At 40.6% G+C, this 72,089-nt stretch overlaps 3 protein-coding genes across 4 annotated transcripts; 2 read left to right on the top strand and 1 right to left on the bottom strand.

Moving 5' to 3' along the window:
* Window positions 1-26,942: 26,942 nt before the first annotated feature.
* LOC122014526 (inositol-pentakisphosphate 2-kinase IPK1-like) lies at window positions 26,943-33,356 on the bottom strand. Of its 2 annotated transcripts, none has more exons than XM_042570760.1 (9): window positions 33,122-33,356; window positions 32,790-32,885; window positions 32,411-32,614; window positions 31,745-31,889; window positions 28,995-29,035; window positions 28,761-28,871; window positions 27,897-28,490; window positions 27,328-27,522; window positions 26,943-27,245 (listed from the first exon to the last, which is right to left on the bottom strand). In XM_042570760.1, exons 1-8 carry the CDS (start codon window positions 33,137-33,139, stop codon window positions 27,409-27,411), a joined length of 1,323 nt encoding a protein of 440 aa, XP_042426694.1. In that variant the 5' UTR covers window positions 33,140-33,356; the 3' UTR covers window positions 26,943-27,245; window positions 27,328-27,408. The 2 variants fall into 2 exon arrangements, with proteins under 2 accessions (XP_042426694.1, XP_042426695.1); XM_042570761.1 differs by having other exon boundaries at window positions 32,817-32,885.
* A 4,028-nt stretch (window positions 33,357-37,384) lies between these two features.
* LOC122016435 (protein RER1B-like) lies at window positions 37,385-42,434 on the top strand. Its single transcript, XM_042573735.1, has 4 exons — window positions 37,385-37,581; window positions 37,678-38,080; window positions 41,235-41,415; window positions 42,091-42,434. Exons 2-4 carry the CDS (start codon window positions 37,740-37,742, stop codon window positions 42,139-42,141), a joined length of 573 nt encoding a protein of 190 aa, XP_042429669.1. The 5' UTR covers window positions 37,385-37,581; window positions 37,678-37,739; the 3' UTR covers window positions 42,142-42,434.
* Window positions 42,435-42,982: 548 nt separating this feature from the next.
* On the top strand, window positions 42,983-45,376 carry LOC122016436 (40S ribosomal protein S23). The gene is made up of 4 exons (XM_042573736.1): window positions 42,983-43,139; window positions 44,256-44,411; window positions 44,492-44,618; window positions 44,929-45,376. The coding sequence occupies exons 1-4, from the start codon at window positions 43,135-43,137 to the stop codon at window positions 45,067-45,069; spliced, it is 429 nt and encodes a 142-aa protein (XP_042429670.1). The 5' UTR covers window positions 42,983-43,134; the 3' UTR covers window positions 45,070-45,376.
* Window positions 45,377-72,089: the final 26,713 nt, after the last annotated feature.

Here is a 72,089-nt window from a genome sequence, read left to right as displayed (position 1 = left end):
CACCTGCAGGGTTTAACATGACAATCCTTATGAGCTTCTCTTGGGGACATTCTCAACCTAGATAACTAGGACACAGATTCCTTCTATAATCAACAGCACACACTATAAGTAATATTATTTCTCAATTTATCGGGCATATTGATTTATCGAGCTAAACCTTACCCTTTGATAAGTCAAAGAAATAAATATTAAATATATGTGCTTGTTATTATATTAGGATTAAAAGCACACACTTCCATAATAACTAAAGTCTAGTTCTTTTATTAAGTCAGTACAAAAAGAACTTACCTAAATGGTCCTACTCAATACACTTAAAGTGTATCAGTGTAATTTATTAGTTAAGATAAATTAATACTTAATTACACTACGACTATTCTGATGGTTTGTTCCTTTCCATCTTAGTCATGAGCAACTATTTATAATTTATAAAGAACCGACAAAATGATCTTCTGAGTGTGACACCACACTCCATGTTATCTACTACATAAATTAATTGAACAATTACATTTAACAAATAAATGCAGATATTGACCAATGTGATTCTTTTATTTCAAAAATAAATGTTTACAAAAGTTAGACTTTTAGTATGCATTCCAACAGTGGAAAGAATTGATGTATGCAGAGATGGTTGTATGCTATATTGGGGAGATAATGCAGATGTTTGTAAATTCTGTAATCAAGATCGGTGCAAAAGCACCAGAAGGAATCAACAATGACGTAAATCATACAGTCAGATGTTTTATTTGCCTTTAACTCCTATGTTACAAAGGCTTTATGCATCAAAGGCAACTGCTGAACACATGACTTGGCATGCAAATCATCAAACAGAAGAGGGGTTAATGTGTCATCCATCAGATGCGGAGGCATGGAAAATTTTTGATAGAACATATCCAGAATTTACAAAGGAGATTCGAAACATTAGATTAGGTCTGTGTGCTGATGGTTTTGCTCCGTTTGGTAAATTAGGCAGAAATTATTCATGTTGGCCAGTTATCATAACTCCGTATAATCTTTCACCTGGAATGTACATGAAAACACCCTATATGTTTTTAACTTTGGTTGTCCCTGGACCGCAAATCCAAAAAAAGTTAATAGATATTTATATGCAACCACTGATTGCAGAACTGAAACAATTATGGGATGAAGGTTTTCCTACATACGATGTTCAAACTAATCAGATGTTTATAATGAAGGTTGCTCTTCTTTGGACCATATATGACTTTCCGACTTATGGTATGCTATCGGGTTGGAGTACCGCTGGGAGATTAGGATGCCCAATATGTATGGAGAGATTGAAGTCAATCCGATTGAAACATGGAAAAAAAAACCGAGTTATTTTGATTGTCATAGACAATTTTTACCACCAAATCATATTTTTAGAAGAAATAAAGATGAATTCACTATGAATAAAATTGAAAGAACCCCTCCACCATTGAGATTAACTAGTGAACAGATTTGGTGGCGAGTAGTTAACTTTTCATCTGTTATTGAAGAGCCACATGGTACAACTTATGAATATGGAAGTACACATAAATGGACTAAACGGAGTATATTTTGGGATTTGCCATATTGGTTTAGTCATTTGATTCATCATAATCTCGATGTAATGCATATTGAGAAGAATGTTTTTGATAATCTCACAAATACAGTGATGGATATTAATGGAAAAACCAAATACAACCTGAATGCAAGAAAAGATATGCGACTCATTTGTAAAAGGTCAACTCTTGATGTCAATGAAAATGGTAGGGGACCAAAGCTAAAGGCTGTTTATACATTGAATAAGGATCAGAGACGTGTTGTGTGTGAATGATTTAAATCATTAAAATTTCCAGATGGGTATGTCTCTAATCTTGGAATATGTGTCGATATGAAAGAATGCAAATTGATTGGTTTGAAAAGTCATGACTGCCATATAATCATGCAAAGACTCATTCCTATTGCCTTTAGGGAACTCTTACCAAATTTTGTATGGAGTGTTATTACAGAGTTAAGCATTTTTCTACATGATATATGCTCCACAGTTTTGAGACAATCACACATGGAGAAATTAGAAAGAGACATTCCAATTATTTTGTGTAACTTGGAAAGGATATTTCCACCCTCATTTTTTGATTCCATGGAACACCTTTTAATTCACTTGCCATACGAAGCCAAAGTTGGAGGACCTATTCATTTTCGATGGATGTATCCTTTTGAAAGGTAAATTTTGTTCTACTATACTTCCATACTCTGAATGCATAAAAATTTACTAATTTAATTATAAATTAATATCTAATACAATTTATTTTTATCATCATCAGATTCTTATATCATTTGAAGAAAAAAATCAAAAATAAGATACATGTTGAAGCATCTATTGTTAATGCATACATTGTTGAGGAAGTGACAACTTTTGCATCATATTATTTTGAGTCTCACGTTCAGAGCAAAAGGCAAAGGCCAGGAAGAAACGATGAGGGCCTTATTGATCCGAATTTAAACTCATTCTCAATTTTTAACTACCTTGGTCAATCAAGTGGACCATGTAAGGAGAGATATTTAACTGGTCAAGAATGGCGGGCATCCCATACATATATTTTACTGAATTGTCCAAAAGTATCATCATTTTATGAGATAGTATATATATATTGATCCGGCAGTAAGGACGGGGACCCCCTTTGTGGGGAGCCTACGTGTCAGAAGTCAAAAGGGTCAGCATGAGGTCCATCCGATCGGAGAAGGGTTGGGTCTATCGGTCGAACGGGTCCGGGCGGAATCAAAGACATCTCGACGGAGAGTCGGGTTTCTGACGCTCATGGTGAATAGGGTCACTGGGCCTAGCGGGTAGCCCGCTCGGCCGAGGCGTAAAGCAACAATGCTGTGAAGGAACAGTCTCAGCCGAGCACGCGATGGAGTGAAATCTTCCCGGTCAGACCGATACCTACGCCCGGTCGGACCGATGCTTGCCGAGCGGATGGACGCTCGGCTCGGGGAAAAAAGAGACAAGGACAAGGGGACATTGGGGAACATCTTCTGACAACAGGCATGTTCGATGACCAAGCCATACGCAGAATCATACGACGGAAGGTTCTGCTGTCCCATCAGAGAGGTGCTCAGACTGTAGCAGTATGGTGTCAGGCATGCTCCTCTGGTAAGCCCATACTGAGATATGGTAAAGGACACGTGTACGCCTCGACAGGTGTGCACAAGCCTCCCTAGAGCTCTATATAAGAGCCCACAAACTTCACCGGAGGTACAGGATCTCTCATCTTTGGAGCCACTTCATCATTTTCCTCTTGCCTGACTCGCCGGGAACCCCTTCCCGGCTCGACTTCCTTGCAGGTTCGCCGGAGATTTGTGCAGCTGGTCGGAGATAGGAGAGAGTGCCACGTCCCCAGCGTCCGTCGACTCAGCGTTCGGACAGGATCAAATTGGTGTCGTTTGTGGGAACGCACCTGCATCCGAGCGGAAGAGATGGACGAAGCTGGACGACCTCACACCGTGATGCTCTCCCAGGAGGAGCTCGACGCTCTAATCGAGGCAAGAGCAGCTAAGCTCGTGGAGCAACAGAAACAGAAGGCGCAAGCTGAGCGACTAGAGCAACAAGCGACGTCAGTGTCAGGAGGCCGAGCAGCACATGGGGCCGAGATAAGAATCCGATCGGCATCCAAGGAGAAGCACCGCCTGCCCCGATTCCATTTCATCGGGCCCTATTCCGTACGCCTCCTGAAGTCACACCAGCTAACCTTGATCGAGGATCTTCATCCGACGAGGCGCCCAGGCGAGACTACAGAAAAGGCAAGGCTCCCCGAACGGACGCTTCCCCCGAGCGGATCAATCGGCAGTTTTCAGAGGCCATCCTGCGGGACCCTCTGCCAAAGCATTATGTGCCCCCGGCGATTGGGGAATACAACGGAACCACCGACCCGGACGACCATCTAGGTAAGTTCGACAACACAGCTACACTACATCAATACACAGATGGAGTGAAATGCCGGGTGTTCCTTACCACCCTCTCGGGATCGGCGCAATGATGGTTCCGGAGACTGCCGGACGGATCCATCACCAGCTTTAAAGAGTTGCGCATCGCTTTTCTCCATCATTTTGCGAGCAGTCAACGTTACCAGAAGAACAGTGTTAGTCTATTTGCCATCAAGCAAGAGCCCAGGGAGTCGCTCCGAGCTTACATCAAACGATTCAACCGGGTGGCCATGGATATTCCAACGACCACCTCAGAAACAATGATGAATGCGTTCACGCAAGGCCTCGTGGACGGTGACTTCTTCCGTTCACTTATTCGAAAGTCGCCCCAAGACTATGACCATATGTTACACCGGGCCAATGAGTACATTAATGTGGAGGAAGCACAGGCAGCCCGAAGAAAAGAAGCTCCCTAAGCTAGCTGCCGCCTCGGAGCGCCAAACAGGCACGCCCATCAACCACCAAAGGAGCCCTAAATGGGACCGCTCAACAGCACCAGGAGCCTCAAGCCCACGCCATCCAAGAGGTGGAAGCCGATCGACAAAACCTGAAGGAGCCTTCCACCATGGACTCCTCTATTGTGTTTTTTCCACCATACGACAACACAGGCGACAGCGACACCATGAAGTCGGTCGGCAGATATCCAGAAAGTCTCCCGAGCGGTATCATCCTCAGGGGCACGAGGACATTCCCCGGGTATCTAAGGATCGGCCTGGGCCGTCTGCCCGGGAGGAAGAAAATAGAAGCAACACATCCCGGGGCGAAATCAACATCATCGCTGGCGGACCGACCGAAGGTGACTCCAACAAAGCGAGGAAGGCGAGTGTCAGGCAGCTCAAGATCCATGCAGTCGGCTGCAGTCAAGAACGGGCGAGCGGGCCCGAAATCAGCTTCGGACCCAGGGACCTTGAGGGAGTCGAAGTGCCACATGACGACACCCTCATCATCAAAGCGGTAATAGCTAACTATACTATTCACCGCATTTTCATCGATACAAGCAGCTCGGTCAACATTATATTTAAAAAGGCTTTCGACCAACTGCAAATTGATCGAGCTGAGTTGCTACCCATGACAACCCCCCTCTACGGGTTTACGGGCAATGAAGTTCTACCGGCCGGGCAGGTCCGACTGGCTATTTAGTTGGGAGAAGAGCCGCTCAGAAGGACGTGGACTGCCAACTTCGTCGTGGTCGACTCTCCCTCAGCATACAATGTTATCCTGGGGAGACCAGCGCTCAGTGAGTTCCGAGCGGCCGTCTCCACGTTTTACCAGAAAATTAAGTTCCCGGTTGAAGATAAAGTTGGAGAAGTGCGAGGAGACCAGCTGGCGGCTCGGCGATGCTACGACGAAATGGTCCGAACCGAAGCTAATTCCGCGCGGAAGACGCCACGGATCGAGGTGAACGCCATAACCGAAAAACCACCCTCTTTGGTTTATGAAGAAAAAGAGGAGGTGCAGATCCACCCGACCCGATTGGAGGCCACCACATTCATTGCGGTCGATCTGGAGGCAAGCCAGAAAAAGGAAGTGATCAAATGTCTCCAGAGAAACTACGACGTCTTCGTTTGGTCGACCCATGAGCTGTCGGGAATTTCGCCAAGTATAGCACAGCATGAGCTTCACGTCCGACCGGACGCTAAACCGGTGAAGCAAAGGAAGAGGGACTTTAGCGTCGAACAAAACGCCATCATCCGAGCGGAGGTCGAGAAGCTCCTGGAGGCCAACCATATAAGGGAGGTTCAGTTCCCGAGCTGGCTCGCAAATGTAGTGCTAGTCTCCAAGCCGGGCAACAAGTGGAGGGTTTGCATCGATTTCCGGGATCTCAACAAAGCATGCCCAAAGGATTTCTACCCTCTGCCCCGGATTGATCAACTGGTGGACTCCACAGTCGGGTACGAGCTGATATGCATGCTAGACGCCTATCAGGGCTACCATCAGGTGCCGCTCGCCCGAGAAGATCAAGAGAAGGTCAGCTTCGTCACAGCCGACGGCACTTACTGTTACAATGTAATGCCGTTCGGACTAAAGAACGCGGGAGCAATCTACCAGTGCTTAATGAACAAGGTATTCAAGGAGCAGATCGGACGTAATTTAGAAGTGTACGTGGATGATATTCTCATCAAGTCTGTCCGAGCGGCTGATCTTTTTACGGACATGGAGGAGACCTTCCAAACACTGAGGAAGTATGGAGTCAAGTTGAACCCACAGAAATGTTTGTTCGGAGCAAAAGGCGGGCGTTTCTTGGGCTATATAGTGACCGAGCGGGGCATAGAGGCAAATCCCAGCAAGGTAAAAGCGTTGTAAGATATGCTGCCCCCAAGAAATCTAAGGGAAGTACAGCGCCTGACCGGGCGGATAACTGCATTGTCAAGATTCATCTCTAAGACTGCCGACCGGAGTCTCCCTTTTTTCAAGATCCTACGAAAAGCTACTAAGTTTCATTGGGACGAGGAATGCGATCGGACGTTTGAGGAGCTGAAGACATACCTGAACTCCTTGCCCGTGCTAGCCAAGCCAGCTGTAGGTGAGCCGCTTTGTATTTATTTATCTTCAACCGAGTGGGCAGTAGGCTCGGCATTAGTGAGGGCGAGCGGTGAAGAACAACCTGTGTACTTCTTGAGCCATATTCTAAAAGATGCTGAATCTCGCTACACTGGGCTCGAGAAGCTGACTTTTGCTTTGGTCCTCGCCGCTCGGAGACTTCGTCCTTACTTCCTGGCACATACAATCATCGTTCGGACAAATAGCCCATTGGGAAGAGTGCTGCTAAATCCAGAAGCGTCCGGACGGCTCATCAAATGGACAACGGAGTTGAGTGAATTTGGCATTCAGTATCAACCCCGTTCGGCGATAAAGGCGCAGTCCTTAGCAGATTTTGTTACCGAAGTGTAAAATCCTGAACCCAAAGCTATCTGGAAAATATTTGTGGATGGATCGTCCACTCGGCGCGGGAGCGGAATTGGTGTGCTATTACTCTCCCCCAAGAAGAACGGATGCACCTATCCGTCCGGCTGGACTACAAAGCCACAAATAATGAAGCGGAGTATGAGGCCCTCATAGCCGGCTTGCAGGCAGCCCGACATGTAGGAGTCGGTCGGGTGACACTCCATTCAGACTCCCAGCTGGCCGCCCAGCAGCTCTCGGGTACTTTTGAGATTAACAACGCTCGGCTCAAGCTCTATGCTGAGACCTTCGAAAAGCTCAAGGCCCACTTCAAAGAAGTCATTATTCAGAAGATACCCCGAGCAAAGAACTAGGCGGCAGATGAGTTAGCCAAGCTCGTAAGTTCAATATCACCGGTCATCATCCAGTAGCCAATTGAGCAAGTATCCTTGGTGGCGTACATTGACCGGATGGAGGGCCTCGCATTCCCGAGCGATTGGAGGACAGCCATCATAGAGTTTCTGCGCTCGGGTGCGACACCGTCCGATCGGGAGGAAGCCCAACTATTGAGGAGGAGAGCCGGTCGGTTCACACTCGTTGGAGACCAACTCTACAAGAAGGCTTTCTCCCGCCCACTTTTGAAGTGTGTGAGCTCGGAGGACGCAGAGTACATCCTCCAGGAAGTGCACCAAGGATCGTGCGGAGGACATCCGGGCGGGCGATCGCTGGCTAGGAAGATCCTGCTGGGCGGGTACTTCTGGCCAACCCTGCAAGCAGACGCCGCTCGGACCGTCGCGACGTGCCTCTCCTGCCAGAAGTACCACAACGTCTACCACCGACCGGCGGAGGAGATGAAAGCATCTATAGTGTCCTGTCCGTTCGATCAGTGGGGAATGAATATCGTAGGTCCGTTCCCTATGGCGACCGGTCAGCGGAAGTTTCTTCTAGTGGCGGTCGACTACTTTTCCAAATGGGTGGAGGCCGAGCCACTGGCCAAGATCACCGAGCAGATGGTCAAAAGGTTTATCTGGCAGCATATAACTCGCCGGCTCATATCTGATAACGGGCGACAGTTCGTCGGGAAGCAGCTCGAAGAATGGTGCAAAAGTTACGGTATCGAACAACACTTTACTTCCGTGGCATATCCTTAGAGCAACGGCCAAGCTGAAGTAACCAACCGAGAAATCCTCAGAATTCTTCGGGCTCGCCTTAACCACATAGGAGGAAGCTGGGTGGACGAGCTGCCGGGCGTCCTATGGGCTATCCGCACGACCCCAAAGGAGGGAACGGGCGTCACGCCATTCCATTTAGTGTACGGCGGCGAAGCAGTTATCCCAATTGAAGTCGGCGTAGAGTCCGTCCGGATCCAGAACTATGATGATGACAATGCCGAGTGGAGGAAGATGGAGTTGGACTTGATCGACGAAGAGCGAGCCAAGGCGTCCGTCCGGCTGATGGCGTACCGGCAGAGAATGAAGCAGAACTACAACCGGCGCGTGATCCCTAGAGCATTCCAGGTCGGCCACCTAGTGTGGAAGAAAGTAAACCCGGTCGGGGACGCTTGCAAGCTAGAGGCTCCTTGGGTGGACCCCTTCAAAGTCATCAAAAAGCTCCGCTCGGGTGCCTATTATCTGAAGGATGAAGACGGACGGCAACTGGATCGACCATGGAGCGCGAACCACCTCCAGCCTTACCGGGCGGGGTGAAAGGTGCGCCAATGTAATGTATGCTGTATACTTTCCGTTCGGCTGTGTACTTGAAATGCAGGAGTAAAAAATCAGAAAATTAGCGCAAGTATAGGGCATCGTCAGTCGAATCGGAAGACCGTCGAGCTCCGACGTTAAATATCGAGAGTCGGACCGGTGACTATAAACCCTCCGACCGGAAGACCGTCGAGCTCCGACGTTAAATATCAAGAGTCGGGCCGGCGACTATAAATCCTCCGGCCGGAAGACCGTCGAGCTTTGACGTTAAATATCGAGAGTCAGGCCGGCGACTACAGTCGAGCTTCGACGTTAAATATCGAGTCGGACCGACGACTATAAACCCCCGGGCCGTCAAGCTCCGATGTTAAATATCGAGAGTCGGACCGGCGACTATAAACCCTCTGGCCGGAAGACCGTCGAGCTCCGACGTTAAATATCGAGAGTCGAACCGGCGACTATAAACCCTCCGGCCGGAAGACCGTCGAGCTCCGACTTTAAATATCGAGAGTCGGACCGGCGACTATAAACCCTCCGGCCGGAAGACCGTCGAGATCCGACGTTAAATATCGAGAGTCGGACTGGCGACTATAAACCCTCCGGCCGAAAGACCTTCGAGCTCCGACATTAAATATCGAGAGTCGGTCCGGCCGGAAGACCGTCGAGCTCTAACGTTAAATATCGAGAGTCGGACCGGCGACTATAAACCCTCCGGCCGGAAGACCGTCGAGCTCCGACGTTAAATATCGAGAGTCGAACCGGCGACTATAAACCCCCCGGTCAGAAGATCGTCGAGCTCCGACGTTAAATATCGAGAGTCGGACCGGCGACTATAAACCCTCCGACCGGAAGTAATGCTATTTAGCGGTAATTCCAGTTAAAGCTATGCATGTGTTCAACTAAGCGGGTCCGGCTGACCATGTGTGCAAGCGGGCGGGTTACCAAAAGTACCCCGTAAACATCTAGCGAAAATTCCATTTGTGAAATGAGATATATTCAGCCGAGCGGCCTAGCTTGACAAAATACTTCGTTAAAAATCCCGTTCAAACACAAGAGAGGCGGGATGAGAGGCGAATAACGAGAAGTGAAGGAACATGAACGATGGTAGTTGGTGAGCCGAGCGGACAGCACGCGTATTGATTAGCAAAATAAAAAGTAAGCAAAAGGATAGCATATCATTAGAGGTCGTTAAGGCCGATCGGAGTGGTTACAAAATGCCTTCATTCCAGGAAATCATAAAGGTCCTTTGGGATGGTGCTGAGGAGCGTCGCTTGGTCTTGGGCCAGGATGAGGACGGAGTCGGGAAGCTAACCCTTGGACTTCAGGTAGGTTGTTGTGGAAGTCATAGCAAGCTCAAAAGCAGTGTACATCCGTTCGCAGACTTTCTCCGATAATTCGTCCGAACGGATGTAATTTAACCTTAAGGAAGCTACCTGGCCTGGCTCAGCCTCCTGGTATTCCTTGAGGGCCGCTCGGGAAGCATCAATGGCTGCCTGGTGTTCTTGCAAGGCAGCCTCAAGCTTTGTCACCTCATCTGATCGGGCCGCCTTCTCGCCGGCCAGCTGCTCCGTCAGCTCCTTAACCTGTTGCTCCAGGCCTCGAGCCTCGACGTTTTTCTTCTCCAGATCGGCGATAGCCGTTTTCTTCCGATCGATTGCCAGGCTTATTTTTCGGTCTAGTGATTTGACCCGTCGTTCGAGTTCGGCCAGAGTATGGGCCTGGCCGGCCGTCTTCTTTTGCTCAGCCGCCAACAGATCTTGGGTCTTCTTGAGCTCTTTCTGAAGCTCGGCGTATGAAGGACCCTAGGAGGGCGCGCCGCCCGAACTCCTTAGCCTCTTTAACTCTTCGTCCACCATGGCCAGACGATTGGAGACAGCGATCTCCTCTACCCATCTCTGACATAAATAGAATCATTAATAGCCGATCGGAGAAAGCGCGTAGAAGACCAAAGAAAACATAGTTACCCCAGTGACCTGCTGCATATGGCTATTGGCCAGATTACCGAGTGGAATCATCGCGACACGTGCCCGAGCGTCGGCCCACATCTCGGCTAGGGGCCCCTTCATGGTGATCATGTGCTCAGGCGCGGTTGGCCGATCGGACTCAGGCATCAACTCTTCGGTGGGGAGATGCAGGGAGACCCTGATGGTATGGCGCCGACCGGGAGTCATCTGAGAGGAAGCTGGGGAAGGATCGGAGGCCGGTGCAGAAAACTGGGACAAAATATCCGAGCGTTGGACTCGACGGGGAGAGGGCGGAAGGGCGCTGACAGGTATGGCCTCGAGGGGGTCCGCGGACGCGTCCAGTTGGGATGGGGTCCGATCGGACGAGATCGCCTCCACTGCTGGGGCTTTGCCGCGAGAATCGGCGGTGGTCCATTCGGATGGCTGGACCGCGGAAGTGGCCGATCGAAGTGGTGTCTCCGTTTGGCGCCTCTTTTGTCGGAGAGGGCGCTCTTCCTCCTGAGCGGAGTCTTCCTCCTGAACTGTTGGTCCCCTGCTGGGGGTGGCGCCTCTTGCCACATCCCGGGGAGAGGCTTGAGCGGCCGACTCCTCGTGGGTCTCGCTCTCCCCTTCGTGTGAGCCGACCGGCTCAATGCCACGCAACTCCATCTCCTTGGCAGCTGCGGCCTCGAGCGCCGCCGCCTTCCTCTTCAAAATCCCGGCCATCACGGACTCCATGACAATGTCTGCTGCAAAAGAAAAAGGAGAAAATCAGTTAACAATCAAGGCGAATGCACAAGTAAAATTATTACCGAAGCTGCTCGGAGGGGAGTCCGGATCGGACTCAAACCAAATATGTGCATCACCCCTTCGGGTAAGAATTTGTTGATGTCGAACTTCAGACCGGCTAGCATGTTGGTAGCGTGAAGATAGTCCGGTCGGGTCTTGAACCTCTTTATCTCAGGGGAGGTTGGCAGTCCGACCTGCCACTGGGTTCGGAAGGAGGCCCGTTTGGGAAGACGAAGATAAAAGTAGTACTCTTTCCAATGTTTATTGGAAGAGGACAGTTTATTAAAGAAGACTAAATCGGGCCAAGCCTGGAACATGTAAGTACCCAGCTCGGACTGTTTAGGATAATAAAAATAGTAGAAGACCTCCGGTCAGAGGGGAATGATGTGGATTCTGAACAAGACAATAACGCCACATAAAAGGCGGAAGGTGTTAGGGACTAAGCTTCCGAGCGGAATGCCGAAAAAATTACAGACTTCTACGATAAAGGGATGGAGTGGAAATCGCAAACCGGCTATGAACTGGTCGCGGAAAACACAGATAGCTCTGCGCGGCGGTTTGTGTGGCCGAGCGGAGGGGGAGGGTAAGATAAGTTCAAAGTCAGAGGGGATGTCAAAATTGTCCATCAAAATCTCGACGTCGCGCCGATCAAAGCGCGACTCCATGGTGGTATACCACGGGCCGAGGGCTGGGTCTTGAGGTTGAGAAGAGCTGGCCATAAGCCGAGCGGGAAAAGGAGCAAGAGATGGACGAAAGGGCAAAAAGCTTAAGAGAGGGGACCAAATCGTAACCAGGAGACGAGAACGCGAAGAGAAGAAGAAAGCATGAGGAAAAACAAGAAATGAAAAGAAGATCGCAGAAGGACCTTACGGAAGCAGACGAAGATCGAAGGAAGAATGCGAGAGGTCGCCGGAAGAAGCAGCAACAGGATGACCGGAGCAAAAACGACAGGGAAAGCTTCTGGGCACGCGAAAGCAAGAATGCGGCGGAGGAAGAAGGCGAAAGCTTTATAGGGTTGGGCCCGAATGGCCTCAGCCGTCGGATGCAGGTCACAAAAACCAAGGACGCTATCGGGCTGTCCATTTCAAACCGCCTCGGTCTCGTCGCCCGCGACGCCGACGCCGTACGATGACGGCAGCAACGCCACGTGGCATTCGGCCACTGGAGTGCATTTAATTAGCGCCTTCACGAGGCACAGAGCGCATGCCCGGCCTTAATGTCGAAGATTGGCGCAAATTTCGAAGAGATCCGAGGAATGTTGGCGTTGACTAAGGTCATAGCTACCCCCGTGGGGGTCAAGCGGAGGATAGTTTCACAGAGACGCCGCTCGGCGTGACTGGCGGTCCAGTCAGTCGGACTAATCGCCTCCTTCGACTAGACTTGAAGGGGAGGCAAGTGATCCGGCAGTAAGGACGGGGGACCCCCTTTGTGGGGAGCCTACGTGTCAGAAGTCAAAAGGGTCAGCATGAGGTCCATCCGATCGGAGAAGGGTTGGGTCGATCGGCCGAACGGGTCCGGGCGGAATCAAAGACAACCCGACAGGGAGTCGGGTTTCCAACACTCATGGTGAACAGGGTCGCCGGGCTGAGCGGGTAGCCCGCTCGGCCGAGGCGTAAAGCAGCAATGCTGTGAAGGAACAGTCTCAGCCGAGCACGCGATGGAGTGAAATCTTCCCGGTCGGACCGATACCTACGCCCGGTCGGACCGATGCCTGCCGAGCGGATGGACGCTCGGCTCGGGGAAAAAAGAGACAAGGACAAGGGGACATTGGGGAACATCTTCTGACAACAGGCATGTTCGACGACCAAGCCATACGCAGAATCATACGACGGAAGGTTCTGCTGTCCCATCAGAGAGGTGCTCAGACTGTAGCAGTATGGTGTCAGGCATGCTCCTCTGTTAAGCCCATACTGAGGTATGGTAAAGGACACGTGTACGCCTCGACAGGTGTGCACAAGACTCCCTAGAGCTCTATATAAGAGCCCACAAACTTCACCGGAGGTACAGGATCTCTCATCTTTGGAGCCACTTCATCATTTTCCTCTTGCCTGACTTGAGCGTCGAAGGGTCGTCGCCGGGAACCCCTTCCCGGCTCGACTTCCTTGCAGGTTCGCCGGAGATTTATGCAGCTGGTCGGAGATAGAGGAGAGCGTCACGTCGCCAGCGTCCGTCGACTCAGCATTTGGACAGGATCATATATATATTGATCCTGTCTGAGAAGCTAGGCAAGACGGAGAGCCGGCAAGAAAAAACCTACCGCTGATGAAGAATAATACCTGTAGAACAACGATCCGAGAAACCCAAAGCGGATCGGGAAAAATAGAGTCACCGAATGCCCTCCTTGCACGAAGATCCGATGACGAGAGAGAAATCCAATCGAAGAGAAACCCATATTCGGAGCTTCCAAGACTTCCTGCGCACAAGAGACCAGCCAACACTATCGTCAGTGACCTAAGACCGGGGTGGGAATCCCTGGCTAGGCCCTCCGACGCTCAAGTCAGTGATCTCTCTTGGTGTGGAAGAAAGAGGAAGAAGATGAACAGTAATTGAAAAATTAGGGTTATGAATGTGCGCAATGATGTGAACTTACCTAGCCAACGGAGAGGATTCCCCTTTTTATACCACTTCATATAACCTCCGTAGTCATGAAGTGGACCCCGATTTGTTAGAGTTTGTTATGAGATGACGTAAGCCATGTACTTGCACAAAATAGCTTTTAAGGAATCTTCTTTGTACCCCAGATGTATCTTTTTTATCGCCTAGTGCCTGTAGAAAAGTATAGAAACATTCTTCCCGCCAAATTAGCAAACCTGTTATACAATCACATACTACAGATATCTTCATTAAGCTATTTATGAATATTCTTAAGATATTTGTTCTCGCCCTGTCTTATAAGCTATATAGAGATATATTTATCGTCCATACTTGTCTACTTTATTCTTATTATGTTACAGACAGCCCGATATTATGTTATGATTTATATTGAACAGGATTGAACCTAAGTAATGTCCGGACTGGTTATTGCTATTGTTCAATATAGATCCTAATCGCCCAGTAATATACTATAAATTTTGTAAAGTCCTGCATCTTTTCATACCCGGACGATCATATACACTCAACTAATACTAGTCTATGTCTAGATGTGCTAACTCAAACAATCCTAGTTTATCTATCTTAAACATGTAAACCTGACCGATATTGGCCTATCTTTCTTAAAGTATTATACCGACCAATATTGACCTACCTTACTTAAGGTATTATCCCGACCAATATTGGCCTATCTTTCTTAAGGTATTATCCCGACCAATATTGGCCTATCTTTATCCCGACCAATTTTGGCCTATCTTTATCCCGACCAATATTGATCTATTTTTATCCCGACCAATATTGGCCTATCTTTCTTGAGGTATTATCCCAACCAATATTGGTCTATCTTTCTTAAGGTATTATCCCGACCAATATTGACCTATCTTTCTTAAGGTATTATCCCGACCAATATTGGCCTATCTTTATCCCGACCAATATTGGCCTATCTTTATCCCGATCAATATTGGTCTATCTTTCTTGAGGTATTATCCCAACTAATACTGGCCTATCTTTCTTAAGGTATTATCCCGACCAATATTGGCCTACCTTACTTAAGGTATTATCCTGACCAATATTGGCCTATCTTTCTTAAGATATTATCCCGACCAATATTGACCTATCTTTATATCGACCAATATTGGTCTATCTTTATCCCGACCAATATTGGCCTATCTTTATCCCGATCAATATTGGCCTATCTTTCTTGAGGTATTATCCCGACCAATATTGGCCTATCTTTCTTAAGGTATTATCCCGACCAATATTGGCCTACCTTGCTTAAGGTATTATCCCGACCAATATTGGCCTACCTTACTTAAGGTATTATCCCGACCAATATTGACCTATCTTTCTTAAGGTATTATCCCGACCAATATTGGCCTATCTTTATATCGACCAATATTGGTCTATCTTTATCCCGACCAATATTGGTCTATCTTTATCCCGACCAATATTGGCCTATCTTTCTTGAGGTATTATCCCGACCAATATTGACCTATCTTTCTTAAGGTATTATCCCGACCAATATTGGCCTACCTTGCTTAAGGTATTATCCCGACCAATATTGGCATATCTTTCTTAAAGTATTATCCCGACCAATATTGGCATATCTTTATCCCGACCAATATTGGCCTATCTTTATCCCGACCAATATTGGTCTATCTTTTTTGAGGTGTTATCCCGACCAATATTGGCCTATCTTTCTTGAGGTATTATCCCGACCAATATTGGCCTACCTTGCTTAAGGTATTATCCCGACCAATATTGGCATATCTTTCTTAAAGTATTATCCCGACCAATATTGGCATATCTTTATCCCGACCAATATTGGCCTATCTTTATCCCGACCAATATTGGTCTATCTTTTTTGAGGTGTTATCCCGACCAATATTGGCCTATCTTTCTTGAGGTATTATCCCGACCAATATTGACCTATCTTTCTTAAGGTATTATCCCGACCAATATTGGCATATCTTTCTTAAGGTATTATCCTAACCAATATTGGTCTATCTTTCTTGAGGTATTATCCCGACCAATATTGGCCTATCTTTCTTAAGGTATTATCCTGATCGATACTGGCCTACTCCCCTAGATTCTATTATCTCCTTTATTCTTTTCACCAAGGACCTACTAAACCTAACCCATATCATATATATATATATATATATATATATATATATATATATATATATATATATATATATATATATATATTATTTTTATGTCATAACATTTAGAGTTATATATTTTTTTTTATCGAAGGATTTTTGAAAACTTATATTCTGATTTCTCAACATAAGAGTTTGATCGCTTATGTCAAGAAGAATTTGCACCATGGTTCAAATGATATGTAAGTAGTCTATTTAAATTTGGTTTTCGCTTATGAATTTTGTAATAATTGTTGTATTTGAATTTAGGTTCTTGATAATCAAACTAACATTCAGCAAGAATTTCTAATCCATCTGGCATGGGGTCCAAAAGCAATGGTACGCACTTGGCCAGCTTATTTCATAAATGGATATAATTTTCATACTGAAAATTATGGAATGAGAAAAACTACAATGAATAGTGGAGTTTGTGTTAAGTCATCCAATGATGGAGATGCAAGCAATGATTTTTATGGTTTGCTGGATGAAATTTTAGAGATAGAATATCCTGGCCCAGAAATGTGAGCAATTCTATTCATGTGTCATTGGTTTGACCTTATCAGAGGGATGAAGGTGCATCCACGATATAATTTGGTTGAAATAAATCATAAGAGATTGTACAAGAAATATGAACCAATTGTGTTGGCACAGCAAGCAATTCAAGTTTTCTATGCTTCATATCCTAGTTTGAAACGTGACAAAGTTGATTGGTGGGTCGTTTGTAAAACGAAAACACGGAAAAAAATTGAGGAACGTTGGGAGGGCATTGCTTATCAACAAGAGAAAGTTACAAATACATTTCATACTGAGGAATATATTATTCCAACGTTACGAGATCCCAGCGAAGTAGTCATAAATGTGGATGCAACTGAAATTGATATTGATGATGATGAGGAGGAGGAGGAGGAGGATGACGACGACGATAATGATGACGAGGATGATAATGACAATGAGGACTTTGATTTTTTGTAATGGGTAAGTTTTGTTATCTTAATAAAATAAACTTAATGATATTTTATTTTCATATATGATACTGATTTTTTAGGAGCAAATTTAGTTTTAATCTGCAAATTACAAAACTCATAGCTCAATTAGTTAATCTGTCTCAATTAGTATATAATTATTTTTTTTTTCATTTATATATTTTATATGTTAATACTCTGTAGTTTTTCTATAGGTGATTAGAAGTTATATCTCATCGTCGTCTCAGGGGTTTGTGCACTCTCTTATTTTTAGGAATTATGGTGAGTGTTTTTTTCAAATTAGTCATTAAGCAAAATATTTGTATTTATTTTATCATATTTTTGAATTTTCAGAATATGTTTCGACGGGGTGGTCTTAGACGGAGCTCTCAAGTTACAGCACCTGCAGAGACTGTTGCTACACCCCCAGTAGAGGATGCAGCACTGTCGCATACACCTATGCCAGTACCATCGCATACACCTATGCCAGTCCCATCGCATATAGCTACGCCAGTACCTTCCTCTATATGATCGCCTTCTCCTTCCACAGTACCTTTACCGATTGAGTCGCCAGTACCCTCTTTCGTTCCTTCTCGACACTCGGTTGCTGAGAGACCAGACACTCGAGAGCCTATATCCCCTTGTGGAGATTCGTAAGTAGAATCAAACTATTTCATTTTTTAACTATTTAAATTATTTAACAAATTTTTTTGTAATTTATAATAGATTTGATAATTCTGTCCGTGTTATTCATGAGATTAATAGAATCGTGAATAACCATTGGAGAGGAGACTCGATGAGTTATACAAGCACTCCAGCACCAACAAGAGAGCTATGGTGGAGTGAATTTAAGGTATATCTCAATCATTTTATATCTTAAATAAAAGTGAATATATAATATTTATTTTTCTTCTATTGCAGCGATCATTCACTTGGGACATGTTTGATGAGATGGAAATAAAGAAGATTTTCATGAAAAATGTGGCGATCACATTCGTCATGTACTCAATCATGCAAAGTCGAGGGGGAAAAAACCACCATTCATCACCGAGGAAAATTGGATAAGGATTTCAAATTTTTGGGAAAGTGAGGAGTTTAAAAAAAGAAGTCAACAGAATAAAATAAATCAATCTTTTAATTCTGGAGAAATGTCTACGACATATGCAGGAGGCTCTATCAATGTGGATGAACATAGACGTAGATTGATAATTTTTTAACTCTCTAATATTTTCTTAATCTATTTTTTTACTATTTAATTATTTATAATTATCTTTTTTAAACCAAAGAATTGGGAAAGGAGCCTAATTTTATAGATACTTTCACCCGCACATTTCAGAAAAAAGATAAGACTTGGAGCGGGGATAGAGCTAAAGCAATTAAGGTTTGAATAAACTTTGGATCTTAATTTATAACTTAGAATCTATTATTAATGTATCTGCTCTAACTTTATACTCTTGCATTCCTAAAATTTTATTATTATAATTTGTTTTATTTTTTTTTACAATACAGGAAAAATATGTTGAGCTAGAGGTACCACAGAGATGTTCAGCTTCTGCTAGTTCTGATATTGAGGGGTCTGAGCCATCTATTGGTAGTGATTTCAATTTATGGCTACAGGTGAGTGGGGGGCCAAAAGGAGGAAGAAAGATATTCGGAATGGATTCATTGAGCAGAACACATAGAGTTGGTCGTATATCTTCTTCCTCCTCCTCACATACCCAGTAGATGCATAACTTGACTAAAGAGATTTCCCAGTTGAAGGGCATTATAAAGGACAGGGATGAAGAAATGAGATAAATGCGTCGACAACAAGATTTTATTATGCGGCATTTTCAGTTAAGTTCTGTTTCAAGTCAAATTCCTCCCGGTGACAGTGATGATGGTGATGATGGTGGTAGTGATTCTTGATAAATTTATGGTAAATTTTATGTTTGAATTTTTTTTCATGTCATGTTATAGTTGATTCTATATTTTCATTTTACCTTGATACATTGCTTCTTATGTCATGTTTGCTATCTATATAAGATAACGCTGCCAAACAAATTCTACTACCTTATTATTAATTTAGCTTTGTATCTTCATGTCCTTGCTCTTTTGATTGTTTTTTAGAACACCTTATACTATGATGTGTTATACTAATTTCATGCTGCCTTTGCATAATTTTGATGTTTGAGTTACAATTATGTCGTCTTTTTGATGCAGTGACTAGTTTAATTTGGTGATCATTCTTTTGAACCTTTCATAGAGTAACTATCTCTAATATTGATTTGAGTTCTTTTGTCAATTCTTTTACCAGCATTTGTTATTATTTTTGTTGGCACTGGAAATTTTGTTCTAGTATAATCACATTAGTATATATGTAATATATATACTAATATATATACCAATTAGATAAAGTAGAATAAGGAGCAAATATGGAACAGAATTATGAAGGGGACTGATCAGTTACATGATTTATCATTTGAGCAATGTAGTTCTCAACCCTGGAAAGTTACATAATGATATGCAAATACATATTGAAATATGAATCAGGAAGGCTTATGTTTGGCATATTCACTGAGTTGCAAATTAAAGAGAATAAAGGACGACATATAATCATCACTGTCAAGTCATATTAGTGTCAACTATTTGGGATTGGCTGCAGTTCTTATCCCTCCATTGTACAATTAGAACACATTACATATCCCTCCATTGTACAATTAGAACACATTACAAATGAATGATTTGAACAAAAGATTTTGGCCAACATGGAAATAAGCAAGGCTAAACATAAGCAAATACGGAATCCACTCCATGATCATTAAAACGAGTGCATGTGGTCATACTCATCGAGGAACTATCTGAATGTTCAAATGCAAGACTCGAAACAGTTCTGAAGAAATCTATTCGGTTAGACGGTTTCAAACTAAAAATGATGTGATACTCTGCTAAAGAAACAGAGAAAGAATATTTAACAAATGAAACTTTGAAAATATTCGCACATAGAAGATGTGAACATCTAATAACATTTTCTAAAAAGTGAAATAATGTAATAAGTTCCACACCCAAGTAATAGAACAAGCAGATCCTCCAGATGCAATACAATCAAATGCATACCAATTGAACAACAATCAACATGGTAGGGGGGATAACAGTGACTATTAGGAACTAAGAGTGCATTTTATAAGTATATATGTAATATATATACTAATGTGAGTATACTGATGTGCTCTTTTTAAGAGCACTTATACACACATTTAACTATACAAAATTAACCACCCAAGTAGTAAAAGGATTATCAATGTACTTATTTCATTATCAATTTGTTGAACTTGTTGTTTGGATTTTGGTTATTTGTATATATGAACATGAGGCTTGAACAAAGGATATGAATTACAAACAACTTTAATTTCACATTGATACTTTGCATTTTATGTCATGATGATACTTTACATGTTATAACAAACAATCTTAGTAACAAATTTCATTCATGTATGTAAATGTTAGATACAGATATCATTAATATGTTTGATACATTTTTTTTTAGTTATAAATGTTACTTATTGTTTGTTTATAATTTGACGCAGGAAAAGAAGCATGGAAGGCGACCGAAGCTCCTGAGACATGACGATATGTATTTTATTTTCCTTTGGATGTCTTGTTACATTTGTTGTTTGGATTGTTATAGAACTTTCATGTTTGATATTATGAGTTGTTGAACTTGTTTGGATTTTGGTTAGTTATATATATGAATATGATGTGTTTAGTTTTGGGATGATTTGTTTGGATATAAGATATATGGATTATGGATGTGTTGGATATGATGTGTTTAGTTTTGGGATGATTTGTTTGGATGTTGTATATGGATGTATTTGATATAAATTGTTGAAGATGTTGCAAGTGTAATATGTAAACAGAATAACAGAAAAATCAAAAATAGATTCTGGATTTTTTTTTATTTTTGGGACAAATTTTGCGACAAATATGTTTTTGTCGCAAATTTATCGTAAATCTTTTGCGATGAATCAAGATTTGTCCCAGAATTCGTCGCAGATTTGGGACAAAATTAAGTTTTTCGTCGCAAATTAGGAACAACTTTTGGGACGAATTCAGATTCGTCCCAAAATTCGTCGCAAATAGCTTATTTACCCAACGTGGTTAAAGCGATGTTTTTGGGACGAATCTAGGTTCGTCGCAAATTTGCGACGAATCTGGATTCGTCCCAAATTTGGGACGAATCTAGATTCGTCGCAAATTTTGGAAGAAAATAATTTTTTGTCGCAAATTTCCGAGGTTTTTTTCCCTCTAGTCATTTGTAATTAGGCAACGTTTTTTGTGACGAAAAATTTTCGCTGCAAATTTGTGACAAAAGTATATGTTTGTCGCAGATATAAAATTATGAAATTTGCAACGAATAAATGTTCGTTGCAAATTTGCAACGAATTCTGCGACGAAAATTTAAATTTGTCGCAAATATTTCCAACGAAAATTATGTATTCGTCGCTAACATTTTGCAACGCCATTTTTGGGACGAATATAAATTCGTCCCAAAATTTGTCGCAAAAAATTTTGCGACGAATTTTTTTATCAAATTCGTCCCAAATTTTGTCCCTAAATAACAGTTTTTTTTGTAGTGGATGCCCCAGCATTACCACTCTGACGTCCAAGTCAAAACCAATCAAAGGGAATAAAGTAGAAACAAGGAACAGTTGAGAATTGCGTTTTTAGAATTAGAAAAAAGAAGAATCTCCTTGCCTCCTGCTGACTCCCCTTTTATGCTATCTTAGATGGCTTCTTATCTTCCTTATATTAATGGTCCTTCACTTATTTTTTTCTAATTCTAAAAAAAAATAACTCTCAACTGTTTCATGTTTCTATTTTATTCTCATCCTTTGACTGATTCTAATTTGAACGTCGAAATGGCAATGCTAGGGCATCCCAACCCTATTCTAATTTCTTATTTTCAGTCAATTATTCTTCAGGTTCTCCGACGACGGTGGTTTTTCTCTTTATTCTCCTTCTTCTGGTATTTCTAAGTAGCAACAGCCGATATACATTTATCACGTCACCGATGTATCTCCCTCCAAAAGTCTTGGTGCACGTAGGATCAACAAATGAGACTACAATGCCATCTTTGTAATTTAAACAAACTCTATAAAATAAATCTTTCATCAGGAGAATAGGTGGAGGATGTAAATGCTCGTCCTCATGTGATTCCAACTCAGAAGAAGAAGCAATGTTCCCATCAGGTGTATATATATAGAGAGAGATTGTTCTTGCGTTGTGCTGTAGTTGGTGATGATTGATAAGACAACATGAATCTCGTTTTTTCTGAGTCTTATTAATATATATAATTTAAACTAAACAAATCGTAATCGATATGACGTCGATCGTTGTATTGCATGGTAGATTGTTAGGTGTTATATGCTGAGGAAGGTGCATGGGCTTCCTGTTTGGATTTTTATCAGTATATGTATATATATACATTAAAGAAAACACAATCTAATTCCAGTACTGCTCATATTTTATTGGTGAATGCTAATTTTATGTACGTTTTTATCACGTTTGGTTTATTATATATATTTAATAAATTTTACTATTTTATTAAAAATCTTTCCATTTATTAACTAACTTTGGTGAAACCTAGAATGAATTTACGTTACTATCCTTTTTTCTATTCACACTAAAAATAATTCCAAGGTTTATTAGTAATTCAACAAGCGAAACAATTAGTGATATAGAGTTCGAAACTCAACTACGACGTATTATTATGAATTTTTCTCATCATTAATTTTTTCTGGTTATTTTATATAAAAAAAATATAGTTATCTTTAGTCTCATATCTTTAGTTTCTTTTACTAAGATAAGTACAATATTAAATTAAAATAATTTTTTGCATAGGAAGCTCGTTACAGTAGTTTATTATTGGGATTCTCTAACGTCACCCATGCATTATTGCACTATTGCATGAGTCTTGGTTCTGAACGGTAAGGATGACACTAGAAAATCCAAATAATTCGGATTTTCAAAGACCCAAATAATTTATTATATTATTATATTACACTAGTATATATTTTATTAAAAATCTCCCCCCTTTACTAACTAATTTTGGTAAAGCCTAAAATGCATTTACGTTAATGTCCTTTTTTCTATTTACACTAAAAATAATTCCAAGGTTTATTAGTAAGTCCACAGGCGAAACAATCAGTGATCTAGAGTTCGAGACTCAGCTACAGCATATTATTATGAATTTTTCTCATCATTAATTTTATCTGGTTATTTTATATAAAAAATATATAGTTCTTTTTAGTCCCATATCTTAGAATTGACAATACTATGATCAAAGAAACTTCTATAAATATTTTAGGCCGACGATGTTAAAAAAATATACTTTTCTTAGTTTTTTTTTTACTAAGATAAGTATAATATTAAATTAAATTAATTTTTTCCATAGGGAAGTTCGTTACTGGGATTCTCTAGCATCACTATCACGCAACACGTGTGCACTAGACCGAAAACTATTTTCCATGCTTAGTTTAGGGGTTGGTGTGGACCAGACCGATTAGGTAGCAACTTAAAACAAAGTTTTTTATTACGAAATTTTTTTTAAAAAAATATTTTGGTCAAAAACATGTAGTTTTTTTTTTCAATTTACATTTTCAAATAAGGAAGCGCTCGCGTTGAACTATCTAAAAGTCTAACATCTCATGATTGCGCGTCCTATTTGAAAGAAAAATTTATATAAATATGTCATAGTTGAAGATTGAATTATAGATATTTGGATGACAACTTACGGTCCTTCCACTACACCGTAACTCCAAGGGCCAATTTGCATTTTAAAATTTTATCAAAGAGTGACTGGATAAAATTAAATTCCATAGTCTCCCTACCTCTTGGATTTTAAACATTTTAGTTGATCAACAAATGGCCTTTAGGCCGGTCCAAATCCTAAGCTAAATGGGCCAACGTTGTCATATGTGTGGAGACCAGGAATTCAGGATTATAAATGTCTAGTATTACTCTTTATATCCACGAGTGATCGGGGTGCAGTACCATGGATATTTTTCACTACCATTAGGATAAATCAGAAAGTAGAGTTGTAAACAAGTCAAGCCACTAAGGTCTCAGTTCGAAAAAAAAAAAAATTATTTGATTAAATTAATGAGCTGAGCTCAAGCTTAATTTTGAGCTCGAAAATATTGTCAAACTAAGCTCGAGCTTAACAATATTTCATTCATGAATTTGCGAATATGTTCATTTTGAGACTTATGAACATGTCTGTTAAGAGATTCGTAAACATATTCATTAAGAAGAGACTCGTTTATATATAAAGAGTGAGTTTTGATATGCCTCTCACACTGCACATCCTGTAAACATCTAAAATATATCTTTTAAATTTTAAGATATAATATATATATATATATATATATATATATATATATATATATCAGTTAATTTGAGCTCAATTATACGCCTAACGAGTTAAAACTCAAGCTTGTTTAACAATATGAAAATGATATGTTAACAAGCTAATTTCAAACTAAACTCGTTTAAAAGCTATTTTTAAATTGAGCTCGAGCCGTTTGAGATCTATTTAATTTCATTACGAACCGAGCTCAAACTTAAGAAGTAAATCTCGAATCAAACTCGAGCCGAGTTTGAGCTAAGCTTGTTTAACTTTTAAACAAGTTATTTTTGAACCGAGCTCGAACTGTTCGTGAACTATTTAATTTCATGACGAACCAAGCTCGAGCTTAAGAATTAAAGCTCGAATCAAATTCAAGCCGAACTCGAGTTTAGGGAGAAAACCAACCGAGCCAAGCTCAAACCTCTTACTAGCTCGGTTCGGAGAAGTGCATATAGGTTTGCGGACGGTCCAGTGTTTCAAGTAATTCTAATTCAAACTTATCAGGTGTAATATAACATTACTCATTCATTATAAAAGTTGTCATTGATACATAGCATTGGCCCATCTACTTCATAATAATTGATACTGAATTAGTGAAATCTCCACTCCAAGGCCATCTACTTGCTCACCCTGAAACTTAAATATTTAAGAAAATTGTTATGAACAGAGGAATTAATGTCAGTATCTTATCGATAGAATCGAAAAATATAGCTAGTTAATTTTCGCTAGGCTCAGTAACAGACAAAGTCCTTAGATTCTTGATGTCTCAAAGGTACAAGCTGGGATCGATAGTAAGATAACGAATGACATTGGGGAGGAAGTGGTGTACCTGTAGGTGTTGGACGGCTAGCTACTTATAGTTGGGGAAAGGGACGCGGCCGGACTCAATGCTTTTGAGGTCCTCGATTAGGAGGTCGTAGTGGGACTTGACCTCCTCGGCAGTCTTGCCCCCGCCGACTGCTCGGGCCACGTTGTGCCACCGGTCGGGGGTGTCCTTGTCGAAGACTGCTAGAGCGCGCTCAAAGAGCTTGTTCTGATGCTCGGTCCATGCTGAGGCCATGTTGGATGTTGAGGGGGAGGGAATTGAAGAGGTTTGGATGAAACAGTGAGTGAAAGGGGTAGAGGAAGTTGTTTGGAGAAGGGGTACGTGATAGGGGGCTCTTTTATAGGGACTGAGGTAGTGGTGGAACCGATTCGGAACCAATAGTTTGGACTCAGGCTCGAACCTAACACACGTCGCAGGTTTGCTAGTGCAAAAGTAGAACAACAAACCTCGCTTAATAACAATAATGTAGAAATCTTCTTGTTTTCTACTCTTTTTTAATTTACTATCACATGTCCCTTGAGCACAATAATCTATAGAGGTGATGGATTCCCTTCAGGACTAAATTCAATTTAAAATGTTAAGTACACTTTAGGATATGCTAATCCCGATACTAATTAACCTCCCGACGAGCCTAATGTGCCTCTCCTTCTCCTGCTGCTTCTTCTTCCATGACAAAGTGGATTCTATTCCACTGAACAACAACCTCAAAACCCAAGTCATAATGTGCAAGTTGAAGAAAACAACCTTGGATTCTCACCTCTTTCACTCACTTTATGCAATGAGGTGGGATATGGTTCCGAGAATGACATATTCTAGCCCTCGTAATCTTTCTTTCTTCTTTTTGGCCAAAGATCAGATAGTCATGCCTTTATTGGATAATGGGGGTTGAATCTAGCCCACAATATAAATTTAGGGTTTAGAGTTTAGTTTTAACCATTGGGATTCTTTCAACCACTAGCAATTAAAATAAAGACAACCGTTTTACTTTGCATGCATCATCATGAATCATGTTCCTCTTAGCGTAAAACTTAGGTTTGTTGATATATTATTATTGTAACAAAGGAGATTGTGCTCCAATAACTCTCACTGTGAATCTTGTGCAGACTTCTAAGAACTGTCAAAATTGTAGGGAAAGTATTTTTTTTTGTTCTTCCCTTTTTTCAAAAATATGTACATGAAAAAAACCATCTTAAACTTGTTTGCAAACAAAATTATCATGATTCAGTTCTCCATTTCTTCAATGTCATCAAATATAGAGATATTATAATGTTATGGAGTTGTAATCTAGTCAGTTTTCCCACTTATAGAGAATAGCACTTGAATGGAATTCTTCTTTATCTTTTATAAATAAAAAAAGGAAAATAATGGCAGGAATCAAAAGAAGTCTTTTCAGGACTATAAAGAATAAATTAGATATATATGCACAGTAGCCATATGTCGGAGAGGTACATGCAAAAGCTAGCTAAGGATCAATAATGGAAGTTGATGATAACAGCTATGTGGTTTTGTTTCATCAGATCAGATGAATCAAATATTATGACAATAGTGTTTAAAGAGGGGCCGAAAAAGCATGTCCCATGCATAGGAGGAACTAATCCATTCATTTTGGCTGTCTTTTCTTCCATGACTTTTGAACAGTCAGAAAGAAAAGTAGGAGGATAATGATGGCAAAAGATGAGATATGAAGAATATTCAGATAATATACAGTAAAGCTATTTCCAAAAGAATGTAGCAAGCAATTTACTGATTCAAATGGAAGAGAAAGCACGATAACTTCACTTAAGGGAAAAGTTTCTGGGTGTCTTTATAGATTTTCTACTTTTGTTGGTCTTAAGTGTTGCAGAAATGAAAGAGAGTATGCGTCACACAAGTCCAACCATGAATCATGCATTGTAGGAGTGCAATCCTTAGATATTTTTCAATTCTGACAAATTAACTGATTAAATTCGGCTCTGAGGATCATGGAGCTTACAGTATCAACCAGCTGATCAAATCCCCTTCTGCACGTTGAGGTAGAATGTTTTAGATGATCACATTCTTCAGAACATGTTGTTTACTGCAATGATCCATCAAGGTTTGACACACTAGCATAGCACAGGTTCACAAAGATTGGGAATTGAAATTCCTTTAGGAGTTACCTCGGTTCGTAATGCAGGATGCAAATATATCCTTAACCACTATTCTTCATCACTGCTGCAGATGGATCTCTTCTGGCACTGTCACTTTTGTTCAATCTCCTGATTCATTTTATAGAAGTTCACAATCTTCTGATCTAACTCGTAATAATGAAACATCTTATCTAGAGGTTTCAAATCCAAGTCAATAAAAAAAGCCTGGAAACAAAAACATACCAAGTCAGACCTGTAGTAAATCCAAAAGGATGCAATATTTGTAGGCCAGCTAATATGAAAAAAAGAAGACCAGCTGATTCAAGAACTGGATTGGCTGAGGAGCCACCAGCTCTCCTGCCAATCTAGTTTTAAGAAGACTGGTTTACGGCTGAGTGAGAAGCATGTGAATGCTAAAACTGCAACTGATCTATAACATGGAAACAGAAATGTGATAACGCCAAGGTGAATATGTGTAAAATAGCATGTGCCTTTGTTCTTGGTCGTTTAGCATTCTTACAGGATTCCCTTATTCGACATGGATGTTCCTAGGATTAATAGGGATCATAAGTAAAAGAGCAACTACAATGATCGGATACCTTGTAAGCATAGGTTTGATTTGATGATCTGAGAAATACAGAATCATAATTAGATGTAGTACAGCCAAGTTCTGAAGGCCTAAAGCAGATCATCAGGCTGCAATCTTTTGCAGTAGCTGATATAAGATATTCCCTAACAATTTTCATGCTTTTCTCTAGTGGTAGAGAATGCAAGGAGGAATACTTGTGCAAAACCTTCATGTTGCTCAAATTTTTGCAGATTGGACATGGCTGAGAAATAATATTGTAATAAAGATGAATAACCCCTTCTATGTCAAGGACATCCAACTTCTGAGTTGCTAAAAGTCTATCAAAGATCCCAGACCTAAAGCCTGTCTCTGCTACTAGTTCAAAAAAGCTAGCTAACTGTAAGCCACGGGAAGCAATCAAGTTTGCAATTGCTTCTTTGCTTTTATTAAACTGTTCAGTTGTATTATCTAAGCTACCACCCAATCCTCCAAACACAAGAGATCCATCAAAAAATATACGGAAATTATTCTGAGGAGATTCAAACAAGGCAATGATGGCCTGTAATATTCTGTCCCTTGATCCAGAGAATAGATCAAGTGGGTTGTACCCACTTATTTGTAAGATCTGCAATACAAAAAATGTAATATATCAAGAAAGCTTCACAAATGTAGATGTTGATAGTTAATGATCCATAAGCTTCAATATTAATAATCATGTTAACAATCAAGAGAGATGTTGGCATCAAAAGGAGTGTTATTTTAGTAGATAAAACAATTACAGGAACCAATGTGACCTGTGTTTTCAGACAGTATCGTACGAATAGCTTTTGGCAAAACTTCAAATTACTGTCGAAGTTAAAGATCAAAATATGAAATATAATAAAGTAATGTGTACCTCTCCCCGATGATGTTTTAGGAATTGATGCATTTTAAATCGTGTTGCATTCTTCTTAATTGCATTTGCTTCTGTGATGTATTCTGAAGATGGGAGGAAACCACACTTTGGCTAATACATTGTCATGAAAAAAGATTAAGCAATGGAACCACAGGTTAGAAGTAAGGCTGAGGTACAATAGTAACCAAGCCAAAACGGGAAAAGAAAGAAACTGATCTACTATAGAGGAAGCACCTTTATTTCAACTGCAATGCTGAAATCACATTTTGGAGTACCTGAAATTGTGCTGAAAGTGTCATGATCACAAGGCACAATTTTGTGATAAGCATTAAAAATGTACCTTCGAAGCATATTCATAAAATAGTCTCTTCAACAGAAAATAAAAAAAGCTGATAGGTTCTGGTCAGAGTTAATAATAAAAGTCATACAGAAGAGAGACAAATTAGTGAAAGACGAATGACAAACTATGATAAAAGGCATGTAGCAGAGAATTTTTTTGGCAAATAACAATTGATTAAAAATATGAATACAGACAGGTTAAAGGCAGCAGATTGTATCATTAAATAATTATTTGTGTGCATTCCCAAGGTTGAAAGTTGAAATTTCCTTTGAGAAAATAACTAAAATTTTACTGAAATTATGTTTGAGTCTCATGCTGGCTACAAAGGCTGGAACTCTGGAAGTTTATTTTGTTTCCTCCAAGGGCTAGAAGTGATGGAATTTATATCAGGGAAAAACCTAGAAACATGTAGTCTGAGAATATGGCATTATCTCCACTATCTACTAAAATTAACCAGAAAACTCTTCTTAAAAATCAGCCAGAAAATTTGCTTTTGCTGTTTATACTGCAGTTCAATAACATGTGCATGTGCACATGTATATAATCAATTCCAGTGTCCTTAATTGTTATCTTGTTAATCCACCTGTTGTAATTTTATCACTAATGAACTTTTTTGCTTTTACTACTATTGCTTGATCTGAGTGTAATTGAGTGTTTTGAATAACAAAAGTACCTGCAAATTTTGGAGATGTAAGAAAGATGCTCATAACAGTCACCTAGTTGACCCACTAATTAACATCTCATTAAAATTTTAAAAGGTATAATTCTTCAGACTATGATTGTATGAAACATGACTAGAAAAGTCATTTTCTTTTACTATTAATTCTTAGCAAAAGTTCTTATTTGCTCTTTCACTCTATGCCCATCTCTCAGCAGGTGGGTAAATGTAGAACCATAAGAAACATCTTTGTTTTTTTAGTGTTCTAGTTAATACATAAGCATTTGAATATTTCTGATAACATATTTATCAGAATATAAAAAAATTCTTGTTGCATTTGAATTTTATTGCATTGTTAGTCCAATGCTGGTCGCTTCAATTACTTCTGGGTTCTGGCTACTTAAAGGCTAGGCAGTTTAATATCAATTGATCTTGTTCAAATTTTTATTCCCTTATTGAAAATTATTGTTTTTGTATTAGTTTATATTAAATTTCTTCCTCAAAAATCAGTATTACAATGAAGTTTGTCGCTTGCTGGTGCCTACACCCATGATTCTTTTCCTATGCCGGACTCAATCTAATCTGTATGCAGCTTATATTCCTGGTAGCATTGTTGAATTAGCGTTACATTCACACTTGCACATTATCTATTAGGTTTGGAGTCATGTTTAGCTAATTGTGTTCCATATTGGCATATTGGTAGACATGGTCAAGTACAAAGTCATAGGCATTTATCCCTATCTTGGATTTTCTGGGCATAAAGAATCATGTAATTGTGAAGTAATGACAGAAATTAGTGGGGAGTTACACACCAGTTGGTGAACAACTTGTTGAGATCACCTTGTATTACTAAGGAGAGGATAGATGAGAAGTTTATACATTCAGATGTGAAAATTGAAGGTATGGTACCAAGTAAGAGAACACATCAAAAGTTCTCTGGACACCGATATTAATTGAAGCTCAACTTCTCAGACAAATTGTGAGTTCTCTACCCAACAATATCACAACCGAGCACAACCATGTCAAACACGCGGTGGAATGGATCCTAGGCCATAACACACTATCAGAGTATCAGTTAGGTAATTCAGTATGCCAAGATATTGTAATAAACCCTGTAAGACATACAATTTTTCTACTGGCCATTGCCTACATAAAATCCAGATTGTATTCAATTTTACAGAAGAAGTTGATGAGAGTCAACAAAGTTAAAAAGAAAAAGAACCTACCAGGCTACCACCAACTAACCTATAGCAGAAGTTGAATGGGCAAGCTCTTCTAAATATCCAGTCCACCCATTAGACATCATCATCATTATCAGGTCATGTTCATTCCAACTATCTAGGATCGACTCAAATTTGATCACTCCATCGAGCTCTATGCAAGGCAATATCATATCAAATTTAATCTCCAACTACCCCTTATCCCTTCCACTTTAATAAATTTAACTCTTCTCACAATAGAATCAGTCAGCCAACTTTGAATATATTTGTACCATCTCAAATCTCGATGTATTTGCTTTCATTTTATTATCTATTAGAGTTCCACTTAATTGCTCTCAAATATATTTTTTTAATTTTATTCTTCTATGTAACTCCACACTTTCATCTTAAGATTCTTAGACAGCTACATTAATTTTATACATGTTTTATAGAGTCCTAATACTCTTGACTTATAAAATATGACAAGTCATACCGCAATCTTATAAAATTTTCTTTTTAGCTTAAGAGACACGAAAATCATACTAGATGCTAGAAGCTCATTTCCTAAGTATCTAACATTACCTACGTTTCTGCATTTCCTATGGCTTGTTTAAAAATACGAGGCTATTTTACTGATCCACATTCTTCCTACTTGCAGGAACTAGTGTGTTAAACTATCATTCTTGAAGAGTATAATGCATGTTTCTGTCATGGTCTTAGCATGACAATGTTCCTCCATGGAAAAACAAAACAAACTATGTTATGAGGAAAATAGTTTAGTTCTCACTAGTAATAACTGAATGGTCAGAAATAAGAAGTGCAAATTCACACAGCTTATTGATATTGGCAGCATCAACCCTCCATATTGGACGTTGACTTTTAATATTCGTCTCCATAACATCCAAAAATTCCTTAGAAACATAGATAAGAATCTGCAAATTGAAAGACAAGAAAAACAGAAAAGAATGTGAGAACTCTGAAAACTGTTAGCAACTTCAAAAATCTCTCATACATAAAAGCTGCAGCTACTCCAAACACTGCAAAAGTATGACAGAGATAATGATAACAGGATAAAAACTAAAGCATGCAGTATGCTTCATAGTAAACCTGTCCTATTATTTCAAAAGTGCAAGCCATTCAAGAAAGTATATGTTTAAGGTCAAGCTTCTATGATCAATGTTGATTTTCATCATATAGAATAGAAGAATATGGTATGGAAAATACCTACTCAATCACATACACGTTCAGGCACTAAGCATCCCTATGCCAAAATTGGATACATGTCTTCTAAGTACAGGAAATAAGTAAAAGAGCTTGAATACGAAAAGATTGCAGTATGAATTATAGTCTTTATCTTAAATTGATAAAAAAACAAAGATTATAAAGATCTCAACCAAGACAGGAAACCATAGTACATAAGAAAATAAAATAAAATGGCTCCAAAAAAGTTTACCCCCGCATCTATATGTTTGGAGTTCAATAAATCAGCCATGACATGCTGAATAAAAGCTCTGGAAGCAAAGTCTCTGGTAGCGGACTCCAGAATTTCCCCTACATCTTTCCATATAAGTTTTTCATGATTAGATAGGTCCAATCCTTTATGCGCAGACAGAGTCTTCTTATTTGGAATTTTCTGAATGCGTAATACCTTTCCGACCTGCTTCATAAAAACATCAAATTGGCACTGTTTCGTCTATTTGTTTTTTGTAGGAAAGAAATCATAAGTTCCATAAAAATAATCTAAGCAATGTGCTCATAACGTCTTAACCCATAAGCAACCCCCCCAAAAAAAAAGGAAAAAAATATCAACACTAAGATAACACGAAGGCTACCAAAAAGGGAGAAGAGCCGCAATATACCAGGACCAGATTAGCAGCTCCTTCTCCTTTGTAGAACCAATCCTTAGCAGTGCTTTCTCCTACGATCATCTGTTCTTCACACACAGAAAAACGAGGGGACAAGAGAGTAGATTCAAAATTTGAGATTTAACATTCTAAACGGCTAACGATCAAAAGGAATGCACCAATTCATGCTCGGAGTCAATTTTACTAAGAACGAAACCTGATTAAATTGACATATAAAAACCTCAAAATTAGATTTTTTTTTTCCATTATCGAAACGTGTATAAATTGTTATCGCCTGTACCAATGTGGATTGTTCATACCTGCCCGTTGTGGCTCATACTTCGAATGGTGGAAAATCGCTGACCTGCTCCACGTACCGCCGGAAGGGAAAAGGCAACGGTAACACGAAACTCCTCGGAATGGGAGCGGGTCGTTCGCTCTAAAGCAGAAGCTAATTGGCAGATGATGGAGAGGAGGGAAAGATAGAAACAAGGAAGATGATGCAAAGACAGAGCGATAGAGCACGGAAGATGTCCAGAGGAACAGAATTCAGATCTTCGCTTGCAAAATGTGAAGACATTGAAATTGGTCATTGAGCTTGCATTTTTATATCCTTCGATTAGAGACTCATAAATGTAGGGTAAAAATTGGAAAAAGTGCCCCCTTATTTTTATTATCTCCACAAGGTCCGCTGTTATTTTTGATAATTTACCAAAAGATATATTTAGATTTTTGAATTTATTAAAAAAATATATATATTACTATAGTATTTATCAAAGAGCACATCTTTTTATAATGGTCTTCCTATTCTACCCTCTTAACACATTTAACTGAATTTTCTTTTTCTTTGTTTTTGTCATTTCTTTCTCTTCTCATTCCTACTATGCATGCAACTTATCTTCTCTTTCCTATTCTTTTTTTTCTCAAACCTGTTATAGGAGATCAGACCCATGTTGGGTCTGATATCTCTCCATATTAGGCGCAATGTGGCCCTGATATGAGGAGATATAAGGCCTAACAACAGGAAAAAAAAAAGAAAAAAAAAAGAAAGAAAAAGAAATATTTAGGTTTTTCAAAACCTCTGGTTCACCACTAGAAATGTCGAAAATAACAATGGAGAGCATATTTGAACTCCTTGTAATTTTAGAAATTCATAGGAACTAAAATGAGTGCAATCGGAGCTCTCTAGGTCCATCAATAAATTTTGACCGAAATTCACTGATAACCTAGAGACTTCATATTGCAGTCATTTCAGGTCCTGTGGATTTCTAAAATTGCAAGAAGTCTAAATATTCTCTCCATTATTATTTTCGACATTCCTAGTGGTGGACCAGAGGTTTTGAAAAACTTTTTTTTTTCTTTTTTCTTATTATTAGGCCTGACGCGAAGAGATATCAGGCCCAACATGGGTTTGATATCTCTTCGTATAAGGCCCAATGTGGCCCTGATATCTCCCCATATCAGGCTCAATGCCTAACAACAGAAAAAAACAAAAAAAAAAAAGATTTAAGTTTTTCAAAACCTCTGGTCCACCACTAGGAATGTCAGAAATACCAATGGAGAGCATATTTGAACTCTTTACAATTTTAAAAATCCACATGACCTGAAATGACTACAATATATAGTCGATAAGTCGATAAGTGTGTTTCGATCAAAACTCATTGATGGACCTAGAGAGCTCCGATTGCACTCATTTCAGTTCATATGAATTTAAGATATTTCAAGGAGTTCAAATATACTATTTATTATTTATTTCAACTTCTAAGAGATGTTAAAATATAATTAAAAAGAATCAGCAAAACAATCCCCATATGTTTTAGGTTTTTCAAAACCTCTGGTCAACCACTAGGAATGCCGAAAATAACAATAGAGAGCATATTTGGACTCCTTGCAATTTTAAAAATCTACAAGACCTGAAATGGTTGCAATCGGAACTCTCTAGGTCCATCAGTGGGGTTTGACCAAAATCCACTGATCGTCCTAGAGACCTCAGATTGCAGTCATTTCAGGTCTTGTGGATTTCTAAAATTACAAAGAGTCCAAATATGCTATCCATTGTTATTTTTGACATTTCTAGTGGTGGACCAGAGGTTTTGAAAAACCTAAATCCTCTTTTTTTCTTTTTTTCTTTTTTCTTTTTTGTTATTGGGTCTTATATGAAAAGATATCAGGCCCAATGTGGGTCTGATATGGGGAGATATCAGGCCTAACAACAGAAAAAAGAAAAAAAAAGAAAGAGAGAGATTTAAGTTTTTCAAAACCTCTGATCTACCACTAAGAATATTGAAATTAACAATGGAGAGCATATTTGGACTCCTTGCAATTTTAGAAATTTACAGGACCTGAAATAACTGCAATCTAATGTCTCTAGGTCGATCAGTGGATTTTCGGTCAAAATCCACTTATGGACCTAGAGAGCTCCAATTACACCCGTTTTAGTTTCTGTAGATTTTTGATGTTGCAAGGAATTTAAATATGTTATCTATTATTTATTTCAACTTCTAAAAGATGTTAAAATATAATAAGAAAGAATCAACAAAATAATTCCCATACGTTTTAGGTTTTTTAAAACCTCTGGTCCACCACTAGGAATGCCGAAAATAACAATGGAGAACATATTTGGACTTCTTGAAAATTTAGAAATCCACAGGACCTAAAATGACTGCAATCGGAGCTCTTTAGGTTCATTAGTGGGTTTTGACTGAAACTCACTGATCGACCTAAAGACCTCACAGGACTTCTAAAATTGCAAGGAGTTCAAATATGCTCTTCATTGTTATTTTCGGCATTCCTAGTGGTAGACCAAAGGTTTTGAAAAACCTAAATATCTCTTTTTTCTTTTTTTTTTTTGGTTATTGGGTCTGATATCTTCCCATATCAGGCCTAACAAAAAAAAAAGAAAGAGATATTTAAGTTTTTCAAAACCTTTAGCCACTGCTAGTGATCCTGTCCGAATGCTGAATCAACGGACGCTGGACACGTGGCGCTCTCCGGGTTGATGACGTAGATCTCCGACTGGTCGCACGAACCTCCGGCGAACCTGTACAAAAGTCGGGCCGGGAAGGGGTTCCCGGCGACGACCCTCCGACGCTCAAGTCAGGCAAGCAAGCAGTGGGAAAAAGTGGCTCCAAAGGTGTTGAACGCGTACCTCCGGCGAAGAATGAGAGCTTTTATATAGGGCAGCGGAGAAGCGAGTGTACACATACCGAGGTGTACACGTGTCCGCGGCCCATACCCCAGTAAGGGCTTGTCAGTGAGCTTACCTGACCCATACTGCTACAGTCCAAGCGTGTCCTCGATGGGATAGCGGAACCCCCTGTCACAAGATTCGGAGTATGACCTACATGTGGAACATACCCGCTGTCAGGAAAAGATGTCCTTTGTCCTTTTCCCCTTTGCTCCCGATCTGGCGTTCGGCCGGCCAGCTTCCACGACATCCGGCCGGACGTATACGGTGGTTTACTTGGGGAGATTCACAATCACGCGCTTTGTGGAGACTATTAGTAGTATGCTTATGGCTTTGGTCAAGCGTGCAGTCCGCTCGGCCCTGCGATCTTGTCCGCTGAGCGCCGGAACCCTGGCTTTCGACAGGGCGCCTTTAACCATCAACCAGACACCGGCCGCCCGCCCGGCCGGTCGAACCTGCCCTTCGCCGCCCGGCCACCTGCCACTTTGACTTACACGTGGCGTTGACCCCACCGGACGGGGGGCCCCTGTTCTTACAACCGGATCAACTAGGAATGTCGAAAATAACAATGGAGAGCATATTTGGACTCATTGCAATTTTAGAAATCCACATGACCTGAAAATGATTGCAATCTGAGATCTCTAGGTCGATCAGTGGGTTTCGGTCAAAACCCACTGATGAACTTAAAGAGCTCCGATTGCACTCATTTCAGTTCCTATAGATTTCTGATATTGCAAGGAGTCCAAATATGTTATATATTATTTATTTCAACTTCTAAAAGATATTAAAATTTAATTAAAAATAATCATCAAAATAATCCTCATACGTTGGGCTTGATATGATTCATTCAGATCCACGCATAAGGATTTTTGTTAATTCATCATTATTACAATTTTACACCTCCATAAAAGCTGAAATAAATAATGGATCAGTCTTTGTTGATTTATGGGGTTGTAAAGAATTCAAATATGTCATCTATTGATTATTTTGACTTCTCCAAATGTATTCTAATATTATTAAAAAATCAACTAAACTCTAAATGTTATGAGTCCGATATAATTTATATATCATATCTATGTTATACATGCACGTATGGAATAATAAAAAGGAAAGAGAAAATGAGAGAAAAAATTAGATCTTTACCTGCACCCTTATGTATATTATCGTTTTATTTTTCATCTTAAAGATAGACCCAACATAAAATAACATTATTCTTAAGTAGAAGTGTTGCATATAATTTGTTATTATATCAATTTTTTTCAATTAAGTAAATAAATTTAAATAACTGATTTAGTTTTAATGAATATGCACCTTCAACTATCTTCAACTTGCTAGTATTCATAAATAAAAACTATAAATTCTTCACGAATAAAGGACGTTCGTCTCGTCGGTTCAACTTCCAAGCCACTTCTCTCGAGGGGCGGTCGAGCCGGCCCGGTTCAGTCGACTACGCGTGTGGGTTCCGTGTCTTCGAAACTTTGACCTCGATTCCTCTATTCAGGATCCGGAAGTTCGTCGTTCTTTTCCAATCCCTCGATTTCCGTCGCTTGCTCCGTCCCAAATCGCCGAAGAGGAAAAGGTCGATTCATGCAGGTAAATCCTCGGTTAATCCGATGCTTCTTCATCGTTTCCTTGGTCTCGAACTCTGATCTCCTTGTCGACTGACCTAATTGATCTTCCTTTTTTCAGAACTTCATCTTCTTGAAGAAATATCCGTAGATCGACGTCAGGAGAAGAAGTGGGAGACTTTAATGGAGGTTGATGATCCTACTGCTTCGTTTCCCCTGGCAAAATGGAGAAGTGATTTCTCCAGGGCGTTTCAGTACTACTTGGATAAATCGACGCCCCACGCGACCGAAAGGTGGATCGGGACTGCTGGAGTCGCTGCGATCTACTGCCTGCGCGTGTATTTACTGCAGGGCTTTTATATCATCAGCTACGGTTTGGGGATCTATCTGTTGAATCTCCTGATTGGGTTCCTGTCTCCGCTGGTTGATCCGGAGCTCGAAGTTTCTGACGGCCTTGCTCTGCCTACAAGGGGCTCTGACGAATTCAAACCTTTCGTTCGTCGTCTTCCGGAGTTCAAGTTCTGGTAAAATTTTATTTGCCTTTTATTTTATTAGCCACCGGGATGAATTTACTTTCCCTTTCTCTTAGATCCACTCGCTCCTAAAAATTTCCAATATCCAGTTCAATTTCCACTTCTCAAAACTTTAACTTCATGTGCATTGTGTATTCGATGTCTACTATGGTCTGCTTTGTTTGAGAAAGATGCTTCTATCAAACTATTCGACATTTTTTAAGCTGCAAAAGGAGCTAAAACATGTTTAGACAGACCATATGTTAGACATTAGCTTTTATGATGCACATTATGTTGGAAAGTCTGTCATTCTCTTCGTGATATACATTATTATTTGTCTTCCAAAGAGTAGGTTGTTGTATGAATATATTATGGTTGAATCTTTTGTTTTGACATCGTCTACTCTTGATATTTACCTACGTATCTGAAAAAGGGTTATCAGTTTCTTGAAGTAATCATTAGCAGTAGGGCTCCAGTGTAAAAAAAAAAATGAAACTAAAAAATTGTTCTGATAAATAAATTTTTTGGGTAATGGGTATGGCATCTTGGTGATTGCAAGACATTTGAAAGGTGTAATTATATCAGTAACCAACACTATAGATATACAAATACACTAATTTAATGACGTTTCTTTGTTTGGTAAAACAAGACACCCAATGTTAGCGGCCGACATGTCTTACTCAACTTTTGTTTGAAGGTATTCCTGTCATCAATTAGGAACATCCTTGCCTGTTGACCAAGTATGATGCTGTTATGGACAATAACATTACCCATAAATTTAGTTCATGCAACGTTCATTTAGGGTGATGATCTAACAATAGACGTGTTCATGTTCATGCAAATATGAGCTATTGAGGAACATGCTCGCCTTTCCTGATTTTCCATTGAGACATTCCTGTTACTAGAAAATGAAATAATAGACATACTGATAAACCTATCATAGTCTTAACTAAATGGTCTAGTGACTAAGTAAGCTAGTGCTAATGGACATGATAGTCAAAGTGTTTGGAAAAGAGGAATTCTAAAGGTAATTTGATTATTGAAATGTTGATATGTTATCAATTTTAGTTTACATGTATCTGATCCATTGGTCTAGGCTCACCCTGAATCTACTTATCTTCCTCTATTCAAACTGATAATTCTCAGGTTAGGTTCTGGGCTTGCTTTTATTCTCGATCCATTTAGTACTATGATAGAGAATCTATTTCCGTTTACATGTATCTGACCCATTGGTCTAATAAGCTCACTCTGAATCTACTCATCTGCCTCTGTTCAAACTGATAACTCTCTAGTCAGGTTCTGAGCTTGCTTTTAGTTATTTTGATCCATTTAGCACTATGATTTTACTTCTGTTTTATTTTAGGTAAAACAAATCCATTCAGAATCTGTAGGTGAACATCCAATTGTAGTTGTAAGATAACATTTGATTGCTACAATTGATATAAAAGTATACCATAGTAACTTCCTGAAAACTGACAATAATTGTGGCTCATGCATTCTGACCCTCTAGATTTTGGTGATTCCAAGTCATATGGTGTTGCAGTCATGCAGCTTACAGTATGCCAAGCCCCAGCCTATTTGTCATGGCCTTGTAGCTTGTAGCCTTTGATCTATGACCATGTGGTCTTCATTCTGCTGCATGCAGCTTTACCGACCTTGGCTAATGGTATTCGCCAGTGGCCTGCAGTATCATGCTCTTCCACTTCTGTTGGTTGCATCATGTGCTCTGTGCTATGCAGCTGCTTATGCCCTCTGTGGGTATTTGGACTTTCCAGCTTCACACATGCAGCACCCATGATTTGCTTGCATCCACTGCTGTTTCAAGGTGCTCATGTAGGTGGTCAGACCAGGTGAGTCTTGAGCACCTCCAGTGCATCTTGAGGGAGTGCTTTCGGCCAGGCATGCCTTAGGCAAGTGTCTTCAGCTGGATCCCAGGCATCTAGGTGGTCACCTCACTGATTCAAGTTATAAGAGGGACAAGGAAAAATTCAAGATGTCTTTTCTATTTTTTTTCCTTTTATTTAATCTTGCTTTGGTAATGTCGATCAATACTGTGTATGTTTTACATCTGTGGTATTTTACTCTTTCTAGGTTTATCATTTAATGCTCAACCTCAATGGATAGTTTAAAATAGAGTTTGTCAATTATTTCTAGCGTTAGTTGAGCACTTGATTTACACTTGGAAGTTGGGGGTCTATGAATCCTTATTGCTCCATTATCATTATTAAATATTAATATTGATTTATTTGTTTGTTGACTCAATGGATAAAGTTCTAAGATAGGGTAGTGATTTTTTATTTATTCCTTATATTTAAATTATATATATTAAAATGATATATTTATATAAAAGTTCATACTATGCTTAGATTAGTACCTTTCGTCTCTTACAACACAAGCATTGCAGTATCTTCCAGCCTCAAAATTTCCTAGTGTATTCAATAACAGTGATCCCATGTAATAGCATCACTGGTTGCTAATGTAATAGACTACTACATTTTGGTTAAACAAGGATAATGGATAAATAAAGCATTCTTCAAAACATAAACAAGCATTGTACAGTGATCAAATCTCATAAAAAATGGTTGTTACTACAAATAAAAATCATAAACAGGAAGAGGAACAAAATTTAATTCCTTCATTATTATTGATATGATTTAAAAAAAACAATATGAAAAAAGTGTAAGCGAAGCTGTGTGATGTTTGCATAGAATTTTTTTATAATTATATCATAGACTCATGTTTGATAACATCTTCATTCTCTTTTTTCTGTTGCGTCCAATTTTTACAATTATATGATACGGCCTCCAAGAGACAGTTAGTTATCCTGTGTAGCCGTTTATTTAATCAGTTAAATTATTAGAGACGTCTAAGGAGTTAAATTGACTTCTTGTTGTTATTTGCTGATATATATTTCTGTTCTACTTTTACAGATGTCTAAGTAGTTAATTTGACTTCTTGTTGCTGTTTGCTGATATATATATTTCTGTTCTACTTTTAGAGATGTCTAAGGAGTTAATTTGACTTGTTGCTGTTTGCTGATATATATTTCTGTTCTACTTTTATATTTATGTTTGAACTTTGTCATCCCTTTGTTTCTGTTACCTGTTCATTTAAAATGGCGTTAAGTATAATGGCCATGTAATCATTTTACTTCACAATTATTCAGGTATTCAATAACAAAAGCTTTCTGTGTTGCTTTTGTGATGACTTTCTTCTCTGTGTTTGATGTTCCTGTCTTCTGGCCCATACTGCTATGTTATTGGGTGGTTCTTTTCTTTCTGACAATGAAACGTCAAATTACCCACATGATCAAGTTCAAGTATGTGCCATTCAGCCTTGGGAAGCAGGTTAGTCTCGGTAGTATTTTAGGCTTTACAGTTATGGAGTCGCAATTCTTTCTTTAATATTTCATTATAATGGTTCTGAAAGTGTTAGAATACAAAGGCACAACTCTAGCCAACGCCAGGATACCCTGCAAGTATCACTATGGATACAGTTTGTTTACTTGGAAAAAAGGAGTGAAGCAAAGATTATCATTATTTAATTATTTTCTTCACAAAATATAACTCTTCCTATATCCCCTTTAGTTTCCCTTCATGTAAACTTGACTTGCTTCTGCCTTAAGGCAGCTAGCAAAATTGATATTGTCTATATGCTCAGTTAAAAGACCAATTATTTTCTTATTGATACCTGAACATAATGGCAAGATAGGTTTAAGATTAGCTTCATTTTGCCGCTGATTGTTTTGGCCCTTAATGTTCCTAAGAAGTCAATTAAGTTGTGGAATATAGCGAATCATCTTAACTCATTTCAAATAACTGTCAACTGAAAACTAATACTAAATTATAACGGTTAAAACTAAAAGATTAGCGCTTCAAGAGGTTAAATTAGAGTCATGTTGGACTTTAATGTTCAATTTGAAAATAAGACTACTTTATTTTCCCTAACTTTTATGTTTTCATGTGTTTTGATAAATGTATTCCTGTGGGTTTTTCTTGAATTGGTTTACTGTTTTGATTCAGAGGTACGTAGGGAAAAGGAATTCTGGAAGCAGTAGCCGGTCAAGTGATTGATCTCTCACGGGGTTAAGAGCATCCAGATGTTCAGTATCTTCACTTAATTGATACCTTTATTAGTTTTACTCGATTGGAAAATTGAAGGATATATTCTGTTAAAAACGTTTATTTTCTGTGCTTCCATCCAAATGTTCTCATCCACTAGCCTGGTATATGATACGCTGGAGAATAGCCGTCTGAAAACACTAGTAATTGTTGTTTAGTTTTATCTTTAGTTGCTTTGTGTTGTTTCTCATCTTTATTGGACGCTTTCTCTACTTGGAGTGCAATATGTTTCTGTTCTTTGTTGACCTTGTGGACTCGATGCTTTTTGTAATCTCGATCTCGACTTTGAGCGGGGATAAAAAAAAATGAAGAAAGAAAACGATTTTAGATTGGAAATATGAAACAAGTTTTTCATGTTTGATGAATTTGGAAATAGATCTAAATCTAGTAATCGATGATTTTGAAGCACAACAAAAACAATCTACAAAAGCAAGTTTCAGCGTAATGATATGCTAAGAAAAAAAATTCAAAGGTAGACATATAAAGTTATGTTCTATCATTTCATTTTTTTTTTTGGATCTCATCATTTTATGAGTTTATAATTTTTTTTGAATATTTTTCGAGCATATTATTTTTCTATTACGCTTGCCTGACAGAGACAATCTACAAATTAATTTGACGCGTTGGCATAATTATAATAAAATTCAAGTTTTTAAAATTTTGTAATATATATATATATATATAGGATTATATTATGCTGCACAAGTATAATTTTGTTTAACGTTTTTTTTTTGTATATAAAATTTAAGGTTTAGAGAGAAACTCGGTTCAAACCGAACCACCGAAGTCCGGTCGAGAACGTGCCATCTATGATTTACCCCATCACTATGGCGATATAAGAAGGCCGCCTCTAGGGTTTTGCATTGCCGACTCTGCTCCTCCATCGCACCTGCAAAGACGCAGACGTAGTGGAAGAAAGGAAAGAGGTCCTCGGCATCTAACACGATGGGGTTAGTTTTTTCTCCGCAATATCTGATACTATTATTTGTTTTTAGCCTTAATGAGAAGCACGAACACAAATGTATGGAGCACGTTGCTGTCAGTTGGCCATGTTGTTTGGTTTCCTCCTTGTACCGAGATTCTTGGATTATGTTTAGGTGGTTTCTTTTGTTTGAAACATTGGAGTACGTTCTGTGGCTAAAGATTAGATTTTTGAAAGGTACTGGAAGTGATAGCTGGAGAGGATATATGGCAGGTGTTAGTTATCTATTATGGCTATCGAATTGATGAGGTTACTGGTGGTAGGGTGCTTCATTTGCATTTTTGGGATTCGCTACTAGCAACTCTATAAGTCCGTATAACTGGACCGTTAACAGTCTATTATCTTGCATAAATTGATCATTTGTCTTGGTCCAGATCTTGTAAATCTATATGGAAAGTCAGATGACGAATTGTAAATGTGTGGGCGGTAAACTCCCATATCTGGCTTTTATTACTGAGAAACATGGCTTTGTAGGAAAATTACAGTGTATTGTTATCCATTGAATAGTTGTGTAGTGTTCACTGATGATTGTTTTTTATTAACTAATGTGTATGATGTTCTGTCTTTCATATTATTTTCGTAAGCCTACCAGGTTAAGGTATCTTTGTCTTGTTCATACTGTAAGTTAACAAAAAAATCAGTTTTGGTTATTTTGGTGGTTGGTCCTGCATTATTTGCTTAACTGATACTGCCATTCTTAACTTGATTGTGGTTCCAAATTTATTGTCCATGTAGCTATATTGTCTTGGAACATGATTTCTATGATTTTGGCTGTCCATATCATAAATTGATAAAGTTATTTGGGTATTTTTATGAGAGATGTTTTTAATTTTGGCCTTGATTAGAAGATGTTGAAGATATGCATTTTCTGGCAACTAGAAAAATATTTTGGCCTCCAATTTGTTTGTAATTCACCAGCTTTTGATGCTGACTCTTAAATGTGCACTGAAGATGATAATAGACTTGCTCTAAGATAACAAGAAGCACAAACCAAGTTTAGTTTTTGCCACTTCAGTCATCACAGAGAGTAAACATGTTTGTTTGAATTGAGTTTTTTCCTGCTCAATTGTAAGCGATGTCGCAGGAAAACTCGTGGTATGGGAGCTGGGCGCAAGCTCAAAACTCACAGGAGGCGTCAAAGATGGGCAGACAAGTCATACAAGAAAAGTCATCTGGGCAATGAGTGGAAGAAGCCCTTTGCTGGATCATCACATGCCAAGGGTATAGTCCTCGAGAAGATGTAAGCAACATCCTACTTAATATTTCTTTCAGTTTACTGCTGCTCATGCTTGGAGTACTATATTACATTGCCTCTTGCAGAGGTATTGAAGCTAAGCAGCCCAACTCTGCTATCAGAAAATGTGCTAGAGTTCAGCTGATTAAGAACGGGAAGAAAATTGCAGCTTTTGTTCCTAATGATGGTTGCTTAAATTACATTGAAGAAAATGTGAGTTGCATCTATCTATTTGTTCTGATTGTCATCTAGCTTTTTCAGAAGAATCAACTAATCCCCTGCCACCATTCTGCAATAATTGCTATGCACATAACTTAGTTCTTACAATATCCATAAAGTTGCACCCAAACTAAAAGATCAGTATACCTATGTTATTAGTATTATTATTATTTTGAATATAAAATATTGAATCACTTCGAGTCAATTAATTTTAAGGCTATTGCACTAGTTACACTTTGTTGTTAAGTTCTTTGTTTGTGTGCTTTGTAGAAGCTTACAAGACTATTCTTCATTTTTCCCGCAGGATGAAGTCTTGATTGCTGGTTTTGGGCGTAAGGGTCATGCTGTGGGTGATATTCCTGGAGTCAGATTCAAGGTGGTGAAGGTCTCGGGAGTGTCCTTGTTGGCGCTTTTCAAGGAGAAGAAGGAGAAGCCTCGGTCTTAAGTCATTAATGAGTTTCTGATCAACCAATTTCTGTTAGGTTTGTTTGGACAATTATTCTTGAACTTGCTACCTGATGTAGACCTGAAATTTTCATTTTGCATGAGCTCCCAAGTTTTTCATCTTTATGCAAAAAGTAGAACTTGTGAAAATAATCATCATCATTCAAAAATCTAGAACAACTTATAGTTATTCTGTGATGTTTCCTATCTGATGAATTGTGATTCAGGTGAAGTGAAGATACAATATTGTGGGAACACTTTAGTGAGCTTGTTTGAATGAATTGCCGTCTTGGACGAGCTTGTGTGAATGAATATTGTTTGATATTTAGACGCTTTAACTGAACACTTAGGAAGCCAATCTATTCCATCTATGTTGCCATTTCCATCTTTTCCGTTTGTATGCTTGTGAATATTACTTGAGAGAAATTTTAATCAAAACTTTGCTAATTCACAAAAACAACTTATTTCTGCTGAAGAATTAAAGATAGGGAATAAGGGGAATCTTTTTTGTCTCTCTATTTGAAATTTAATAGATCACAACCATAGCATAAGGCCATAGTCCCTTTCTTTGATTCTTTACAGTGGCAAAAGATGAATACGTTCATCTTCAACGTCCCTATCAATCTGTCTCAGGATCAATACGAAGAAAATAAATCACAGACGACTATTAGTCTTTAGAATAATAACTAACACTTAAGGAAAGTATTTATCTCGATTTTTATCGAGATTCGAACTTCAAAATTCATGACACAATGGATGAGTGTCAAATTATTATTATTTAAGAATTTATAATTCAATCTTCAACTATGATGTATTTATGTATTTATAAGGATTTTTATTTTAAATGAGACACATAATTATGAGATATTGAGCTCTAAGTTTCTAAATTGTCATTAAATTGTCTGCGGTAAACCCTTTCTAATTTATTTTAAAGGTTGATGGAAATTTTTATGGACCGAGTTGGTTCAGATTTTATGTTAACTGGCCGAGTATTTTTCTAAAAACAAGTATGCTTATGAATTATTGAACACTTTTAGTAAAAGATTATCCTAACATTCAAAATGAGGTTAAAACATATTATCATGGTATTATGAAGTTATTGTCGTGCCCTAAGAGAATCATTATCTGATAAACAGATAGCATTTCTCCTCTTAGTATAATATGCAGCTCACAAGGTTGGATAAAAAACACAACTGAAAATATAAAGTAAACCTTTAAACTTAAAATAATTTGACTGCAAGTCAACCCGGTTTGACACAACAACATCAAAACAAATACAAGAAATTACAAGGTTAAACTCCATACAAAAGATATATATTACACATACAAGTCCAAAACTAATGATACGAGTGGAAGCAGGGTTATCTCAAGGTTCCATGAGATCCTAGGTCAAAATTTTTTATAGACCTTTAACAAATTTATAAAAAAGTAATATTTTTCCTCAAACTTTTTCATTCAGACTTGGGGCCGACAACGACGGATTCAAATTTTTATTTTAAAAAATAAAATATTAATTTAAAAATAGATTTTATAAAAAATTTAGTTTTTTTAACTTTGAGATATAAAATTATTATTAAATTTAGTTTGACTATTACCTGCACAAATATAATAAGAAAATAAAAAAATATATTAATTTTGATTTGAACCAATTAATTTAAATAGTAATAATGAACCAATATAATAAATCAAATAAGTACATTTTAAGAGTATTTTAAAAACTATGAATCATATTTTATAATTTTTTAAGTGCATAAATCATATTTGTGATGATAATAATTTGCTTGCACAAAAAAAAAATGGAAAAAAAATTACTTGCAATTGTTAATAATTTTCCAACGATGTTTACATCCATAATCTATTCCATCCTTAATTTATCATTTATACAAAATAATAAATAATATTTTGAGGAAGAATAAAAAGAGCGAAAAAAATATTACCAAATAAAGAAGAAGAATGATATCTTGTTAGATAATAGAAAATCACAATAGGGAAAAATGTAAAGCATCAATGAGAAAACGAGTCATCGAGGATACGAGATCATCAACTACTATAAAATGGGATGAAAAAATAAAATAAAATTTGGTCTTATATTTAACTAGATAGAATTTTACGATCAGGAAATATAACAATTATAATTAATATGTAATTAATTGATAGTCGTCATTGGAACTAATTAATGAGTGCTGGAGCGGAAATAAAGTTGGGTTAATCAAAGCGTGGAGCAAAATCTAAACGTGGAGCTACAATAAATGATTTTAAATGACATACATTTTGAAGCGTCCGTATGCGGTAAAATTAAAGTGTTACGTGCACGCACGGCGTGATGCATGTTGTTCTATCGGATACAAATTTTAATCATTAAATTTGTTTGAGTTTTTTTTTTAATAATAATAGGCCCCAATATTATAGGGCCCAAGGTATAGGCCTTAAGACTTGAGTCAGACATGAGTGGAAGTAATAATGAAAGAAGTTGTTTGATGTGACATGTGATTAGTAGACAAGATCTTTAACTGACTTCATAAATTCTTTGTCTATTCCCTGACGAAAGAAAATCAGTACAAAGGGTGGTGAGTATGGATGACTCAATGGATAATAGACAGATAATGCATGAACATAATATATTTAGAAATTCAAAGGTATATATTCTTATGGGGAAATAATAGCAAAGATAATAGTTATATCATAGTAAATGCCCATACATAAACTAATATGTTTACGCAGATAAGCCGACTAGAGGGGGTGAATAACCATGTAATAAAATAGAATAATCTTTTTCTTTTCAAACTTAGCAAGGATATAAGTTAGTTACGCACAAGCAATTAATATTAAAGAAATAATAACAACTTAAAAGAAGAGAGACGCAATAATTACTTGATTACAATTTAGGTGGTTGTTAATCCAAGGCAGTTGAAATCTCAATGAAAATATCCTTCGTTGAAAGTGAACAAGCTTTTTACACTCTTTGAAAGCTCAGAAAAAAACTATGAGTTGATTACTAGAGTTGTTGTTTAATTCCTAGCTCCAGTACAAAGGGTGGTGAATACGGATGACTCAATGGATAATAGACAGATAGTGCATAAACATAATATATTTAGAAATTCAAAGGTATACATTCTTATGGGGAAATAATAACAAAGATAATAGTTATATCATAGTAAATGCCCATACATAAACTCATATGTTTACGCAGATAGGCCGACTAGAGGAGGTGAATAACCTTGTAATAAAATAGAATAATCTTTTTCTTTTCAAACTTAGCAAGGATATAAGTTAGTTACGCGCAAGCAATTAATATTAAAGAAATAATAACAACAAGAAGAGAGACGCAATAATTACTTGATTATAATTTAGGTGGTTGTTAATCCAAGGCAGTTGAAATCTCAATGAAAATCTCCTTCGTTGAAAGTGGACAAGCTTCTTACACTCTTTGAAAGCTCAGAAAAAAACTATGAGTTGATTACTAGAGTTGTTGTTTAATTCCTAGCTCCAGGAGTCTTTTTATAGTTCCTGGAAAAATTTATTCGTTGCTCGAAGGTCCTTTCAAGTAGGTCCAAGGTGCCTTCTATAAGATAACTTTTATTCGTCGAATATAAAACTTTATTTTTGGCTAACGGGTATTAAAGGCGTCTTTAATATGCTTAAAGGCGCCTTCCATAAGGCATTGAAGGCGCCTTCCACAAGGTTGATCAACTTTCAGCTGGTCTTCTTCGCGTGGATGATGCTTCGGTTATCTAGAGTACCTGAACACAACTCCAACCTTCTCCTCGAGCAGGCTTCTGTTCCGACTTCTCGTCCCTCAGAAGCGTCGTACGCGTCCTTCTCGCTCCACCGGCATACTCTTCCACAGCTTCTCATCTCTTAGATGCACCGAGCCGATCAACTTGATTCTCATATCATCCTTCTCGTCCGTTGCATCTTCCGCTCGACTTCTTGTGCTCCTAAGTTCCTGTAAGCTTAGACACAAGACATCAAGCACAAACAGGACCTAACTTAACTTGGTTGATTACATCAAAACTATTACGGAGTACTTACAATCTCCTCCTTTTTGATGTATATCAACCCAAGTTTAAACTAGGGTTAAAAAAAAAAAGGTAAAATAACATGGAAATAATTGCAATTAATAAATATGTTATGCAAGTGATAAATATGTAAAGTTAAAACACTTAATATACAAATATATATATATTTTAATTCCCTTAGACTTAATCTATAATTCTCCCCCCTTTGATCATATTAAAAATAGGGGTAAGAATCATAATTGTTACACAAACAGTGACTAACACATAGAAAAATTCTAGGAATTATTTTTCAAAAAATCTAAATTTTGACGAATTAAAAACTAGTTTTTGAAAAAAAAAATATTTTTTATTGTTGAAAAAATTTGAAAATTTTTGTCACGGTTAAACATACTGATCTAAAATAGTGATAAAATTTTCACGAATAAACATTGATCCAGTGGTAAGAGGAGGGGGCCCGCCCGACAGAAGGTCAAAATGGTCAACACCCGGCAGACGTTCGACCGGGCGGGTTACCTTCTTGATCAGCAGAAGGATTAGCCGACCCGACATCTTGACAGCTTGGCCTGATGCCGAGTTTCCGACGCTCATAAGGTAAAGCGGGAAGAAACAGAGGTCGAGCGGCTATCACGCTCGGCTAACAGTAGACATGGGCACTGTCCGAGTGGGCATCCGCCTGGAGGCCTTCAGCCAGCGTTCCTCCACTCGACCCAGGAAAGGTACTAGTCGAGTGGTTCCTCCGCTCGACCGGGGAAATGTGTTATCCGAGCGGTTCCTACGCTCGGCTCGGTAAAGGACAAAGGGAGCAGTTGGCGATATCTTCCTAGGAACTATGTCGCCGACAAGAGGCATGGTCTGCGGCATGATCAGACAGAGAATCGTATGGGGGAAACTTTCACTGTCACGTCAGAGATATTCTCGTGCTATTAAAGTACGGTGTCCTGCACGCTTTCCTGACACATTCATTCCAGGTATGCTTTGAGGAGCGTGCACACCTCGGGGAGCGTGCACGCGCCTCTGGGGAGGCCTATAAGGACTCCCAGACGTCGATGGAGGTATGCGCTGTTATTTACTGTAGCTACAGTTCTCATTTCTTCTTCGCTCTACTTCTTTCTGTCGGAGATTTGACTTAAGCGTCGGAGGGCCATTGCCGGGGAACCCCTCCCCGGCTCGGCACTGTATTTGCAGGTTCACGGCGACAAAGGATCTACATCTTTGGAGTCTTCGGCCAGTCAACAGGAGCGCCACGTCCCTAACGTCCATCGACTCAGCACTCGGACAGGATCAAATTGGCACCGTCTGTGGGAACGCACCTGAATCCGAGTTAAGAAGATGGAAGAAGCTGGACGCCAGCACACCGTGATGCTCTCTCAAGAAGAACTTGACGCGCTCGTACAGGCACGAGCAGCCAAGATAATAGAGCAGCAATAGAAGGCGCTAGCCGAGTGGCTGGCGCAACAAGCAACTTCAGCATCTGGAGGCCGAGCGACGCACGAGGACCGGCCGAAACAGCTCTCCATATGGGGTCAAAACAAAGGCTCGACCGATACACAAGAAGAGGCGTCGCCCGCCCCGATCCCATTTCATCGGGCCTTGTTTCAGACGCCCTCTGAGATCGCGCAAGCGAATCGAGACCGGTCTTCCTCAGACGAAGCTCCCGCTCGGGATGCAAGAAAGGGCAAAGCGCCCCGAGCTGACACATCACCCGAGCGGATCAACTGCCAATTCTCCGAAGTAATTTTGCAGGATCCTCTGCCAAGGCACTACGCACCCTTGGCGATCGGTGAGTACAACGGGTCGACTGACCCAGACGACCACCTCGGCAAGTTCGACAACGCGGTAACCCTTCATCAGTACACGGATGGAGTTAAGTGCCGAGTCTTCCTCACTACTTTGTCCGGCTCAGCACAATGTTGGTTTCGAAGATTGTCGGACGGATCGATTCAGTGCTTCAAAGATTTCCGAACGGCTTTCCTCAACCACTTCGCGAGCAGCAGGCGCTATCAGAAGACCAGCATCAGTCTGTTCTCTATGAAGCAAGGGCCTAGAGAGACTCTACGGGCCTACATTCAGCGCTTCAACTAGGCGGCCATGGATATCCCCGCAGTCTCATCCGAAACTATGATGCATGTCTTCACCCAAGGGCTCATCGACGGGGACTTCTTCCAATCGCTCATCAGGAAGTCATCCCGCAATTACGACCATATGCTAAAGAAGGCCAGCGAGTATATCAACATAGAGGAAGCCCGGCGTAGGGCTGTAAATGAACCAAGTGTTCGTGAACAAGCTTAGTGTTCGGCTTGGTAAGAGTTTGTTTATGTTCGTTCAATATACATAAGATTAATTAAACAAACAAACTTAAACAGCTCGTTAAGCTAAACAAACAAGCTTGAACATATATGTGTTCAGCTCGTTAACGTTCGTGAACAACGTTCGTGAACAATGTTCATGAACCATATTTATTAATAAAACTCTTTTCAATATGCTAAATAAATAATAAAATAAAATAAATAAATAAATTTAAATTATCAATCATAATAGCCAATCAAACAATTAAAAGTTTCAAACAATCAAACAAACTTGAATTGAGAGCTTGATAACATTTAAACGAACCAAGCTCAAACCAAGCTCAAGCCAAGCTTGAATTGAGAGCTTGATAACATCTAAACAAACCAAACTCAAGCCAAGCTTCAAACAAGCTCAAGCTCATAAAAAATAAACCAAGCCAAGTTTGAACACTCATTTCAAAAGCTTGGTTCATTTTAAACTCGGCTCGACTCGGTTATCTTATCAAATAAGCTTAAACACCCCAAAGCTCGGCTCGGCTCGGCTCGGCTCAGCTTGTTTACAGCCCTACCCAGGCGACCCAAAGGAAAGAAGCGCCATCAGAACCTGCTGTGCACGCCGAATGGAGGCCGCCGACCAGCCATCAGCCTCCAAGAGGGCCCTGAGTCGATATGGCACGACCACATCCGGAAGCAAGGTCACACGCCGTCCAGCACGTCTCGGCCGAACTACCAAGTCCCAAGGGAAAGGTATGAACTTCTATGTTCTGTGCCTTCCATCAATCCGCCACCCACAACACCCGAGACTGCCGCGGAGTTCCTGCGGTCGCCTAGCCAACTCCCAGGAGTTATCGCCGTCGATCGCCTTCCCCCGAACTGCGATATCAGCGGAAGAGTGCCAAACGACGAGAGGAGATCAGGCGATCACCCGAGCGGCGACATCATCATCAAGCAAGGAGTGATGAACGCACTCCAGCCTCACGCAGGCAAGTCGGGCACTCCGCTCGGGAGGAAGAAAACCGGAGCAATGCCGCTCGGGGTGAAATTAACATAATAGCTGGTGGACCAACTAGCGGAGACTCCAACCGAGCCCGAAAGTCGTATGCCAGACGACTGGAGATCCATGCTGTAGGATGCAGCCAAAAGAGGATGAACGGGCCTGAGATTAGCTTTGGTCCCAGGGATCTTGATGGGATCGAAGTGCCGCACGACGCTACCTTCATCATCCGTGCGGTAATCGCCAACTACACTATTCATCGCATATTTATTGATACAGGGAGCTTGGTCAACATCATCTTCAAAAAGGCCTTCGACCAGCTCTAGATAGACCGGACCGAGTTGCTACCAATGACAACCCCTTTGTACGGGTTCACCGGCAACAAAGTCCAGCCGATCGGTCAGACAAGGTTGGCTATATCACTTGGAGAGGAATTGCTCCGAAGGACCAGGACCACTACCTTCATCGTCGTGGATGCCCCATCATCCTATAACGTCATCCTGGGCAGACCGACCCTCAACGAATTCCAGGCAGTAGTCTCGACCTATTGCCAGAAGATTAAGTTCCCCGTGGAAGACCGGTTGGAGAAGTCAAAGGAGACCAACTGGCTGCTCGGCATTGCTACATCGAGATGGTGAAGGCGGAGGTTAAGTCCGCTCAGAAACCTCCTCAACACGAGGTAAATGCCATAACTGAAAAACCTCCTACTCTAGTTTATGAAGAGAAAGAAGAGGTGAGGATACACCCTAGCCGGGCGGAGGCAACGACTTTCGTAGCAGCCGACCTGCAAGCTGAGCAGAAGGCCAAGCTGATCAGATGTCTTCAGCGAAATCATGATGTCTTCGCCTGGTCCACGCATGAACTACCCGGCGTTTCCCCGAGTATAGCACAGCATGAGCTTCACGTCCGACCGGATGCAAGGCTAGTGAAGTAAAGGAAAAGGGATTTCAACACCGAGCAGAATCAGATCATCCGAGCTAAGGTAGAGAGGCTTTTGGAGGTCGGCCATATCAGAGAGGTCCAGTTCCCGAGTTGGCTTGCGAATATGGTGCTAGTCTCAAAGCTGAACAACAAGTGGAGGGTCTGCATCGACTTTCGAGACCTCAACAAGGCCTGCCCAAAGGATTTCTACCCACTACCCCGGATCGACCAGGTAGTGGACTCTATAGCTAGGTGCGAGCTGATATGCATGCTGGACGCGTATCAGGGGTACTACCAAGTGCCGCTCACCTGGGAGGACCAAGAAAAGGTGAGCTTCATCACAGCGGATGACACCTATTGCTACAATGTAATGTCGTTCGGACTAAAGAATGCTGGGGCTACTTACCAAAGGCTCATGAATAAGGTGTTCTAGCAGCAAATCGGACGAAACATGGAAGTATATGTCGATGATATACTCATTAAGTCTCTCCGAGCTGCTGACCTCTGCGCAGATATAGAAGAAACTTGTCAGACGCTCCGCGCATATAGAATCAAGCGAACCCGAGCAAATGTCTATTCAGCGCAAAAGGTGGGGAATTCCTCGGCTACATCGTCACCGAGCGGGACATCGAGGCGAACCCTAGTAAGGTAAAGGCGTTGCAAGACATGCTGCCACCAAGAAATTTGAAGGAAACTCAACGCCTCACCGGTCGGATAACTGCCTTATCTCGATTCATCTCCAAGTCTGTCGACTGGAGCCTCCCTTTTTTCAAGATACTGCGCCAAGCTACCAAATTCCAATGGGACAAGGAGTACGACAAGGCGTTTGAAGAACTAAAAGCATATCTGAGTTCTCTGCCTGTATTGGCTAAGCGAGCTACCAACGAGCCACTTTGCATTTATTTATCCTAGACCGAGCACGCTGTCGGCTCGGTGTTGATACGATCGAATGGCGAGGAACAATCAGTGTACTTCCTGAGCCATATCTTAAAAGATGCTGAATCCCGCTACACTGGTCTCGAGAAACTTACCTTTGCGCTGGTGCTCGCCGCTCGGAAGCTTCAACTATACTTCCTCGCGCATACAATCATAGTAATGATAAACAACCATCTGGGTCGAGTCCTCCTCGGACGGCTAATCAAATGGGCAACGGAGCTTAGTGAGTTTGATATACAGTATCATCCCCAAACGACCATCAAGGCACAATCCTTGGCAGACTTTGTCACCGAAGTACAGAATCCCGATCCAGAGGCCACTTGGAGAATATATGTGGATGGATCGTCCACTCGGCAAGGGAGTGAAGTCGGTGTACTATTGATCTCCACTCAGGAAGAACGGATGCATCTGTCCGTTCGGCTAGAATATCGGGCAACTAATAACGAGGCCTAATACGAGGTGGTCATAGCAGGCTTGCAAGCCGCTCGGCATGTCAGAGCAATCAGGGTCTTGATTCACTCGGACTCCCAGTTAGCCGCTCAGCAACTCGCTGGGACATTTGAGATAAGCAGCACCCGACTCAAGCTCTACGTCGAAGCCTTTGAAAGGTTAAAAGCCCACTTTCGGGAGGTGATTATTCAAAAGATACCCTGAACGGAAAATCAAGTGGCAGACAAGCTGGCCAAGCTAGCTAGCTCCATATCGCCTATTGTCATATCGCAGCCGATCGAGCAGGTATCTCTGGTGGCACACATTGATCGGATGGAGGGACTCGCCTTCCCAAACGATTGGAGGACAACACTAATAGCGATCAGGAATTACACCATCCGATCAGGAGGAAGCCCACCTGTTGAGAAGGAGGGTGGGAATATTCACGCTAATTGGGGATCAACTGTATAAGAAAGTCTTCTCCCGACCCTTACTCAAGTGTGTCGGGCTAGAAGACATCGAGTACATTCTGTTGGATCAAAAAGAATTTAGATATCTCCACAATTACATGATATTGTCCACTTTGGGCTTAAGCCTTCATGGTTTTGTTCTTGGGCTCTCCCCCAAAAGGCCTCATGCCAATGGAGATATCTTTCTCTTTATAAACCTATGATCTTTCTCGTGTGTTTTCAATATGGGACTATGTTTGCAACCTTGCAACACCAATAATCCCCCCTCAAACGAAGGACCACAGGATTTCCATGTCTGATCCTCGACCCACCAGGTCTTCCTGCCCCTCGGTCCACCCGACCTACTAGGACATCCTTGCCTAGCCGCAACTAGGACTTCCTGCCTGGTGTCTGGTCCTCTGAATCCAAACATAGGAGCACTCACTTTCTTTGTTCGAGGTTAATATTGTACCCACATGGCTCAATCAGACCATAGCTCTTGTGCACAGTCGGCGGTTAAACTTTCTGGCAGTCCAGGCTCTGATACCAATTGAAGGATCGAAAAAAATTTAGATATCTCCACAATTACATGATATTGTCCACTTTGGGCCTAAGCCCTCATGGTTTTGCTCTTGGACTCTCCCCAAAAGGCCTCTGGAGATATCTTTCTCTTTATAAACACATGATCTTTCTCATGTATTTCTAATATGAGACTATGTTTACAACCTTGCAACACCAACACATTCTACAGGAGGTGCATCAAGGAACTTGCGGAGAGCACCCGGGCGGCCAGTCGTTGGCCAGGAAGATACTGCTGGCCGAGTATTTTTGGCCAACACTCCAAGCGGATGCCGCTCGGACAGTGTCCACATGCCTGTCCTGCCAGAGGTATCACAACTTTGTTGGTGCAATCATGCCCTAGATGTTTTCAATGTGTTGACAACTATTTAAGTTTAGGTTAATATGTTTGGATCTAGCGTGTGCTGTAAGTTTTGCAGGAAGAAGTCCAAGAAGGTCGAGTACCGGAGTCTTGGCAGGAAAAGTCCTTGCAGGTCAGAAGACCGGATGTAAGACAAGAGAAGTCCAAGAAGGTCGAGGACCGGAGTCTTGGCAAGAAAGTCCAGGGATGCGTTCATCTGGCACAAGATATTAGTTGGGAAACCAGCAAGGTAAATCGATTGAAGCGCATAATTATGGAACAGAATACTGTTGAATCGATCAGCCGATCGATTGGAGGAAACCAATCGATCGGCCGATCGATTGATAGCCTCTGCGCGAGAGCACAGAAGGAACTTGGATCGATCCGTTGATCAATTGGAGGAATCCAATCGATCGGTCGATCGATTCACATGTATTCTACGCAAGAACACAGTGCGAACCTGGATTGATCAGCCGATCGATTGGAGATAACCAATCGATCGATCGATCGATTCAGAAGGTTTCTGCACGAAGGAGCAGTGCGATTTTGAATTAATCAGTCGATCGATTAGAGGTAACCAATCGATTGGTCGATCGATTGAATCCACTTCTGTACCTATGAAATATGCGGCATAAACGATCCAGTGTTGGCCCAATCGATCGTGACAATGCTCAACGGCTATATTTGAATCAATTGGAGATGTGCTCAATCGATCGACGACGACGATCACGTGAGAAACAACTACTTTTGAAGACAAATAAAAAAGGGAGATACACTATAGCAAATACAACACTTGAATACTTATTGTGCTAAGCAAAAAGAGAGCTCTCTAAGTGATTTCAAAGCAAAAGATTTTGAGTCTCTTCCTCCTAAGCCTAGATCTCATCTTGTAAGAGGAAGAGGCAACCTTGTAAAGGTTTCTCCACATTTGTTTGTGATAACGAGAAGGAGAAGTTCATATTGGAGCTTGATTATGTGGGTGCGTGCCTTGGATTAGTCACCTCGAGAATGTGGAGATCAAGTAAACCAAAGAGTTAGCATTGTTTTCTTATTTTTCTTGTCTTTCATGTCTCTTTATTTGCTTCCACTAACAAGTTGTAGGTGAAAAATCGAAGAAAGGCTATTCACCCCCTCTAGCCATACGCAAAGGTCCTATCAAACCTCTCACACCGACCCACAGAAGAGATGACGACGTCCACAATATCTTGCTCGTTCGACCGGTGGGGCATGGATATAGTGGGGCCCTTCCCCATGACAACCGACCAACGAAAGTTTGGCCTGCTTGTCGCGGTAGACTACTCCAAATGGGTCGAGGCCGAGCCGATCGCAAGAATAACCGAACAGATGGTTCAGAAATTCATCTGGCAGCACATCATATGTCGGTTCGGAATTCCGCATCGGCTCGTCTCCGACAATGGGAGACAGTTCGTCGAGCAACGTCTCGGAGAATGGTGCGAAGGATACAGGATTCAGTAGGCCTTTACTTCCGTGGGGTATCCCCAGAGCAACGGGCAAGCTGAAGTCGCCAATCAGGAAATTCTGCGAATTCTTCGAGTTCGGCTCAACCACGTCGGAGGCAGCTGGGCGAACGAGCTTCCGGGCGTGCTATGGGCAATTTGCACGACCCCAAAAGAGGGGACGGGAGTGACACCGTTTCACTTAGTCTATGGAGGTGAAGCGATCGTCCCTGTTGAAGTTGGAATCGAATCCGATCGTCTACAGTAGTACAGCGAAGAGAACGTCGGGCGGAGACTCCTGGAGCTGGACTTAGTGGACGAAGCATGCGCTAAAGCAGTCGTCCGGCTGATGGCTTACCGACAGAGGACGCGCTAGAACTACAACAGGCGGGTAATACCTAGATCTTTTCAGGTTGAGAACTTCGTATGGAAAAAGGTGAAGCCGGTCGGGGATGTCACCAAGCTGAAGGCTTCTTGGGCTGGACCCTTCAAGGTCATGGGAAAGCTCCAGTCGGATGCTTATTATCTAGAAAACGAGGACGGGTGGAGGCTAGAGCGTCCATGGAGTGCAAACCACCTCCAGCCGTACCGAGTTGGGTGAAAGATGCGTTGATGTAACTAATACCATGTAATCTTTGCTTTCTGCGTCCTTCGGCTGCAGGATTAAAAGCTAAAGCAAAGGTTTACAAAGTTATTGCCGAGCGGCCAACCCGCCTTGAAGATCGTCGAACGGCGACGTTAAATCCTAGAGTCGGAGCGGCGACTATAAAAACTCCGCCTTGAAGACTGTCGAGCTGCGACGTTAAACCCTAGAGTCGGAGCGGCGACTATAAAAACCCCGCCTTGAAGACAGTCGAGTGGCGACGTTAAACCCTAGAGTCGGAGCGGCGATTATAAAAACCGACTATAAAAACCCCGCCTTGAAGACCGTCGAGCGGCGATGTTAAACTCTAGAGTCGGAGCGGTGACTATAAAAACCTCGCCTTGAAGACCGTCGAGCAGCGACGTTAAACCCCGACCTTAGAAAATTGCCTAACGTATACACTAAAATTGAAGTCGAGAGGCAACTCTAAACCTCGGAGGTATGATCCTAAGTGAATACTTCAATAATGGCATGAGCACCACAGCCGAGCGGGACTACGCATTCAAATACTTGGCAAGCAAACAACATATGAAGAGGGCGCAAAATGATTTTATTAATAAGCGCTGCCGAGCGGCAGGATTACAGTTAAGACTTCAAAAAACTCTACTGACCTCTTGCTCACTCGATGTATTCAAAGACCTTGTCGAGGATGGATTCAAGAAGTTGGACGCAATTCATGTCTTTATCAGATAGGGCCTCGGAGACATGCCCATTCGTCTTCAGTTGGCTGAGTGTCGCCTCTATCGCCATCTCAAACGATCGGATGATCCGATCGGCCGCCTTCCCCATGAACTGGTCCGAGTGGAGGTACTGTTGCTTCAGGACCGCGAAGCGACTCGGCTCGGCCTCTTGATAGGTCCTCAAAGAGGTGCGCAAAGCCTCTAATTCCTCTTCGAGGCGCTTCATTTGGCCTTGAAGTTCAGCCTCCTTGGCCGACCGGCCCTCTCGCTCAGCATATAGAGAGTCCTTGGCCTTCTTCAGATCTTCGGCCAACTGTCGGGCTTGTTTATTCTTTTCTTCTAGATCGGCGACGACGCACTGCTTCCTTGTAGTGGCCAGATCGAGTTTCCGATCGTAAGTCTTCAGTTGAGCCTCGATCTGACTCAGCCTACTGGCATGTTCGGCCGATTTCTGCTGCTCCTCCGTGAGAAGTTGTTGGGTCCTCTCCAGCTTGGCCTTCAGCCGAGCGGACGGCAGTCCCCGGGAGGAAGAGCCTTCTCCAGAAATTTTGAGCTTCTTCAGCTCATCTTCCACCTATGCCAACCGCTGGCACATGGCGATGCTCTCCACCCAGTACTACAAACAAATATTAGTGCAGATCGGATAAAATTTATGAAGTGATAGATGAGAGAACTAACCCCGATGGACATCTCCAGATGACTGTGGGCCAGTGTGCCTGGGGACTTCATGGCCGCTTGCGCCCTCGCCTCCTCCCAGACGTGTCCGAGCGGACCCCGGATGTAGACTTGATGTTGGGGAGATTCGGTCTGGTCGCCTAGCGCGTGAAGATCCTCGGTCGACAGACGAAGGGTGGCGGTGACGAATCGTCTCTCGCCCGGCGCCGATTGGGCAGAGGTAGACGGACAGGAGGATTGGGCAGGACGAACGGGATGAATGGCTGAGTGGGTTATCTTTCGCCCGACCGGAGGAAGGGAGGTGAGTGGCTGAACGACGAGCGGCTCTTGCAGCTCAGCCACAAACAAAGTCCGATCGGAGGAAGTAGTCTCCACTGTTACGGGGGCCGGGGACGGGACGCCTCCCTCCGCAGGGGCTTGAATGGCTGAAGTAGCGGATTGGGACGACACCTCCGTTCGGTGCCTCTTGTGGGAGAGCGGAATTTCGTCACCCGAGGACCCCGATCCCTCAATAGGAATGACGGGCGGCAAGCCGTGAACCGAGCTTGGTTCGGTTGCCGCTCCTACGCTGGGAGTCCATTCGGCAGTCCCATCGCCCGTAGTTGTGTTTTCTCCAGTAGTTGTAGTTTCCCCAGCCGTGCCCTCTTGCGAGCTGGCCGGGGTCAAGCCGAGCCACTCCATCTCCTTGGCAGCAGCCGCCTCGATCTCGACCTGCTTGGCCTTCATTATTCCGGCAACTCGGGCGTGCATTATAATGTCAGCTGCAAAAGAAAAACAGAATCAGTTAGACTCAAAAGAAGAAGGTTTAAGAAATTTTATACCTAGGTTGCTCGGGAGCTGCACTCGGCTCGGACTCATCCCGAAGATGTACATTACGCCCTCGGGAAGCAATTTGTGAATATCAAACTTCAGCCTGGCCAACATGTTGGCTACGTGGAGGTAATCTGGCTGAGTCTTGTATCTCTTCAGCTCGGGCGGAGGTGGCAGAGCGGTCTGCTATTAAGTGCGGAAGCTTGGCCGCTCGGAGAGTCTAATGTAGAAGAAATACTCCTTCCAGTGCTTGTTGGAGGAGGGCATTCTATCGAAGAAGACCAAGCCAATGCGGGATTGGAATAGGTAGGTGTCCAGCTCGGACTATTTGGGGTAGTAGAAGTAATGGAAGACCCGAGGGGTCAGCAGAATGCTATGCACTTTGAATAACAAAACTACCCCACATAACAATCGGTAGGAGTTGAGGACGAGCTGGGCGAGCGGGATGCGAAAAAAATTACAAACTTCGGTTATGAACGGATGAATAGGAAATCGGAGACCGGCCACAAACTGGTCCCGAAAGAAGCAAATAGTGTCGGTCGGTGGGTTATGTGGCCGATCGAAAGGTCCGGCCAGGACAATCTCGTGGTTGGGCGGGAGGTCAAAAGCATTGATAAAATGTGTCGCGTCGCCCCGCATCAAACATGGTCTCCATGGTGGTGTACCAGGGACCAGGGGCCGGGTCGACTGGCTGGGAGGAACTGGCCATTGTTGGAAAACAGAGAAAGAGAAGGATTTGCTAAGGGGGTCGACGAAAAATCAAAGAAGGGTCGACATGGGGCTCGCTAAATGGGATGACGGAACACCGAAAAACGGTAAAGGCCAGGAGAAAAGACAAGGAAACAGAAGTTAAAGCTTACAGGAAAATGGATTGTCGGAGGAGAAAGCTGGGAGTCGCTGGAACGCTGGAAGCAAGCAGAGTTGCCGAAGCAAGTGGTCGAAGAGTAGAAACAGAACGCGAAGGAAGAAGCGGTGACGCTGAAGCTTTATAAAGATGGGTGCGGTCGATCGGGGTCGTCCGATCTAGGTCACAGGAATCGGAGCGCACATCCGACAGTTGAATTCAAACTGTCAAATGTCACATCAGCAGCTGTCACTCCAGACATGCGGTGACTACGCCAACGACACGTGGCGTCATCCCACATGATGCCATTTAATGGGTGCATGCTCAGCCTTAATGGAGAGGATTTACACGCATCACGAGGAGATTTGGACGGCGTCAACATTAGCTGATCGACCTACGCCCCTCCGACAGAGGTAAGGAAAAGTATCCAAAATAGCCAAGTGCAAAGGCACGAATCGCCGACCGGGAGAGAAAGATCAGTCCTATGGAGACCGAGCGGGATCCCACTCATTTAATGGCTGACCTGCCAACCACTCGCCAGGCTATTTGTCCAGTCAGTTGGACTTTCAGCCTCCTTCGACTAGACTTGAAGGGAAAGCATGTGATCCGGTGGTAAGAGGAGGGGGCCTTCCCGGCAGAAGGTCAAAATGGTCAACACCCGGCAGACGTTCGACTGGGCGGATTACCTTCCTGATCAGCAGAAGGATTAGCCGACCCGGCATCTCGACAGCTCGGCTTGACGCCGAGTTTCCGACACTCATAAGGCAAAGCAGGAAGAAACGGAGGCCGAGCGGCCATCCCGCTCGGCTAACAGTAGACATGGCCACTGTCTGAGCGGGCATCCGCCTGGAGGCCTTCAGTCGGCGTTCCTCCGCTCGGCCCGGGAAAGGTACTAGCCGAGCGGTTCCTCCACTCGGGCGGGGAAAGGTGCTAGCCGAGCGGTTCCTACGCTCGACCCGGTAAAGGACAAAGGGAGCAGTTGGCGATATCTTCCTAGGAACTAGTGCCGCCGACAAGAGGCATGGGCGGTGGCATGATCAGACAGAGAATCGTACGGGGGAAACTTCCACTGTCACGTCAGAGATATGCTCATGCTATTAAAGTATGACGTCCTGCACGCTTTCTGACACATCCATTCCAGGTATGCTTTGAGGAGCGTGCACACCTTAGGGAGCGTGCACACGCCTCTGGAGAGCCCTATATAAGGACCTCCAGACGTCGATGGAGGTATGCGCTATTATTCACTATAGCTACAGTTCTCATTTCTTCTTCGCTCTACTTCTTTCTGCCGGATATTTGACTTGAGCGTCGGAGGGTCATCGCCGGGGAAGCCCTCCCCGGCTCGACACTGTGTTTGCAGGTTCACGTCGGCAAAGGATCTACGTCTTTGGAGTCTTCGACCAGTCAACAGGAGCGCCACGTCCTCAACGCCCATCGACTCAACACTCGGACATGATCAAACATAATTAATATAGACAGTAATAAATTATTTTACACAAAGAGACGTATTTGTAAAGAAAAATGCTTAATAAATAGATTTTGAATTCTAAAATTCTTGTAACTTTTTCTCATAATATAAAACAGAAATTATATCTTTAGAAAAATTAAATTTTCAAAGTTTGACTTTTTGAGAATTTTTAATATTAAAAATTAATATTTTGGTAAAAAATTTATAGAAAATTCATTAACAGATAAAAAATTTAAATTTTTCTCTACAGATAAGTAATAATAAAATGTTTTTTCACGAAAAATTGAGATCTAATTAATTTCGAAGAGAAAGAATATGAAACAATTTATTTGAAAAGATTTGATAATTTAAGCATGCAAATAAAATATTAAGGTAAATGCATGAAAATTTAATATAAGTATGATTTTGAAACCCAATATAGATTTCTATCTATTGAATTAATCAAATATTTTCTAGAAATAAATTTTCTAGTTATTTTTTTAATTTGACTCTTATGATATTTGAAATATCAATTTAGCCCTTGATAGTTCCTATAATTTTAAATATGTGTGCATAACTGATTTTTTCATGTTTTCTATTTGACTTTTTAATTTTTCATTTTTAATTTTTAACTTGTCGAAATCTTCTAATTGATAAAATTTTGCTAAAGTTTCTTTTAATTCTAAGTTTTCCTTTAATAATTTTTCATTTTCAGTTTCTAATTAACAGGAATTCTTAGAAAGCATCTTAATGAACTTGTATAATTTGTCAGGAGGTAGAGATCGTATCTGACTTACATTGTCAAATTCATTATCCGATACTCCCCCTGTATTCTTGCTTCCTTCTGAAGTGGCTCCTCGTTCGTCGATGCTCTCGATGCTCATTTTAGATGAGCTCGCTTCGTTTTCTTTTTGGTGACTTGCCATCAATGCAAGTCTGGCGTAGGTTTCAATTTTTAATTTTGATGATGAAGTTTCATCCCACGTCGCCTTTAGATTTTTGTGTTTTGTCTGGGTCGGTCCTTTATTATTTTCCTTATCCTTCAGTTTTGGGCAATGATCTTTTATATACCATATTTCTTGGCAGTTATAACATCTCACATTTCATTTGCTTCGTGAATGTTTCTTAGCCTATGACTTGTTAAATTTGTTAGTTTTAAGGAATTTACTAAATTTGCTTACCATAAATGCAACCTTGTCTTCGTCAAGCGATATGTCTGAATCTATTTCATCTTTCTGGTTAGTTTTCAGTACTACGTTTTGAGTTGTCTTTTCTTCTTTATTTTTTAGGCCTACACATCTTGATTCGTAAAGTTCAAAAGTAAAAAACAAATTTTCTAAGCTACTAGCCTCGAGGTCTTTAGAGATATAAAATTGTTGGGTTCGGAGCGCAGCGGAAGACATATAATGAATCATGGATCTTTCGTGGTACATATAGTTTTGCACAAAATTATATAAAACATACCTCGAGTCCTCGATAGGTGTGAATAATATCACGGACAAATAAGACAGATAAGAGCCCCACGTGTGACTCCTCTAGCGGTATCCACGCGCACTAGATCATGAACTTGACACGATCCGTTAGGTGCTAGCCACTTGTATCGACAAAGTCTTGGAAGCACTACCGATCTCTTCCGGTGGAAGACGAAGTTGACGAAGGAGAAACGGAGAGAATGAAATCCTTACTTTGATTCTTTCGGAGGATGGCTATTTATAGCTTCCAAGGAATACGAAGAGTTAAGCTTTCAATTAATTCATCATTTATGATCTTCATTAATAAGGAAGATGAAGAGTTATAGGCTCCATAAATTCTTCATTTATAACCTTCATTATGATAACTATTCAAATTCTTCATTAATTATCATTATGATGACTCTTCAAATTCTCCATTAATCATCATGATTATGGATATTCGAATTCTCTCTTCTTTGTATCAAATAAATCCATATTTGATCTTGATTTTGACTAGCTTCCGATACCATTGTTCATGTCTACGTGCTATACGTGCGACCCTCTAGGTTTTATACACGAAGGCAGTGTAAATCCATACACAGACTAAGGTAACCGTCTAGCAACAGTTTTTAGCCACCCAACGCGATAAAATTAATATCAGTCATAAACTGTAAACCACTATGAACCGATTACTGTGTAATTCAATCTCTTCATTTAAAGCCTACATCCCAATTAATTCGATACATTATGCATCATTACCAAATTAATTGTTTTACTTGATTTCCAAGATATAATAGACTCCTCTTGAATGATAAATCATTCCTCCCATGACTATGAATTTTGAGTCACTAATATCTCTATCAAGCGGCCAGGATGTTAACTCCTAATCCAAGAGAGCGATGAATCCTCTATTGACTCAACACTATTCTCTCTACGTTTTGTTATACACCCAACTACCGTATTAATTACAATCCGATTAAAGACTGCTTTTAACGGCGTCAAAGCACATAACTCCACGCATAGAATAAATGAAGGTCTCAAGTCAAAAGATTAGTTACACTCGTTCATAAGAGGAATAACCAATGATGCTTAATATGTGGTCTCCTCTTGAGCGGGTCGAGTCCAGTGTACCTCTAAACTCAAGGCACCCCCAAGTACAACTTGGATATTCATCCCTCCGGTCTATCTCGACCTAGTCATACTCAGCGTTGATCTAGATATCCATGTCCCCTCTAGATATCTATCCGATCAAGGACTGTTTTCAGATTAATATACCCATTAATCTGTGGGACTTTATCATTAATCATATACGTACAGAAAAGTAAATAATTAATGATAAATTCTTGCCTTTATTAAATAATTATCCACAAAATACATAAGGAGTGTCTTGGCACATAAGTGCACACACTAACAAAAATGAGTTGACTATCGATGTTCACTCGGGTGTTCTTAGAAATACATTTAAAGTGTACCTTAATGAATCTCAGTTTGTTACCTTTTCTCCGAGATTCGTGAGTCCGATGATCAGTTCTTTGATCCTTGAGTGTAGATGTGCAACTGTTTCATCTTCTTCCATTCAGAGGTTGCTGATATGATTCCGGAGCATATCCTGTATTGCGAGTTTCGCCTCCAAGGTATGTAAAATGTGACAAATTAATTAATAAGTGTTATTAGAGAAATAACCTTACTGAATTTTTCGAGAATTTTTAGAAAATTTTCGGGATTTAAATAGACGTCATATAACATGTTTAAGGGAATGAATTGGTTAGGCTTAAAGAAAAGCTTGTTTCGAATATCAAATAAGTTGGGAGTTGATTAATCTTATTAACCTAGGTTTATGGTATAAATGGGAAAAATCTAATAATATTGCCTCTCACTTTTCTCCCGATCTCCTTCCCTCTCTGTGTCGGCGTCCCGATTCCCCCTCTCCACCCGATCCTTCGCTTCTTCCCCGCGATCTCGCCACTCTGCCCGCCCTCATGTGTTGCCACCCTTGCCGACTCCGTAAATCAGCGTCAGTCGGCCACCAACTACTTGAGTCCCCTTCGCGTGAACCCTAGAGTCGGATCCCCCTCGCCGCAGCTTTTTATTCATCTGCTGACCATCGATCCTGACGTCACCGACATTAGTGATGACCCTGCCGCCCTACTATGGCCACCTCCCGATCGCCCATCTTTCCATCATGAATGCATTGCTAAGGTTGGTTGTGACTTGGATGTCTTTGTCAACACTGCTCTTATGTCGATGTATTGCGCATTTGGTCATATCGGTGATGCAGAACATTTGTTTGACGAAATGCCCTAATTCCTCTTGTCGTTTATGTTCATGTCGTCAACACCTTCATTGGCCACTTGTTTCCATGAGTAGCTACTGAATCAGTGAACAGCCAGAGGCTTAGTAGCAAGAAGGAGTTGAAGGCATGTTTTATCCTTTATTATGCTTTAACTAGTTCCCTAAATTCACACACGTTTAGAGACCATGATAGTTTAAGTGATAATTACGGAATTTAGTTAGTTGTGATGATGTTTATATTTCTACTTGTTCCATATCAAGATAACCCTACAGGCTCAAAGTAGGTCTCATATTTTAAAAAAGGTAGATCCGCTACCTTAGCGGCCCCCCTAGTGCCGGCTCCACGGATATGGAGGGAGGTTCATGTAGGTACACAGGCCATAGGCGCATGGCGGGGTAAACCCCAGGTCGTCAGTTCCTGAGAATCGACCCCTGGCCATTACGCCAGAAATATCATGCGTCCACCGTCTAAGTAGGTCTCATATTCTAGATTGGATAAGTTGTCGTTTTGAGGGTTTTAGGAGGCCATGAAATCCTCATGTTTTGGGGAACCCTGTGAGACTGTTAGTTTTGGTTTTATTAGTTTTTTTTCATGCCATGAAATCCTCCTCTAGAGGAATACGTGTATGTGTGATGATAGTACGGGATTGGTGCCTCAGGATGAGCTCAAGGGAGGGCCTTTCCAAAATGTATGATAGTGCAATGCATTGGTTTCGACTAGTGTGAGTTGTACCATAAGTCATATGCTTGTTGTGCAACCAACTACATGATCATGAACCAAAAGAATGTTCTCTTATGATGGTCACCACACCTGCATCATGTTCATCCCTTATTAAGTTATGCATAAGCTTTCTTTTATATAAAGTAAGTTTATGCTCCATGCTTCCTAGTTATGTTCTTGCTTATGTTATGCTCTTGATAGGTTTTAGATCTTCACATTAGTTATGCTTAATTAAGATTATGTTTTTGTTAAGCTCATGTTCACGTTTATATACGTATATGTTTAGGTTTATGTTATGTATGTTCATACTCATGCTTATGCTCTTATACTCATGTTCACGTTTATGTTCATACATGGTTATGTTTATAATATGTATGCCTATGCTCTTATGGTCATGTTCACGATTATGTTTATATCTGTTTATGTTATGTATGTTCATGCTCATGCATATGTTCTCATGCTCACGTTCACATTTATGTTCCTATAAGTTTATGCTTAAGTCTAGGTATGTTCATGCGCATATCTATACCTTTATGTTCATGTTCATGTTCATGTTCATGTGCATGACTTTGCACTCGGTATGTTTACGTTCATGTTTTAGTATGCAAACACAAAAACATACTTTAACAAGAATAAAGTCTTAGTATGCACTCGATTACTCTTTAGGACGCATGAATATAGGAACTGATTAATGCATAAGTATGGATTAGATGTACTGAGTCTCTTGACTCACCGATTTTAACTATTTCAAATAATGAGATGAATGAGGCTAGAGGTGTTGACAAGTGAGTCAGCTTGGGACAATGGTAGTACAATCTGAAAACCTTCCAGTTTAGTTTCACACTAGTTAGATGTTTCCTTTTTACAGAATAAGTTTTAGAACTATATGACCAGTTATTGTTGCTAGTGGTTAATTATTTTTAAGAACTACTTAAGTACATCAGTTAAATCGGGAGTATGTTATGGTTGTAAGTGGATTTGTGATTCGGGAAAAAAATTAAAAAAAAAAACTAGGGATGTTTCATCCCTTTGTGCAGTTCTAGAAATTTTTTCCAAAGGTCTTTGGTTGACTCGTAGGCTCTGATCCAGTTGACTTCTTATAATGGTCGAACGCTTAGCAGATGGAATTCTGCCTTGTCATTAGTCACGAAATCGGCTTGCTCCTTTGTCCACAGATATTCTTCTTTATCGGCTCCTTGCTGATCTTGAGATGCTACAAAACTATATTTCATTATTAAAAAAAACCGAAATCCATTTTAAAGAATACGTCCATCTTATTTTTCCAAGTCACGAACTCCCCCTCGAACTTAGGCGGGTAGATGCTAGGTCCAACAATCGTCTTTATGCTTCAATCAACGGTTAGTACTTCTGAAGTAATTGGGCTCTGATACCACTTGTTGGTGCAGGTAGGCTAGCTAAAGAGGGTGGTGAATAGCCTTGTAATAAAATAGAATAATCTTTTGCTTTTCTAACTTGGCAAGAATATAAGTTTGTTACGCACAAGCAATTAACATTAAAGAAATAATAATAACTTAAAAGAAAAGAGACACAATAGTTACTTCGTTACAACCTAGGTGGTTGTTAATTTAAGGCGGTTGAAAGCTCAATAAAAATCTCCTTCGTTGAAGGTGAAGAAGCCTCTTACACTCTTTGAAAGCTTAGAAATAAACTAAGAATTATTTACTAGAGTTGTTGTTTAATTCCTAACTCCAGGGATCTTTTTATAGCCCCTGGAAAAATTTATTTGTTGCTCAAAGGCGCCTCTAAGTAGGTTCAAGGCACCTTATATAAGACAAGTTTTATCCGCCGAAGATAAAATTTTATCTTCGCCTAACGATTGAAGGTGCCTTTAACATGCTTGAAGGCGCCTTCAACATGCTTGAAGGCGCCTTCAATCTGGTTGAAGGCACCTTCCACAAGGCTGATCTGCTTTCAACTGGTCTTCTTTGAGTGGGTGATGCTCCGATTATCCGGAGTTTAGCTTACCCAAACTCAACTCCGACCTTCTGCTCGAGTAAGCTTTTGCTCTGGCTTCTCGCCCTTCGGAAGTGTTGTGCACGTCCTTCTCACTCCATCAACATACTCTCCCACTTTTCATCCCTTGGATGCACCGAGCCCATCAACTCGATTCTCGTGCCATCCTTATCGTCAGCTGCATCTTTCGCTCAACTTTTTATGCTCCTAAGTTTCTTCATACTTAGACACAAGGCATCAAATACAAATATGACTTCACTTAACTTTGTTTGTCACATCAAAACTACCACGGAGTACTTACACCATATACTAAGCAAGCAATAGAAAGTCAGGTATAAGTGAGGATCTGTGATAATACTGCTTATAACTATAAGAGCAACATGTAAGGCATATACATACTACCAATAAGTAAGTAAGTGTCGATACACATGCAGCAGACATATCTCAATCATATGTAAACATATTACAGTCATATGAATACAATAAAATAACTGTGTATGCAATCACAATATCATATGCATATGCACGGCATGATCACTCCCACCTACCCCTCAGCATCATGACCCCTGATGATTGTGTTAGAATGTATACTAAAAGTCTAATTTTTGTATAAACATTTATTTTGAAATGAGAATCACATTGGTCAAATGTCTGCATTTAGTTAAATGCAGTTGTCCATTTAATTTATATTGTAGATAACATGGTGTGTGGTTTCACACAGAAGATCATGTTATCAGTTCCTTATAAATTATAAATAGAAGCTCACAACTAAGATGGATTAGGGTAAACCATTGGAATGGTTGTAGTGTAATTTGGTACTAATTTATCTTGACTATAAAATTATACTAGTACACTATGTGTATATAGAGCAGGACCATTTGAGGTTGTTCCTTTTATACTGATTGCATAAAAGAACAGAACCTCTATTATTATGGATGTGTGTACTCTTAATCCCGATATAATAACAAGCACATGTACTTAGTATTTATTTCTTTAATTTATTAAAGGGTGAGATTTATTCGTTAAATCAATAGACCCGATAAGTTGGGAAATAATATTATTTATATGGTATGTTGTTGATTATAAAAGGAAAACTGTGCCCTATATATTAGGATGATGATGTCCCCTTGAGAAGCTCATAAGGATTGTCATGTAAACCCTGCAGGTGGACTTAGTTCCGATATGACAATGAAGTTAAGTGATACTACTCTTGGAGCTAGATGTTAATTAAGTGAGTTGTTAGTAACTCATTTAATTAATGGACATTCGATATCTTAAACACAGGGAGATTAACACACTCATAATAAAAAGGAGCCTATAATGTAATATGGGATTGGTACGGTAATTCAATAATAACTCTTTAGTGGTATGAGTTATTATTGATGAATTTGAGTTGAGTGTTCAGGTTGAATACAGAAAGCTCAAGCTCATCAGGAGGCCAAAACTAATTCTCCTCTAGGTTCCTGTTGTAGTCTCTATGTATAAAATCTCGCATCCACCCAAGTCATCCTTATGGTCGGCCACATCCTTGCTTGGTGCCCAAGCAAGGGGCCGGCCAAGATAGGTTTAAAAGTGGGTTTTTAATTTTTTTAAATCTTTCTTTTTGTAGTCATCTACAATGTTTTAAAATAGATTTTAAATTTTAAAAACTTTCATTTTTTTGAAGTCATCCACATGGTTTTAAAAGAGAGTTTTAAATTTAAAAAATCTTTCCTTTTATAGTCATTTACAATGGTTTAAAAGAGAGATTTTATTTTTGTTAAAACTTTCCTTTTTTGTAACCATAATTTAAAATAGAGGTTTTAATTTTAAAAATCTTTCCTTTTTGTAGCCACCTACAATGTTTAAAAGAGATATTTTTAATTTTATAACTTTCCTTTTGTAGCCATCCACAATAGGAAATTTAAAAGAGAAATTTTAATTGTTGTTAAAATCTTTCCTTTTTAGCCATTACCAAGAATTATAAAAGAGGATAGATGGTGCCTTAGAAATAATAATCATCTACACAATTTATATTCCTCTTCTATTCTCCTTGTGGCCGACCCCCTCATATTCTTATTCTCCCCTTGCTTTCTCACCTAAGGCCGGCGGCATCAAGAGGTTTCAACCATCTTGTGGCCGGCGGGTTGCAAGGAAGAAAGAAGAACAAGAGGTGATGTTCCTATCTTTGATCCCTTGGTGGCCGAAAGTCTTGGAAGAAAGAAGGACTTGGATAGTTTTTGCGTCTTGGTAGATCGTCACCCACACGACGTCCAAGAGGAGGAGAGGAATACAGTAGAAGATCAAGAGGTCTTTAAGCTACAAAGAAAAATATAACTAGTTAATTGTTTCCGCTGTGTACTAGTTTATTTTTCCTTTGTATGGATCCTGAAGTACCAACACAAGAGGCTAGCGATCTTGTGCTTTGATTGAGGTCTCTATAATTTAACCTAGGGTTTACTGTAAGGAGTTTAAATATTCAATTTCTTTGAAAGGCTTTGACTAGGAAGTGGTGGATGATCCAATACCCAAGAAGGGTGAGTGCCTCGCCAACGACCTAGAAGTCAATCATTGAAATAGATATTTAATCAACTTCTGTATGGTTTAACTTCTGATGAACACATGGGTTGAACTTGGATTAATAATGTTAAGTTTCGTTTGCAATCCAAGTTTAACTTCTGAAAAGCACATGAGTTGCTAGGAAAAGTTTTGTGCTTGTACAAATTTTTGTACAGAGAAAATAGAACGGAATTCTAAGTAGCGCCAACAGGTTGAGAGGTCGGGACAATGACAATTATATAACACTCCAGCCACCACTACTCTCAAGTGTTCAAGTGGACAGTTTGCATAGTAGATGACTAGCTACATAGCAACGGGATCCCTGCTGCTCGCAACTCCAACTACCACTACTCATGAGTGGCTGAGTGGAGGCACGACAGGACAAGCAGCACGTACTCCAGCTATCACTACCTATGAGTGGTCGAGTGTATGGCTCTGGCCAATGACTCTCTCAATCACAAGGGAGATATGGTTATTGGCATGCATGAAATGATATGATGAGCAAGATATGAACAGTAATCAACACAGGTACATAAA

Source organism: Zingiber officinale, chromosome 8B, assembly GCF_018446385.1.
Source record: "Zingiber officinale cultivar Zhangliang chromosome 8B, Zo_v1.1, whole genome shotgun sequence".
Taxonomy (NCBI): Eukaryota; Viridiplantae; Streptophyta; class Magnoliopsida; order Zingiberales; family Zingiberaceae; genus Zingiber; species Zingiber officinale.
The sequence above is the reverse complement of the archived record's forward strand: the minus strand, read 5'-3'. Positions and strand labels throughout refer to the sequence as shown.

Bases quoted from the DNA above. Each gene is read 5' to 3' on its own strand.
- LOC122014526 (XM_042570760.1), bottom strand. The intron at 32,615-32,789 runs GTAGCCTTCGTG...TTTATGAAGCAG, and splicing joins GCGGCTCTTCTCCCTTTTTG to GTCGGAAAGGTATTACGCAT. The intron at 27,523-27,896 runs GTATCCGATCAT...TTTTGTTTCCAG, and splicing joins ATCAAACCTATGCTTACAAG to GCTTTTTTTATTGACTTGGA.
- LOC122016435 (XM_042573735.1), top strand. From the start codon at position 37,740: ATGGAGGTTGATGATCCTACTGCTTCGTTTCCCCTGGCAAAATGGAGA. The intron at 38,081-41,234 runs GTAAAATTTTAT...ACAATTATTCAG, and splicing joins CTTCCGGAGTTCAAGTTCTG to GTATTCAATAACAAAAGCTT. The intron at 41,416-42,090 runs GTTAGTCTCGGT...GTTTTGATTCAG, and splicing joins CATTCAGCCTTGGGAAGCAG to AGGTACGTAGGGAAAAGGAA.
- LOC122016436 (XM_042573736.1), top strand. The intron at 44,412-44,491 runs GTAAGCAACATC...TGCCTCTTGCAG, and splicing joins GGTATAGTCCTCGAGAAGAT to AGGTATTGAAGCTAAGCAGC. The intron at 44,619-44,928 runs GTGAGTTGCATC...TTTTTCCCGCAG, and splicing joins TAAATTACATTGAAGAAAAT to GATGAAGTCTTGATTGCTGG.